At 32.5% G+C, this 72,089-nt stretch overlaps 6 protein-coding genes across 6 annotated transcripts in view; 1 reads left to right on the plus strand and 5 right to left on the minus strand.

The window, feature by feature from the left end:
* The window catches only part of HELRODRAFT_63155 (hypothetical protein), a gene marked incomplete at both ends in the record, with an annotated part of 10,547 nt that extends 1,937 nt beyond the window's left edge, over window positions 1-8,610 (minus strand). The window contains 23 exons of the mRNA XM_009011396.1: window positions 1-92; window positions 256-382; window positions 567-708; window positions 909-992; window positions 1,261-1,319; window positions 1,733-1,816; window positions 2,189-2,262; window positions 2,546-2,648; window positions 2,905-3,012; window positions 3,263-3,460; window positions 3,631-3,845; window positions 4,307-4,384; window positions 4,715-4,806; window positions 5,432-5,475; window positions 5,580-5,686; window positions 6,007-6,085; window positions 6,463-6,580; window positions 6,703-6,756; window positions 6,953-7,281; window positions 7,487-7,588; window positions 7,828-7,902; window positions 8,108-8,173; window positions 8,473-8,610. The exon at window positions 1-92 is cut by the window's left edge and continues 67 nt beyond it. Coding sequence (XP_009009644.1) covers window positions 1-92; window positions 256-382; window positions 567-708; window positions 909-992; window positions 1,261-1,319; window positions 1,733-1,816; window positions 2,189-2,262; window positions 2,546-2,648; window positions 2,905-3,012; window positions 3,263-3,460; window positions 3,631-3,845; window positions 4,307-4,384; window positions 4,715-4,806; window positions 5,432-5,475; window positions 5,580-5,686; window positions 6,007-6,085; window positions 6,463-6,580; window positions 6,703-6,756; window positions 6,953-7,281; window positions 7,487-7,588; window positions 7,828-7,902; window positions 8,108-8,173; window positions 8,473-8,610 — 2,568 coding nt within the window. The remainder of the gene's footprint in view (window positions 93-255; window positions 383-566; window positions 709-908; window positions 993-1,260; window positions 1,320-1,732; window positions 1,817-2,188; window positions 2,263-2,545; window positions 2,649-2,904; window positions 3,013-3,262; window positions 3,461-3,630; window positions 3,846-4,306; window positions 4,385-4,714; window positions 4,807-5,431; window positions 5,476-5,579; window positions 5,687-6,006; window positions 6,086-6,462; window positions 6,581-6,702; window positions 6,757-6,952; window positions 7,282-7,486; window positions 7,589-7,827; window positions 7,903-8,107; window positions 8,174-8,472) is intronic.
* Window positions 8,611-20,207: 11,597 nt separating this feature from the next.
* On the minus strand, window positions 20,208-30,407 carry HELRODRAFT_62898 (hypothetical protein; the record flags this gene model as incomplete). Its single annotated transcript, XM_009011397.1, has 25 exons — window positions 20,208-20,380; window positions 20,664-20,854; window positions 21,016-21,151; window positions 21,331-21,489; window positions 21,753-22,011; window positions 22,126-22,257; window positions 22,396-22,447; window positions 23,528-23,721; window positions 24,373-24,459; window positions 24,682-24,779; window positions 25,057-25,187; window positions 25,373-25,470; window positions 25,719-25,910; window positions 26,046-26,177; window positions 26,626-26,736; window positions 27,325-27,459; window positions 27,687-27,787; window positions 27,952-28,021; window positions 28,097-28,220; window positions 28,395-28,563; window positions 28,678-28,852; window positions 28,989-29,113; window positions 29,280-29,493; window positions 29,753-29,915; window positions 30,226-30,407. The coding sequence occupies 25 exons, from the start codon at window positions 30,405-30,407 to the stop codon at window positions 20,208-20,210; spliced, it is 3,603 nt and encodes a 1,200-aa protein (XP_009009645.1).
* A 681-nt stretch (window positions 30,408-31,088) lies between these two features.
* On the minus strand, window positions 31,089-35,545 carry HELRODRAFT_188042 (hypothetical protein). The gene is made up of 5 exons (XM_009011398.1): window positions 35,047-35,545; window positions 34,315-34,543; window positions 32,844-33,044; window positions 32,367-32,571; window positions 31,089-31,622 (listed from the first exon to the last, which is right to left on the minus strand). The coding sequence occupies exons 1-5, from the start codon at window positions 35,113-35,115 to the stop codon at window positions 31,418-31,420; spliced, it is 909 nt and encodes a 302-aa protein (XP_009009646.1). The 5' UTR covers window positions 35,116-35,545; the 3' UTR covers window positions 31,089-31,417.
* Window positions 35,546-36,983: 1,438 nt separating this feature from the next.
* Window positions 36,984-43,928, minus strand: HELRODRAFT_93558 (hypothetical protein). The gene is made up of 20 exons (XM_009011399.1): window positions 43,839-43,928; window positions 43,502-43,679; window positions 43,151-43,311; window positions 42,784-42,900; window positions 42,562-42,647; window positions 42,111-42,252; window positions 41,638-41,721; window positions 41,264-41,342; window positions 40,824-40,986; window positions 40,630-40,712; window positions 40,395-40,513; window positions 39,944-40,093; window positions 39,758-39,838; window positions 39,426-39,566; window positions 39,114-39,190; window positions 38,550-38,685; window positions 38,263-38,358; window positions 37,917-38,105; window positions 37,552-37,681; window positions 36,984-37,476 (listed from the first exon to the last, which is right to left on the minus strand). Exons 2-20 carry the CDS (start codon window positions 43,665-43,667, stop codon window positions 37,406-37,408), a joined length of 2,271 nt encoding a protein of 756 aa, XP_009009647.1. The 5' UTR covers window positions 43,668-43,679; window positions 43,839-43,928; the 3' UTR covers window positions 36,984-37,405.
* A 19,604-nt stretch (window positions 43,929-63,532) lies between these two features.
* Window positions 63,533-65,083, plus strand: HELRODRAFT_105624 (hypothetical protein). The gene is made up of 4 exons (XM_009011400.1): window positions 63,533-63,687; window positions 63,888-64,043; window positions 64,247-64,435; window positions 64,585-65,083. The coding sequence occupies exons 1-4, from the start codon at window positions 63,549-63,551 to the stop codon at window positions 64,809-64,811; spliced, it is 711 nt and encodes a 236-aa protein (XP_009009648.1). The 5' UTR covers window positions 63,533-63,548; the 3' UTR covers window positions 64,812-65,083.
* Window positions 65,084-67,226: 2,143 nt separating this feature from the next.
* The window catches only part of HELRODRAFT_105627 (hypothetical protein), a 10,771-nt gene continuing 5,908 nt past the window's right edge, over window positions 67,227-72,089 (minus strand). Inside the window, exons 7-14 of the mRNA XM_009011401.1 lie at window positions 71,904-72,070; window positions 71,193-71,374; window positions 70,657-70,790; window positions 70,146-70,251; window positions 69,640-69,766; window positions 69,328-69,402; window positions 69,032-69,133; window positions 67,227-68,620 (exon numbers count right to left, since the gene is read on the minus strand). Of these exons, the coding sequence (XP_009009649.1) occupies window positions 68,328-68,620; window positions 69,032-69,133; window positions 69,328-69,402; window positions 69,640-69,766; window positions 70,146-70,251; window positions 70,657-70,790; window positions 71,193-71,374; window positions 71,904-72,070 (1,186 nt within the window). The 3' untranslated portion in view covers window positions 67,227-68,327. The remainder of the gene's footprint in view (window positions 68,621-69,031; window positions 69,134-69,327; window positions 69,403-69,639; window positions 69,767-70,145; window positions 70,252-70,656; window positions 70,791-71,192; window positions 71,375-71,903; window positions 72,071-72,089) is intronic.

Raw genomic sequence — 72,089 nt, forward strand, 5'->3', positions numbered from 1 at the left:
GAATGAATGAATGAATGAATGAATGAATGAATGAATGAATGAATGAATGAATGAATGAATGAATGAATGAATGGCAGATGGGATGGAGTTGACTGTGGATGGATAGATGGGTAGATAGATAGACGGATAGATAGATGGAAAATAAAAAGATGACTCAGTAGAAATATTGATAAACAAGAAGACAGACAGACAGAACAAATAAAACATGGATGAACAAATTGACAAAAATGGACAGATGGATGAATAAAAAAAAACAGGTAAACAGATTGATGGACGAATGGATTACAGAGATGAAAGACGAATGGACACATGAGCAAACTGACCTGCAAATACCTTTCTGACCGTGTCTGCTGGAAAACTTATCGCCGATTGTTGGATTCCTCTGTTCGTTAAATTAACAAATTAATCAATTAATCAGCCAGTCAATCAATTAACTAATAAACTATTAATTAATTAACTAACTAATTAGCAGATGAAGAAATGAACAAATAAACCAACAAACAAACAAACGAATGAATGAATAAATGAATGAATAAATGAATGAATGAATGAATAAGCAAGCAGACCATAATCCGGAGAACGATGCGAACGAGGGAGCACTTAATTTTGGGATTCTCATCCCCACAGAGTTTGACCTGATCTACGTAGGCCACCTCCTTGCCCTTGTACCTCACCACCACATACGTGTTCATGTTCAACTCCTTGTAGCTGGTTAGGTGGTCAGGTGTTTGGTTGGCAGGTTGTAATGGAAGGAATGATGAAACATGTTATTAACGCAAAAACTCGCAATATTAAATTGTTTACCTAATTGTCATCTGGACTGATATTAATTATATAAATGAATGAATGAATGAATAAATAAATAAATGAATAAATGAATGATTGAATGAATCAAACAACCGACCAACCTGTACAAAGGATCGCCAGGCGAGATGATAGAACCGACGGCAGGGAATCCATCTGTATCCAACTTGTCTTTCACGCTAGCATCACTCATATTCGCTCCTTCAATCAATCAATCAATCAATCAATCAATCAAGTTATTCAATTGATTAGTTAATAAATTATTTGATCAACTGATCCATTAGCAACTTAATTATTCACTAAAATCGCTCAACAAAAAACGGAATAAAAATTTAATAGAAGCAGTCTAGCTAGTTCAATCAAATATTCAATCATCTGCTTAATGAACAATCAAAAGTACCAACCAACCAGCCAACTAGCGAATCATACATCCATCTAACAAACACATCAATCAACTCACCAAACTCATAGTAATCCAGGTTTCGTTCGCCTGTTATTTGTTTCAAGTCAACTGTCTGCAAGAGAATAAAATTGTTAAACTCAGTAAATGAACAGATCGATCGTCCAATCACTTGGTCAACTAATCAATCAATTAAACAAGATTTCTAATGAGACGTTATACAATGGTAATAATTTCCAACCAACAAATAATGTGGTGAGTAGGATGAAACAACGAGAGAAAGAGAGAGAGAGAGAGAGAGAGAGAGAGAGAGAGAGAGAGAGAGAGAGAGAGAGAGAGAGGGAGGGAGGGAGAGAGAGAGAAAGAGAGAGAGAGAGAGAGAGAGAGAGAGAGAGGTAGATAGATAGATAGATAGATAGATAGATAGATAGATAGATAGATAGATAGATAGATAGATAGATAGATAGAGAGAGAGAGTGAGAGATAGAAGACGAAAAATTACGTTTAATAAAAAAGAAGCATAGAGACCTCAGTTTTGTAGATGGTGCCAAAGGCAAAGCCCCTTTCGAACGAAGCTTTGTTGATGATCATAGCATCTTCCATGTCGTAACCCTGCGTTGTTCATCATCGTCGCCATCATTTTTAAACATCATTTGTATTCATTTCGAAGATACGTGCGAGCATTAATTTTACCATTTGATTGATTAACTAATTAATTAATTAATTAATATTGCATAATTACACATTAAACCACAAAAATTTTAAATTAAAACGTCCACTGATATAAATTTGAAGCAGGCATCAAAGAATGATTTCATAACGTGACATCTAGCATGCTGAAACATGCATCTAATTATTTTATACCATTTATTTTTTTGTATTCAAATAACGAGTTTTAAATTAAATTCAAACTGTAATGTTCGAAAAAAAGAACTTTAAAAAATTTTTCAAGACTTTCATCATTGAACAGGGCAAGTAACTTACGGTGTACGCCATGACAGCTACAACAGCATTGGTCCCTATGGGGTATTCGTCGAGGGCAAGGTAGTCGTAGATTGCTAAAAAGGTTTTCGTTTTGTATGTATGTATGAATGAATGAATGAACGAACGAACGAACGAATGAATGAATGAATGAATAAATGAATGAATGTTGATTGAAAAATAAGGTATAACATAAGACTTGTTATACCTTATTTTTATATTTTATAAACGTATACCATTTTACATAACATACACAACCAACCAACCAACCAATAAATCAAACATTCAACCCTACAACCAATCGATCAATCGATCAACCAATCAATCAATCAATCAGTCTGACAACCGACGACAACGAACCAGTTCTGACGAGTGGAGTCTGCGGAGTTGAGATTCTGTAATGTTTGTTGTCATTTCGGTAGGGCCAGGCCAGCAGGGGAGTGCCCATGGTCTGTTTGCTCATCTGGAGACATGTTATCGTTTTATCATCATCGTTTATATTTTATGATGGTGATTTGGTTGGTGGTGAAGATTTATCAGCAAAAAAAGCAATGAAAACAAAAAAGTTGTGGAGAAGCTAAAGGTAGAGAACAGACAGGATACAAAAGATATACCAATAAATACATAAATAACAGAGATATAAAAAAGAGAAAGACAGAGAGAGAGAGAGAGAGAGAGAGAGAGAGAGAAAAAAAGAGAGAAAGAGAGAGAGAACCAACCTGACATTGGTACATGTTTCTGCAACTTTGATTGAAGTTGGAGAATGGTGTGAGGGAGGCCAACTCAGACAGTGTGGCAAACTTGTGCAGCTCCATGTGGGTTGTCAGCTGGATAATGATGATGGCAGTGATGAAGATGATGATGAAAATGATGAATGGAGTGACGCAGATGATGAAAATGATGACTAAATAAAATGAATACTACACATGATACGAATCTCATCGTTATCATTCTTGACATTGCAATTATCACTCAACTCTATATATAAATATGCGACTACTAATCATCATCATCATCATCAACAACAACATCATCATCATCAACATCATGATAATTATCATCACCACCAGTACTAACCCCTTCATAAGCTTCACTCATCTTGTTACAAATATTGAGGTAGGCTTGTTCGAAGGATCCGATGATCTCGACTGAATTGGTGCCGAGGTTGAGGACGGGTCTGACGAGGCGGGCAGGCGATGTGAAGACATACAGGCCGGGGTACTGGGCCGCAACGTCCCTATTTGGTACCAGGCAGATCTCCGTGTCCTTTGGAACCTGTGACGTCGTTTGGTCGTTGTAATTATGTTCACTTGTTAATGTAATTATGTTCACTTATTAATGTAATTATGTTCACTTATTAATGTAATGGTGTTCGCTTGTTAACGTAACGGTGTTCGCTTGTTAATGTAATAGTGCCAACAATCAAACGGAAACAAAAGACACACCCCTTCGATAGAAAGCACTTTCCTCTTCCTCAAGCCAGATGCAATCAGTTCAGCGTTAGAAGACTTGGCCCACCCGAGGACCACCCCATCAACGAGGACTGGCAGGTCTCCGTCGTATCCATCTCTGCCCGTCACCATGAAGTCCAGTGGAGTGACACCCAAACTGACTAGATTGTCGAATAAAATCTTGTTCACACCAGGTCTGCTTGATGCAACTGCCTGTGTGTTGCGTGTGTGGGTTGCGTGTGTGTGTATAATGTTGCGAGTGTGTGCGTGTGTGGTGTGTTGTGTTGCGTGTGTGTGTATATGTTGCGTGCGTGCGCGTGTGTGTTGCGTATATATGTATGTTGCGTGTGCGTGTGTGTGTCAGTTGGAAGAAATAGATTTGGTGATGCATCGTTGGTTATGCTTGTTTACTCTCACAGTTGCAACGATGGTAACATTGTTACAAAGGTGTTACAGTTACTATCAGCTTTCATTACAATATCATCAAACATTTTTGTATTTTCTTGTATTGTATTGTGCCAACACCACCATCAGCATTGTATTCCTTGATCTTTTGAAACAAAAATTTCAGACGCAAACCAAAAATACTAATACAAGGCCACAAACATTGAAATAAGAACATGCTAATAATGAAATATGAATATGCAAATATTAAAATGACTCCGCAAACACACCTGACATGAATATGTAAGATGGCATAGAAGACCACAAGGTGTACCGTCAGGTGTGTGCACTGGACACATGAAGCCTGTGTTATGAATATTAATTAGATACTTAACATAATCTGAATAAATAAGAGACGAATTAACACTATGCTGAATAAATAACTATTAATTAATGTACCACGAATATTTATAACTTAACAAAGCAAAAAGTGAGATCAAGAGTTCTCAAATGGACATATTCAAAATTCCTACACTTTTAGAAAGTTTATTTTCTTATATATGACACTCTTCCTCTTCTTCATCATCACACCAACATCATCATCATCATCATTACCACCATCATCATCATCATCCCCACCACCACCACCACCACCATCATCATCATCATCATCAACATCATCATCATAACTCACCCCAAGTCTCTGGGTACAACTTTCTGACCGTTGTCGTTCGCATTGTCGTGAAGAATGTTCCTCTGTGGACAGCCCGGAAATGAGAGAGGAATCTGATGATGATGGTGGTGATAATGGTAGTGGTGATGTTATAATGGTGATGACGATGATGATGATTGCCTTATAATTATGGTGATGGTGGTGATGTTATAATGATGATACCGATAATATTATAGAGATGATGATGCTATAATGATGATGTCGTCATAATGATGATGATGATGACGACGACAGTTTTTACAACGACGATGACGTCATCAAGGGATTGATAACAATAAATTATTTAAATGATAACGATGCTGACGTGATGATGCTGATGTGATGACGATGGCAATAGAATGATGACGTAATAATGTAAATGGTGTTGAGAGACATTAACACAATGATGAGATAACGTAAAAATGAAAATAACGAAAATGTGATAATGGTGATCTTGATACACACATAATGTAGTGATGAAGATATGATCGTGATGGAGATATGATGAGGATGGTGATGACAAAGATATGATGATGAAGAAGATGATAACGACGACGATGATGATGATGAACATATGATGATGATGAAAATATGAGGATGATGAGGATGACGACGTCGATGATGAAGATATGATGGTGATGAAAATATGATTAGGATGATGAAGATGATAACTTTGATGAAAATGTCAATCTATCGAACCTGTAGTAATTCAGTCTTTCGGCAACAACTGTCATCCCACTGTCCTGTAGAAAATAACCACCAAAAACATCATCACAATCACCATTATCATCATCATTACTATCAACTTCATCACCAGTACCTTCATCCCACAGCATCACTATCCTACCTGCATCAATCCCAATCCGGTTTTGGATACGATCCGACCTGTGGATATCATGTAATGAAGTGGATTTGTAATGTCAGGCACTCGTCGCAGAGCTGATCTCAAAAGGGCTAATATGGGCAAATTATGTTAATTTATGTTAATTTATTTAAATTATGTTAAATTATACTTTTTGGCTGACGTTATAAAATGGATTGAGAGAAAAGGCAAAACTTTTCACAAATAGCTATAGAAACCATAAAGCCTAAGAATTACAACAGTTACAAATTTTTCCAAAGTTATATGTGAAGACTAAATTTTAAGAGAGAGAAAGATAATTATTACCGTCGCGTTTTTATTAACATTAAATGAGTATAACATAACGTGACATGACATGAGTTATAACATTAACATTAAATCAATATAAATGTCATTGACTGAATAGACTTACTTTCATCCAACTCCACGGCATCTTTTTTAGCCCTGAGGATGTTAGCCCTCAAGTTGTTCAACCAATCTTGGAGTTTTTCCTGAATAAATAAGTATTTAACAAAGCCTCCTTACTAATGACTAATGGAAACATTATCAACATTTGTTTGTACGTACCACAACCACAACCACCCCCACCACCACCGCCATCCTCATCATAATCAATTTCAGTTCATCATCCACATCCACATCAACGTAACCATCGTCATCTTCATCAGCATCATCACAATCACAACAACATTGATAATAAAAACATAGCATCCATTATGACAACACCACCCTCAACATCCACCCACCCACACATCCACCCACCCATCCACACATTCACCCACCACCCAGCCACCCACACATTCACCCACCACCCACAACACATGCAGCAAAAATGACAGGACACAAAATGTGTGGACGATGGACCTACATGTAGAACGAGCTGCATCAAATGGCCAGGCAGCAAAACTTCCTGGAACATCAGACTGTCTGGACTCTCCGCACAACACTTTCCTTTCGCAAATGCAAACAATTTCCTCGTCATGAAACTTTTTGTGGTAACCAAAAATACGAAATAATTACGAATATATAAAATATTTATCTATAAATATATGTAATACTAAATATACAAATATGAGTGCGAATTAAATGTGAGAATTTCATCACTTACATCAACAAGTTGACTTTGTCCTGAGCTGTAGTCAGGTGAATGCAAACCAGTTTGCTGTTAAAAACAGAGCACGTTTTAATTTTTCACTTACAATTTTCAATTTTTTTTTTTGACCCAAACATCTTCCATGTCATCACAATTTTCAAACAAAATAAAATTAATTTATTAATAAAGAATTTCCAAATGAATAGATGACAAAAATTAATTTTCCATCAAAAAAAGAAAGAAAATAAGAAGAAAAATGACAAACTCCATGAGGTATTTGGCCACTTGTTCGTTGGTGTAGCATTCGGGTAGGTCCAACTTCACCCTGAAAAGTTCCCCCATGTAATTGAGTACCTTGGCTTGCGTGGCCAGGCCCTCCCTATGTGCGTCCCTCAACATGTTTCGGACGCAGGAGCCCAAAAAACTGCCCTCCCTATCGGTTTCGCCCCTCATCATCTCCTCGTAGATGTAATCGTCGGAGGTTCGGCTGCTGATGGCTCGGATGATGATGATGACCGGCACGAAGAATTCTTGTTTCATGAGGGAGAAACTGAGAACAGCGGATCCATTCGTCAGGTAGTGCAAGGTGTTTGTCTGTGCGGTGATGGGCGGGGCGGTTAAGTTTTTATTCATCTCTTTTTTGTCTTTGATTTCAGTTAAAATTTGATCATTGCCAAATTATTTACAAAAAATATTTCAAAATTTAAAATGTCTACAATTTGAAATCATCGTATGGCTAGTTTGCTGAACAGTTTCGCATAGTAGCAACACTTGAATAAAGCATGGCAACAAAACGTACACAGGACGATGTGAGATCGGGCTTAACACATCTGATGGTTACTCCATAGTCTGTGTAGAACTGGCCCTTGTCCGACCAAGCTCTCCTCTCTACGGCCAGTGGCTGGTGATCAATATCAAAAAATTATATCATCGTCATTTTGTGGTGCTGTCTGTACAGCCATCCTCATAAACATCATTCACCATCATCACTGACTTCAAAATAACCATCATCATTGTCACCGTAAGCAAGAAAAGCATCCCATTATTAAACAGGTCACCACACACACACACACACACACATACACACACACACACATACACACACACACATACACACACACACACACACACAGCACTCACATAATTCCTTCTTGGCATGATCAACATTCTAATAATTCTTTCCAGGCCTTTCATTATAAAATAGCCGCCTGCTTCCTACAAAGTTAATTAATTAATTTATTTATATGTTAATTTATTTAAATATTAATATATTCAAATGGTAATTTATTTAAATGTTAATGTATTCAAATATTAATCGAGTACAATAATAATGATATCAAATTAATATTAATTAATATTTATATTGTTAAAAATTAAATTATAAATAATAATATAACTTTGATTGTTATAATTAATTAACCTCTGCCTCTTCTCCTTTCTTGACCAGTTGTGAAGGTGAAAGTCCATGCAGGTGACATATCTCAGACTTGAAAATTATAAATATTTAATCCATTTAAAAAGTTCTTTGAATTACCAGCACTTATATATCATAATTACAAATAATTAAATTCATAAATAATTAAATTGATAACATGGTAATAAAGTAGATGAAATGAATGATTAGTTAGATTGACAAGGGAAACACAAAACAAAAAAACACACATGTAGGGCATTTAACGAGCAAAATTCTCTCAAAACACGCACGCACACACACATTTATACACACACACGCGCACACACACCACACACGCGCACACACACCACACACACACAAAACAGTATTACCTTGACCATGATGGGCAGATAGCCAATGTGTCTATTGATGGTCATCTGGTCAACATTATTAATCTTCCAACCTATCTCCACAGTAACTGAACTGCAATACGTCAACCCACGCTGTCGGCACTGAGATGTGAAAGTTGATAGTTAGGAGAATAAATTAATCTAATAGAATTATTTAATTTTTCATTTTATGAAGCAGCAGTCACGACAATGAAAACTATTCCCTGTTTGTAATTAAAATTGCGTTATATATGCTGCTGGCAACCATACGAAATAGTATATAAAGTATTAAGGAAATAATTTGACCTCGCTGGGGTAAATTTTTTCAGATCTTCTGTTTTCATTTTTCATGTACATCATCTCGGGCACTGACACCTCAATGCTCTGATTGTTTGAGTTTGATTGTTAGTTTAGTCGGTGAAATAAAATAGTGATTGTCATCATGAATTAATTTAACTGAAAAAGTTTTATAAAACGAATTTGAATCACATATAAATGCATGTGTATATATTGAAAAAGAAAGTTGATGAAACAAGCAATTGGTAACAAACTTTGAAATAAACTGTTATCTGACTGCTGTCTGGCATCATGAAATCTGTTTGAATGTCCTGAAAATTAGAAGCAAAATCGGATTCAGTACAAAGAATGAAAGCAGGTTCTAAAAATGGCCATGAACTATCACATTCATTCACATGTGTATGATAAATTATGTGTTATAAATATTTTCTTTTCTATAGTTCAACCATAGTTCAAAATGACTTCAGGAAATATATTTATTCCCAAAATATAAACACAATAACACATGCTAACAAACAACAACCAATGATTTTTAAAAAAATGTATTTAACGTTTTTGACATTGCACAAAAAAACACAAAATAATAAATACGGAGCAACTAACATAGATAGCTTAGCAAGTTAAAATGAAATGAAATGAAATATTAAAGAAAATGTGAATGGAAGTAGCCGACCTGTATGCAGTGGAGTATTCCGGTCTTAATGAACCAATTAAATGAATCTACATGTGGTTTGATCAAGTCTTGAATAGGCTGGGATATTTATTAAATTTGTAAAATTACAAAATATAAAATTTATAAAATAAATAAATAAATTATATAGATATACATTTATGTATTTATTTTTAATAATTAAATATTTAAAGATCATGTAATTATTTTTCATTTAAGCTTTGAAACATGGCATATAAGTTAACTAATTTAAGAAATAGAAATACATAAGACAATAATGATGATGTTATTAGTAATTAGTTAATCAATGTTTAATTATTATCAATCTATCAATTAATTAGTTTGTTTATAAAGTGCTATTTCCACGATGTTCAACAGCACTCCTCAATGAATTTTGCAAACAGATGGGTCTTGAGATCCGCTCTAAACTTTTTAAGTACTACTAAAAACAGTTAAATTTGCATGTTTTTTTACGAAGTGGCATCCATCTACCTACCACCACTGACTATACTTTTTTACTGTTCATTTTGACTTCGAATTAAAATTAAAAATTCCAAACTAAAAAAATTAAGAAAATTTAAAACTAGAAATAAAATAAAATAATTAATATAATATTTAACTAAGTATTAAATAAAAATATTAAAATTAAATTAAATTAAAAATTAAGTGACCTCATGTTGTTTGGGACCTAACTTTCCGTAGTTGGGATCAGTTAAATTTCTATAACTAAGTTTAATATTGTTCAAATCGGCCATTTCGATTTCGTGAACGATTCCAGCAAAACCGTAACAACTAACGTCTAATAATAAGGAAAATTAAAAAACATGTTTACACCAACTTATTATCGACCAAAGAAACTTTAAAACACTTTACAAAAGAAATAAATTTGTGTAATAATTTTTTTGGCTCAAGCCCTTCAAGTATCGTCCTGCTTGTTTGATAATAAAATTTACTCGACCATCAAAAACCAGATAGATAAAATAAATCAATCTTGACGTTTTAGATGCAGTTTATCTTTATTTTGAAGTTTATAAAAAACGCTGAAACTAAATTGAGATGTCGCTGACACGAGCAAACAAAAAGCAAACAATTTGCATGAACTGATACGATAATTTTTGAATTGTCTTCCATTAAGTTTATTCATTATTTTATTGCCGATTGAAATTATTCTTTTGAAAATGTTAACAAAATAAAATAACGAAAAACAAAATAAAATATTTTTTTTACAAATACATTGCAGGCATATACATAGAGTTACTGTTGGTTTTGTTCAATTTAATAAAATTATTTCTACTCGTCTTTAATTGCCCAATATATAATTTGACAACAAAAGCGAAATGTTAATAAATCGAACATTCCTCAACAATATAAACAAAACAAACGTTGCTACTGTTGATGAGTTTATCATTAACTTCATTTATCATGGATTAACGTCATCATCATCGTCGCCAACTTCATCATCGCTACTGATTCTTTATTAACAATCAATCATTCAACCAATCAATACAATATCATATTTATCTTCATCTTCAATGTTAGAATGCCTATCATAAATATAACAAGTTTTGCGAGTAAAAACTTAATCACCTGTATCACAGACGTCATCATCTATATCGATAACGATGTAATCACCTTGGTCATCAACATCAGAACCAATGCCTCCACCGATATAATTCTCCTTAACACCAATAGTATCATTAATATTATCACCATCATTATCTTCAATATCATCTACCTCAATATCATAATCCATCTCATCATCATCTTTCACATGAATATCATCCTCTTTATTTCCAAGATCATCATCCTCATCATCATCACTAAGATTAACTTCTTTATTGTTATTGCCAACCTTTTTATTTTTATTACCATCCTTAGTATTATCGTCATCATCATTTTCGCTATCCTCATTTTTACTATCCTCAACTTCACTATCATCATCTTCACCATCACCGTCTTTAATGTCACGCAAATATACAGATGTTTTCGAATTTTTAACCGGAATTGTTGATGCCTTTCGCTTGGATGACGTCTTCCTTCCGTTATCCTTGAAGCATATCTTCCTGAAAAGGTTTTTCATGAACGTTTTGTTGAACTGCTCATCTTTCAACTCGTCCAATAGCAGCAATTCAAGTCTTTTTACAATTTTCTGCAGGCTGACAGTTGCCGTCAAAATATGCTTACTGCATAGATTTAAAAGCCATTCAAAGCTGTGTGGTTTTTTTAAATTGAAGCAGCTATTGGGCAGCCCTAAATGTGTAAATCATATTAAATGTTTTAAATATTAATTGTATTCAATATTAAAATGAAAAAAAATTCATCAGAAAACAGCTGTTAGCGTAGAGATAAGGTTACTGAAATGCAAGAAAAGCATTCAAACATCAACCACCTTTCCTATTTGGCTGGTCTTTAGTATCGTTGCTCGCTTTTTCACTTATGAAATTGTAGCTATGCTTATCTAGAAATATGGAGCTACCGTTAACATAATCTTCGTGTGAAAAGACCAGGTACTTTTTCCATGGCTCAGGTATCACCTTCAAATCACCTGGAATCTCAGATATCACATCTTCCAGCGTTCTGGCAGGTTTCAGAGATTGGCACTTGAATTAATTGAACCAAAATCATTATTATTGTTACTATGATTATTATTGCAATTATGATAAATATTATTATGATTACAATTATTGTTATAATAATTATAATTAAATTGCATAAATTGATTTTACTCATAACAATGACCCATACAACTGCAGCTAGCAATAATTACAGTAGCAATAAAAACTGAAAAACGATACAATTCTTTTAAAACATGCTGAATTAATGCAATAATAAACTAACATTCACAATCATATCGTTTGATTCAAAGGATTGATTGGCAGTTGCCGGAGACTTTTTCGCTGCATTATCACCAGTTGAAGTTTTGGCTGCCACTGAATCATTCTTTACAACAGCTTCTCTGAACCTTCTATAATGCATAATATGTGCATACGTGCAACATACAAACGGACTCTTCTTAAATTTCCTTCTCGGCACACGATCTCGATGGTGATCGTTCCGATTTGAATTTTCAGCGCCATTGATGAGGTCGTTATTAATTCGATCGTAATCATATTCAAGTTCTTCATCACCATCTGGCTGTTTAATTTTCTTCGACATATTACTGAACAGGCGATGGTAGTTCTTCATGAACTCCACTTTTCGTACGTAAACTGCAAGCAACAAAGACGAAATACAAAACTAGAAACAAGACAAAAATATCGAGCAAAAAGGAATTTAAGATAGCAAAAAATATAAATCTGATATTTGAAAGATGTTATTAGCGTTATAAAAAAAATAAAAATAGAGTATAGAAATGAAATGAGAAAATTGTACCCACATTTGCCCTGGGCCGTGGCGTTTGTGCTGAGGGGGTCGGTGTCGTAAAGACTTTGGTACTTGGCTAGTGTCCCACTCAAATCTCTTATGTGCATCACGTTACTGCGGTAGTTTCAAATTTAGAGACTGCAAGTTAAATAAAACAACATTCCAGTTTGAAAAGAAAAACTTTGAGTGCATGAATTTATTTCATCTACTGCAGTCAGAGTGACAAAACGACAAAGTGAATTAAAAAAATCGTTAATCTAAACTTTCAAAAATCTTTCTATTCAACTAGATGATTGAGATAATAATTGATGGGACGAAGAGGTAGCAAGGCATGCATACTTCATGTTTGGCGCCTCGTGAACGATATCATCCTGAATGGACTTCCTCTCACAGTAAATCACCCACTCTCTCCAATTGAACAGAGGCTTATCTGCAGTGGAAGATTAACAAAAGCGGTAGGTATAAATAATAAATACCGATTTTAATATAAAGTAACCAAGAGGTGCAACTAATAAAATCCAGCCGTTATTAGAGGGTAACTTATAACGTTATTAAACCAACAGTTTGCATAACTCCGTTACAAAAATTGGCCAATTATGAAAAATTTTAAAGTTGAACTATACAACTGACAACAAACAAACACATTAGTTTATTTATATATTCAGATCATTTGTCTATATTTAACAGTGAAAAAATATTAATGAAATAATTGAAAATAATTTTGAAGATTATTATTAATTATTAATTTTGAAATAAATATTAATGACAGAAAGATTATTATTTGAATGAAACAGCTAACCAAAATGAATATTGTCAGAGAGGTAGTTTGTATAATCTGATAGGGTCCTGCAAAATTAAAATATAACAAAGCTATTTAGATATTTTATTGAAATAATTATTAATAATTTAAACCATTATTATTAATAATTTAAAATATCAACAAAAAGATATACAGTAACTCAAATTAATTGCAACAAATACAATTTTAGATTTGTATCTTATGACAGTTAATGGCATATATAAAATTCCTATTCAAACTTGAGAAACAGATTGAAGAAAATTAAATCTAATTATAAAAAACTAATTAAAAAAGAGTGCAATTAGGAGTAAAGTTCAGCCAGTAAAAAAATTTTGCAAAACAACAAAATAAATCAAGAAAAACAAATATTATCGGGTTATTTGTAGTGCCTCTTATTACAATTACTACAAATAATTACATACTAATTATTACAGATAATTGCCTACTAATAATTACAAATAATTACACACTGACCACTCAGCTGAGTCATCTAGTCTGAAGAGCATCTTCAAGACGAAAACAACATAAGACATGGCAAGCAGTGCTGGGTTTGTTGAGAAATTGTGTCTAATTTTCGGCTGAAGTTTAACAAAAGGTCTCTTTAATTCCAAGAGGTTGGCAATCATTGCATTTGTTTCACCTGATATTTTTTTGAATTGACATCATAAAAAAATTTAATGTTTATTTTATCAGTAATGTTTTAACAAATCAACCAGAAACACCACAACCAGTAAATTAAATTTTGACCGAAATTATTTTTGTGTGAGAGAGCTCAATCAGTGAAAGTGTTACTATTAAACTTAATTCCATTAGTTTAAAATATTGTACTGACTTGATAATTCGTAATTTTTCTGATTTTTAAACTGTAACATTCCCTGAAGAATTTGCTTGATTTTATTTTTTAAAAAAGAAAATATTGCATTTAATGTCGTTCTAATAGGAGTTTTGTAATGATCTAGCTAGCTTCTAGCTCGTATAAACACGTAAGCTATTATGACAAAAAGTAACCAATATATATTTGCAGGCTGCTAAAAGTTAATTTCCACTGTAAAATGAAAAAATTTATTAAAAATGTTAATATCTAAGGAAAGAAAAAAAATGTGTAAAGAAAAAAAGCGAAAATGATTCGAAAATGTAGATGAAGTCAGTGGAAGGTTATTCCAATCATGAACATCAATAAGAAAGAGCAAATAGCTGATAAGGTGATAACAACAATGAACACTACTGAAAAATTTAAAAAAGAAAGAGGACAAAAATAAAAAAATTAGTATACAGATTGAGGGAAATACAGAAAAGTTAAGCATACAAACAAAATACAACAAACACCTAAGAAATAAAGCACGTACTCGGCAAGCCTAGCTCATGTACAAATCTTGCACATATGGTCGTGACATCGAGTTGTGGGAAAACGTTAAGACCCAAGTAATACATGATTTGGTTGATCTGATGGAAGAGTTGCTCAGATGTCGGGATTTTCTGAGGTGTGCGTGTAAGTTGTTGGAATAATGTTTAAACTTAATTAGAGCTTTAACACTATCAATTGTTAATTGGATAATTAAATTTCAAAATTGAATGATTAATTACTAGCTGATTTTATAATTTTAGTTTATAAGATGTTTCATTAAAAACTACAACATAACTATAAAAAAGACAAACAAATATGCGATTTATAAATCATCAATAAACATCAATCATCTTAGAAACTAATATCGTTCGCCACATCAGAAACACACACACACACACTGTAAACATACACTGCAGGAGAATGTTTTTATATCCTGATTGAAGAGTTTCATATCCTCTGGCCAGTTGGGGAACGACGTGTAAGGCACCAAACCATCGTGAACCCACCTCAAGAAGAATTCGTCAAATTAATTTTTTAAATAAATCTATTTATCAAATAGTGAAAAGTTAAAGTTAGTGATTTATGATAAAGTTATAGATTATTTTTTTCATAAAGTAACGATAACAAATAAAGAATACCAATGGCAAATGAAAAATGAAATTTTGACAATTTTATGACCAATGAAGAAATTAAAATTTGACAGTAGTAACCAATCAACCAACCTTAGGAGATCGCACACCAAGACCGAGGAGTTAAGAAGGTGCAGAGCAAGGTATACAATAGCAAGTGTCTTGGACATGGACATGTAAGCAACTAGTTTTGGCTTATCGAGGTCCTTCATTTTCTAATTAATAAACAACAGTTATAAAGGCAAGGCATTAACAAAGGCCTGACAATATATACAGAAGATATGTGTAAAATTAATAATCATATTTTTCAAATTTTGGAAATAATAATTATAAAATAAATAAAATAATGACGCATGAGCAAATGAATTTTTATAAAAATAGATGAATAGAAGAAGAGGGGGTGAAAATAAATTTATAAAGTAAGGATGAACCTCGATGGTTGGATTGCCATCCTCATCAACATCGACTTTAACTTCAGTTTTCTTTTTAAATACCTTTTTATATTCAATTTCCTGATCAATCATCTTTACAATGCGTTTCTCATCATCATCCATCAGTTTCCTGTGCTCCTTGCTTCCATAATAAATCTTCTGATTGGGTGGCTTTCTAATGTGCTTTCTAATAAATCCACAGTATTTGTTTTTAGTTTGAGCCTCATCTGTCTCATCTTCACTTTCAGCTTTTTCTTGCTCACCAATCTGGGCTTCAAGTTCCAATTTCTTGAGAGTGCAAAAAGAATTTAGTTACCAAAATGGAAAAAAATTGTTTTAAAAAGCAAAACCTCAACAAAATTCCTAGCCAATAAACTAATGCCAAATCTAAACAACAATAATCTTTAAACAAAATGATGTACACTTAGATGGCTAACTATATTACCTAGTCAAATAAACATGTCACACGTGCAAGATAAATAATAAATAAATATGTCAGTAAATTAGCTGACAAAAATAAAACACCATAAAGCGTGTAAATAACATTGAATTTTTAAAATATTTTAGGTAAATAAATAACGAAAGTACGTAGAAAAGAAAACTGAGTGACTGATGATCATTAATGGGACCTACAGCAAGTTTGTTTCTCTTTTCGAACCACGTGCTGGTACTTGATGCATAGAAGGACACTTGTCTGATCTGCGGATCCTTTAATGTTCCTGGGAACTTATCTCTATGAATAGCAAATTTTTTTTCATTTCAAATGAATAGATTAATGAAAGATACAAAGATGTTGTCAATTATATAAAAAAAAATGTTTAATCTTGATTTATTTCAAATATTTTGGTTCTATTACATCCATTTTGGTAGCAACAAATTTTCATTAAATACATTTAACACAAAACGTAGTTTAAAAAATATAGCATGTCAATAAACCACTATCACTTATCAATAACCACAAAAACAATTTTTATTATTATTATTATTATCACTATTATCATCCTCATCATCACCACAAATAATAACCTTAATTTGTTTAATAAAAATTGTTTTCTTCTCAGTTGTTCAGAAGTCAATTTTTTATCCAAGAAAGCTTTTCCTGACTTTTTCAAGAAGAGAGCCCACACTCGAAAAACAACTTCCTTCAGAGAAATTGAATTAAAAATTGGATAGATACTAATTGGTAATTGAAAGTGATATTTAAATTTTGAGATGAAAAAACAATAATAAAAATACTGGTAGGCTTTCATGCGCTCCCAACTTCACTAACGCCTTCGCCTGCTCCATCAATACAAACTGATAACCCTCATCAATATTCCATGGTCGATAATCCTTTTTATTTGTCGTCGGTTTGTCTAATAAAATGGTTTTAAAAATATTATATAAAAATTAAAAATAAATAATAAATTTTAGTGGCAATAAAATAGCAAAAAATGATTGAGATAATAATAGTAAATTAAAATTTTTTTTTACATAAAAACTAGCAGTTTATAAAATGTTTATAATATTCTTGTTTAGTAGAATAGAGACCTGTGTTTTTAAGAGGCTTTGGAGTTTTGGTGCTGACTTTGTGGAGGAGACTGAGACATTGGGCTGGCAATTGGTAGTCATCGGTATGTTCATGCTGGGTTCCTAGTGCCTACAATTATTACCAGTATCGTATTATCATTACGATTAAATTACATCGCGATTACATTCTATGACGATTACATTACATGATGATTACATTACGATAATGTTGATTACTTACCTGACTGGCCGTCCCGCAAAAATCGCAGTAGTGCGTTCCGTCAATCAGGGAAAACTCTGTTGATTGGCATGAAGGACAAGTATTTTTGGCCATTGCAAATCAGAACAAAATGAAAAATATGATTCAGCTTATCGAGCTTTAATTTAGGTAGGAAATAACTAAACTAAATCTTCTTAGCTAAATCCTTTAAAAATCCCTTTCTTTCTCTAATAACTTTCATCTTAAACACGGCATGCCCTTTTAATTTTTTTGAGATTTGTTTACATAGAAGCAACAACTGTAGCTAAGCGATTCCTGCTATTTACAAGTTTTAGTAGTACGCGAGTACGGGTAAGTACTCAACGCCTGATCATGAAAATGTTTGATTTGGTAATGGAAATATCGACATTTTTGAAATATAGAAACCTGAATCGACCGAATAGTTATCATTTTGAATGACTGAACACGCACTTAAGTTGGATATTTTGGAATGCAGCACCGATATTATGAATTAAGCGGTTGTTATTTTACTAGATTCAAATAGTACTTACTCTCCTGAGCATGAGAATGTATAATTTGGTAATGGAAATAACATTTTTAAAATATATTAACATGAATCAACCGAAGTTTTAATATTTGTATTGTTGAATATGCAGTTTTTTTACAGTGGCGTCGATAGTTAATTTAACTGGTGGATTTTAATAGATTCATTTAGTAGGCCTGAGCAACTTCATTCAAAATGACGTAAAAACTTGCAGGAAAACAGATGCTTTTAATCAAGAAACCACAATAATTTTATTTATTAACGTTCGTTTCGTGAAAAAATCCAATTTTGTATAACTCCACCACACAATTTTTCTTAACGAGAAACTTGATATGTAATTTCAAAACCAGTATTGAAAAATATAGAAAGATTTTTGTTCTTCTCAACAAACAACAATTCACAAACGCAAAAAATCACTTACTGAAATGTTGGCATAATTGTCTTGAAAGTTATCTCTAAATTTATGTAGCATTTTATATGTAGCATTAGCTTTGTGTGATGGTTGATGTGATGGTTGATTAATTCACTGATTCATTGGTTGACATTCATCAGAGACGTGAACAGAACTTTCCAAACAGAATTGATGACAACTTGAACCGGAGAATTGTTCTACAATCAACAAGCAACAAAATAAATGTTTTTCAATTTTTTAATGAAATAATCAGAAAAAGCCAATATTTAATGACAGCTTCCATAACAATAAGATCCTCTCGATGAAGTGAATTCTTGTGACACACGATAGTAAATTGTTAGGATCGGTGGATAGTGCAACATAGTAATTATTTCAACGTTTTATAGCAAAATGAATTAATAAATAAATGCTTCAAACTGTTGTTTATTATCGAATGTAAATTTTACTAAAATTCATAATTTAAAACTTTTTCATTTCAACATTATTAAGTTTGTTATTTGTTTGTCAATTTTATTACACGATTTCAATCGAACCCAAACTCGCGAGTGTTAAATACTAGCAACGGTCAATACGGACGTAATTATAAGTCACTATTCAAATATCAGGCCATCACACATCTTCTAAGTCATCATCTCGCCCAAAAGTAACGTCATCTTTATCACCACCACCATAATTAGAAGTGCTTTTCACTATTTCCCCCATTGTGCTAGGGCTGGTAGGCGCACAATAGACAGCCGATGTTAAATCTGAAAGGTTGATCAGAGGGTAAGATAGGTCGGTATTGTTGTTGCCACTGGTTGAGTTGTAGGCATTACGTTTTCTATATATATGATTTTGTGTGGGTAATTTTGGCAACTGTTTGTTTTGTTGCTTGACTTCATATAAAAAATTTTTAGGTGAAGATATCCGTTCCAGAAAGTTGTATTTATCGTTACATTCATTTGTAGAAATAATTATTTGTTGTGTTGAATGATCTTCCGTTAACATGTCAAATTTTTTAAAATTTTTCGCGTAATTTGAATTGATAGTTTCATTTGGCAGGTGAGTTGCATTATTTTGATGCAGAGGAGGTTGTTCCATGAGTTCATGTTTCGCCGCCCCACGCAACTCCGACCTGCTGAGAACAATCTTCTCGAGAGCATCAACATGTGATTCCACCGTGGCCAGACTCCCATTCATGTCACTTTCCATTCGCTGCATGACGTTCGCTGAGTTGAAATTTTTTTCTAATCTTTTGAGGGTGGAAAAAGTAATTTGTTATCATTGATGTTATTAATCTGATTTACAAATTATTCTCAAATCAATTTCAATTTAACATTTAAACATTGAAAAATTTATTTTATTGACTTTATTTCAAAAATTTGCCAAGTAGAATTCTGTGTAGGACTTATGTTTAAAAATTTATTATTTGCTGCACATTAATTTACGTTCAATCTTTTTTTAATGTTCTAACGTTGTAAATTTGCTGCCCATTAATTTGCTATGTTCTTTTTGTTATGTAGGAAGTAAATTTAACTTTTCAAGTTTCAACATTTTGAAATTCCGAACAAATACCTAACTTTAAAGCTTTTTGATTGTCCGTTTGTTTATCATTGGTTGTGGTCCGTCGAGCTCTGTTTTTGTGGAATGATTGGATGCAGCCGTCTTCAAAGTCGTGCAACTTCTCTAGGTCCTGCTCATCCAGAAATACCTCTTGCAAAAGAAAATATACAAGGTTGTAATTTTTAATTCAATTCAATAAGGTGTTTGTTCGGCAAAAACATAAATACAGGAGACCTGAAAATTGTTTATATAGTTATTTTTATTTATTGTAATATATTAACAATGCAAATTGCTTACAATTTATTTCAAATTTATTTCATTGCAACTGAAAATATTTTTTTACGAAAGCTGTAACAATAACACCACACCACATCACACCACACAAAAACTTTCGCTTATATGATAATTACAGTCAAATTAAACAATGGCTAACTTAGTCCGCGATCGAAAAACGTTTGCTTCTTGGTACAGCACATGAGAAGGTATCTAAAAGTGATGAAGGCGTGGTTGATGAGGATGAACGGAGCAGGCAGGATGGGTCTCGTTTCGTATTTTATTATCAAATTGTAACGTTGGAATTTCCAAACAGTGTTCGAATGGGCGTATATTCTCATGAAAACTCCGCTGTAAAGTTTTAAAAGAGTATTGAAATCATTGTCGAGGCATCAAACGTAAAGAAGTAAATTTAAAATAAAACACTTAAGTTGGATCATTAACAGCAGTAGATTAACAGGAGCCTTTATATTTATTTTCAAATAACTTTTTGCACAAAATCTTCAGCCAACTTGATGACAGCAATGAGAAGACTGAGCAGGACAATGATGCCAACCGCCAAGTACACAGCAAAGATAAAAGGCACCAGCCACCTTCCAGGCACACATGGAAACTCTTCCTCGGATGTCACATCATCCACGCAATCAGCTGAAATCATGATTGAAATTATCGGTAAATTGGCGTCTTTTATTGAAAAAGAATATTTTTCTTGGATTATTTTTAGCAACATAAACACATAAATTTTATGTTGCTAAAAATTTAATCTTGATCCATTTTTAGGTCATCTATGAAAAATGAAAACTTTCAAAGTTAAGAACTGAACTAACGCCAGATTTCATCACTATAGGTTTCTCCGTAGAGCATGAAGTAAGGCTTGAGAAATATTTTTCTGACCGACGACCACTTGAAATCTTGCTCCGGAAACCAGAGGGATTGTCTGAATGTTCCAAAGCTAACTAGGATGACCAGAATGTAGAATAGGAGATCTGAAGAAACCCTAAACTAAATTTGGTTCTTATTATGAACAGCAATAATAATAATGTTGATGGAAATTATGCAAGTTTCAAATTATTAAAGTTAACGTTGATTATCTCCTAAAAATTGAGTTTATCACTGTGTAAAATTTTCGAAAATGCACTAATATTTTTGATTTAAAAAAACCAAAGAACCTTATTGAATAAATTAAAACTAAATTGTTTTCCAAAGCAGGAACATCACAAACAACTTCAAATATTTCCGCCCCACACACCCTTCTTCCAACTCACCATCTTCTTGAGAATTGTTATGTACGGTCCGAACTTAGGACCAATGACGAAGAACTCGACAAATTTAACGATGCACAGCATAACAGTGAGGGAATAAAATACTCTGGAAGTTGAATCAAAGTGGAATCGAAGAGCGAAGCCAATATAAAAGAGGCAGATTGATGAAATGTCGGCAATGTTCCAAAAATCATTGAAGAAGATGAAGACTTTCTGTCTTATCTTTGGGGCATCACACGTTACGAACTGTGAGTGCATGCGTGAGTGTACGTGCGTGAGTGTGCGTGCGTGAGTGTGTGTGCGTGTGTTTGTTTGTATGTGATAATCGTTAAACAATTAAAATCGACACAATTTATTAACTTCTCTGAATTTTTCCCCTGTGAGAGCACACATGTAAGCAAGGACGTACCACTCTGCAGCGGTTCTGCGTTCTGCTGGTGTGGGCTGGATGACCATGTAGAAGAATAACAATGCAAATACGCAGTGGCCGATCTAAATAAAAAATTTCTAGTTTATGTCACAGTTAACATTTTGTCTGTTTTTAAAATACTCAAACACGTTATTTAATTCATTCCGCTAGAAAATAAATGAACAACACTGAAAGAACTGAAATAAAAACATGTCACGGACTGCATGCATCCAGAATTTTGTGATGGGAGCTGCATAAAAGTGAATGATTTTGCTACGAAAGTGAAGTTGACTGCGTTTGATTGAGATGTTGTTGCCTTCCATGGGAATGTTCGTCAGGATGGGTTTCGATCTGGCAGGCAATTTATCATTTCATCTCCAGAGTGTATAATCAACTTTTAATTACAATTGAAGTCGAGTTATCGTCATCAGCAAAGTTCAAAAAACGAAATTAAAATGAAATAAGTTTAATGAACTTTGAAATAAATGTATAGAAAGTGGAACTAGAGGTAGTAGGACTCTTAAAAAATGAAGATTTCATGAAATGAAAAACAACCCTCGCCGCATCTTGAGACGAGATTTGGAAGGCGAGAGAAAGTACTTTGAGAATTCTTTCACGTGTGACGCCCGACGCTGAAAATTATGACGCCAGAGTTTGAAACAACTCTCGTATTTGTTATCACATTTATAATTATCACCAAACCATCATCACATTTGTTATAACCACCGTTAGTTGACTAACATCAGCGTCATAGTCGTTAATGTTTTTTTTTTGTCAAGTTATCATCATCAACTTCATCATTATCACAATCATTATTATCATCAGCAGTTCTATTATCACCAACAAATTTATCATCATTATCAATATCATCATCAACAAAATCATTATTAATATCTACAACATTGTCATAAGCAACGTTAACATTGCCATTACAAAAATTTTTATCAACACACCATGACCGTTTAAATCAACATCGTTCAAATTGATATCGCAAAACATCTTCATAATCATAGTAAGTACTCTCCTTATCCAACTAAACTAACATCATCTCAATCATCATCATCGTAACCATCATCATCTTAATGTTTAATCATCTTAATGTATAATCATCTTAATGTATAATCATCTTAATGTATAATCATCTTATTGTACAATCATGTTAATGTATAGTCGTCTTAATGTATAATCCTCTTATTGTATAATCATCTTAATGTATAGTCGTCTTAATGTATGATATAATCGTCTTAATGTATAATCATCTTAACGTATAATCATCTTAATGTTATAATCACCATAATGTATAATCATCTTAATGTTATAATCATCATAATGTATAATCATCTTAATGATCACCATCGTATAACAACCAGGCGTTCTGTAAAAAGTTGTGGTCCATCTTGATTAGTGGCACTGTTCATTCCTGCAGCCGCAGCTCCGACAGCAGCTAAAGCAGCAGTTGCAGCAGCTGCGACAGCTGTCGATGATTTGCCAGATGACGAAGGAATGTCGATGATGGCGTTCGGTAGATTGAGTTGTTGAAGTTGGTGCTGATGCTGTTGCAAGGTCTGGTAATGTGTATTTGAATATTGGCATTTAAATGGCTCTCCATTGAGTGTGGATTAATCACAAATTATTACTTTTGTATGCATTTTGTTTTTGCTTTCACATAGTTTTTTTCATTTTCCCAACTCATTCAAGTTTTAACAAAACAAATAAGCTAAGTCAATCCAAATCTACGATGTGTGCTATTTGCAGCCTGCATTATTTCAACATCCGCGTCATTTTTGCTATAAGTCGTGCAACATGAAACATCCGTGCTACGTGTAATTTCTTTTTAAATTCCAATTAACTTTTTGTTGTGTGATTTTTGATTTTATCTAATAATTATTTCAGTAAACTGCGAAAATTGTCTCCTTTATTAATAATAGGTATTTAGGAATCGAAATAAAATTGTAATTAACGTTTCATGGCACCTGGTATATAATAGGATTTTCGTTATCTGAAGCATGGGAATCTGATTCTTTATCGTCATCATCTTCGTCATCACCTTCTTGTGCGTTCTGCTCATATGTAAGACAGTTGCTATATATCAACACTCATAACAATATAATTATTTAAATGTTGGTATCATTTACGTTTAATAAATAAAACAATTTACTACTATGTAAATCGTAAATAATAAATTCTTTTTCATATACTTGTGTTTGAGGCATGATCTCAAGCTCTTCGATACTTTTGTAGTTGAAAAAGAAAATCAGTGGAAAGCAAAGAATGCCAAATATGACCTGGAATGAAATTTGTATTGTATCATCACCCTTGCTGATATTCCATCATCATTTTGTCCTGTCTGTCCTAGTCCTCGTTTGATATCATTATTCATCATCATTAACATAAAAGTGTTATCTCAACATCATCATCATTAGCATTAACATCATTATCGTCGTTTTCATAATATTCATCATCATCATCTTCATCAACAACAACATCAACACGATAATCATCGCCACCTTGATACTTGGATACTTGCGAGTTCGCAGTCCACCCATCCACATTTCGGTCAATAGCACCTGGCAGCAGGTGTGTGCCAGGAAGTTCATGTTACGATCTGCGTTGGTTTGGGATGACGTGGAATGTACGGAAACTTGCGAATTTGTGCGTGCGTGCATGTGAGTGTGTGTGTATGGCCATTGTTTTGTCTATGCAAGAGCTTGTTTAGCACGTGTGTTCTAGCACATGTGTTTAACTGCTCTTAACGTATGCGTGAATGTGTGGTGTGTGCATACATTTGTTTGAAATGTGTGCATATATGTGGATCTGTGTGAGTCTAATTCTTACTTCGTATAAAAGATTAATATTTGAGTTTGCAATAAAATCCGATCTACCTGCCACAGCCAAACTGAGGCACGTCTGATTGCTCCAATTGCTGAGTTCGTACGTAAGAAGCAGCTTCGTCAGCTCGCTGTCGATCTTACAGTAGTGGTTCAACAGTTCGGTTGAAAGAGCAACAAATTCCCTGGCATGGTACGTGGGGTGATCTTGTTATTGTGGCATAAAATTAAGATGCTGAGTAAGAAGATATGTAACTTTTTATAGCATGTAAAAATGTTCGCCTATATTATGCTATAAAGCTTTCATTACGTTGTATCTGTGTTATGTTTGTATGTATGGAACATAATGCTCGAGTGTTACAACGCTCACTGATGGTGTTTGTCGATTTCGTAAGAGGCGCCCACATCATCTTCATCTTCGTCGGCCTCCCTGGCCATGCCACTGTACAGTTTGCCCGCTATCAAGCACTTCGTCAAGTTGGTACAACATCATTGGTGTTATGTCCATTTTAGGACAAAGTGAATGTTAAAAAGTTTTAAATGGGAATGAAACGTTTGAAATCTGTAATATATCAAGACACATCAAAACAATTTCAAATAACGCTAGTCCAGTATATTTATTTTAACTTTATTTGAACACAATAACGACTATTAACTTTTTTCTGTATATTCAAACTATCTCACACAAGTGTAAAATTTTCTTAAACGTTGGAAACCTTAGCCATGGATTCCTGTCCCATGCGCCACATGAACCTGGCCATGTTGTGCCTTCGCAAGAGGACAGCCCACATCATCAGTTCACTGTAAGGGTACTTGAAGGTATCTGACAACAAGTGGTTGTAGTCGTCGTCGTTTGTGGAAGTCGTCGAAGTCGTTGAGGTTCTAGATGCGGTGGAGATTTTGCGGCTCTGTTGAAAGAAATATTAATGATAATAAAAAGTAATACATAGTTTTTTTTTTAAATTTCAAATTATTGAAAAACAATAAATTATTGAAAAACAATAAATTATAAAATAAATTATTTTCATATAAATGCTATGAACTTTTATCTTTGCGGCATTGTGCAGCAAACGGAATTTCCTCTTTCCATACAAAGATTGGAAGGCCCCGCCCATTAGTTTATTTATAACTTGGCCAATCTCGTACAGGCTGAATCTATAATTAGACGGCACATACTATTGGATGGAAAGTTTGGATTCGTTAAATTAAATTATTTATTTATTTGTTTATTTATTAATAAACACTAAATCGTTTAAAATCACTAGCAGGTGTAAAATTATATAAATGCCATTATATTATTTTAAATAGATAAGTGTGGTTATTTATTACGATTTTTTTCTTGAAATTGTATATTTGTAATCGCCGAATTGGCGCGAGAAAGTAGATGTAAAAAAATGGCCTAGCTGCAATTGAGTTAACATTTGACGGAGGTGAAGTAGTCGTAAGAGTTAAGAATCTAAATATAGAAGTGTTCTAAGATAACTAGCCATGTAAAGATTGCAATTTGTCATTGTGATTGTTGAAACGGCTGTCTGTCATTGCGATTATGTTAAAAGAACTTTCACTTGCGATGTGACTGTGGTTACGAAAAGGAAGATAATGAATGATGTCATCATTGATGACGTCGATGAAAGGATGATGATGATGAGGAGGAGGATGGCGACGATGATGATGATGAGTTACCGTTTTCTGTTCGCTGAGAAGATGTCTCAATGTACTGGTTGGATCAAATCTCTTGAAATGAAATCATTTCATTTTGAAATCGTTAGTTGGTTCATTTCATACATCATGATCATCAATCACATCACAGGTTATTAATTTTTCATGTGGTAGATATATCATCTTCATCATTCTTATCATCACCATCATCCTCATTTATGTTATAAATTTTGTGTGACTTTTTTTAAAACTAAAACGACATATTTATTGAACTTTTTAGCTCAATAGTTTCAAATGTCTTGAACAATTAGGCAGTTGGTTCAACAATTGAAACAAAATTTAATAAATCTACAAATTTATCTACGATTGATTAGAGCAAATAAATCTTGATTAACAAAACTAACAGTTCTGATACCATGTTTAAGCGCCCGCGTTGATTGTAAAGGCCTCGTTGAATTCAAAACCTGTTTGTTGTTGTTGTTGCTATTGTTTTCGTTGTTGTTGCTATTTTTTTGTCGTCACCGCATGAATTAGAATTGAATAGTTTTTAAAAACATTATTTCTAATCAAAATGTCGTCAGTAATGTTAAAATGTACCACGACTACCCGCCTTACATACTGTACCATGTCTACCTATCTTACATCTGTATTATGTCTACCAACCTGATTATACAACTCCTCGAGTCTTTTGATGGTCAGCCACATTTTCACATTCAGTCCACTCTCGATTAACAACTGGACAAATTCAACCCTATCATGTACAAGGGCTTCCAACATCAGGCTGTCCAGAGCTCCTTCCTGCAGTTCGTTTATTTATTTTGCCATTGAGAGGAAAAACTGATTGAATTTTTAACAAAATTATTTCAGCGCTTAAATAACTTGCTAGTGACTCCATGAAGGAAATATTAACATCAGTGGTTACAATTACAATAAACCTTAAATAAATTGATCACTAAAATTATAGGTTTCATTTAATTTTCAGCCAATGATGAATAATTGATATTTAATGCGGCTTCCTATCTTACTTTGCATAAGTGAGCGCAAGCAAGGAAGTGCTTTCTGGCCACATCCACTCTGTTCCACGCCATTGTTAAGTGCAGTTGATACTGCAAACTTGACTTTTGGCCTGAATCATTATTCCCAATAAATTGTTTAGTTGAAGTCATTTGATGAATTAGATTAACTTATTTTTCGTTTTATAATAATGAAACGTAAGCACCTTGTTTAACATTGCAAAAAATGATTTTTATGATACCATTTAACGATAGAATGATTGAAAGACCAACGAACATCTCAACAGGACACTGAGCAAGGCTTGGTCAAGACTCTCCTTTCCGTTCTGTAATCTAAAAATTGTTATCTGACAAAATATTTTAAAATTATGAATTATTATGTTCATTAAGCATACTTGAGCGTGAAAAAAAAATTAAGGAACCGATTTTTTGTGCTTCACGCATAACATTAATTCCTCGAATACATTTTCATAAGCTGAATGTTCCAATCGAGAAAGGTTGGATATCATCGCCTGCAGTCGTTTCCTTGTATTCTGCGACATGCCCCTATTATTTAGTTAAACAGATATAGTTTAGTTTAGAATGTTGGAGAAATGTGCAATTGAACTGAATATATGACCGTATTTGGTATGTATTGTATAAACTTTCAAAAGAAGCATTCTATAGGAAGTTATCATTTAAGCGCTGCACTATTTAATAATGAAACTATCGTAGCCCTACCCATCAGATTGAATATTTTCATGAGCAAATGACAGCAAATCAGACGTTCCACCACTCTTGTCAATCACCAAAACAGGGATGGGCGGTTTGTTTGTGACACAGTCGATTACGGATCGGATACAATTACTGCCACCTCCCATTAGCAATCTTACTACAGGTGTACCATGGTCTTTTGAGCTTCCTAGAAAGTATACCTTAATCATTACACAATTATTTTACTCGCACTATCAGTAAAATTTTATCCGAACCAAACCATAAACTTGAAATGTAAATAAATGGAAACTACTGTTGTTGGCAATCTTCTGCTGGGAGATGTATCTTTCGAGATTCTTGCGCAGAATTATTTCAGAACCGAACTTTCCAACCGATCCATCGTCGACGAGTAGGTAATGAGAGTGGTTGACGTTCAGAACAGTCCCGTCGTTATTAGCTGACGAAAAACTATAAGGCACGGATTTCTGAGTCGTGTCGTTATATTATTAATTATGGATAGATTATAATTTTTAAAATTGAAAACTTCAAATGTCGCATTTGATAGTTAGAATTTCTTAAAATAATTAAATGCAGACGAACGGCAAAATATCTTGCTCTAACATTCCTGCCAATGAGATCTTCCCTCCGATGCACAACTCCCCACGCGACGATGCCGATCCTTACGATGTTGTGCCGGGACTGTCCCGTTGTGTCACCTAATGATTCGTTCAACCGTTTAACAACATCTTCGATTTTAAATGAAAATCGCAATCTACAAACAACAATAAAAGTTATAAATATTTATAAAAAAAATTGATTTTAATTCATTTCTAAACACACTCTATAATTAAAAAAATGTATTGAAACCACTGAGTAGCTATTTTTTGTAAAGATTATTATCATTCAGTTGACCTAAATGAACGCCATCTGTTATGACCCAGGCGCCCGTTGTTTTAGCAGCATTAAAAATCCCTTCGTTGCACACCTCACGAAGTTCAGGTCGAAGGTCATAGTTCACGAAATCTCCGTATATTGAAATCAACATCTTCGCATTGTCCAGTCGCCAGTGAGTGTGAAGGAAGGTGAGGACGTCTTCCGGGTGGGTGTCGTTAGACAGGCGTATGTACTGGTTGCGTGTGTGGTCGGTTGGTTTGGTTTCATTTTTTAACGTTTCACAAAAAATGTAAAATTATAAACCTATTTTTGAAAAATTATAGAATTTTATTAAAAATCATGAAAAATAAAAAAAATATTGAAATAAAATGTTGGAGGCAGGCAGCAGATTAATGTTGAAAAAGATAAGCAGTGGTGTGGATGCAAAAAAGCCCGATAAAAAAACATTGATCATTATTATCAAATGTTAAATTTTAAAATCTAAACACCACCTGAGACTTGCCGTTTCGAAATTCTATCGTCCCGTAAGCATCGGTTGGCAGGAGATCTGTGTTTGTCAGGGGATCCCAAACTGGAGGAACTGCATACGAGGATTTAGTGATCTCATTCATCCGCGAGTTTGTGTGCGAGAATTCATCTTTGCCGCACTGGCATCTAACGTTGTTTAATCGTTTCATATGACGGTAACGTGTTTCAACTCACAAATTTAGGGTTTATTGAAATGTTAATTATTCTGTCAAATAGAAAAAAAAACTTGCAATAAATTTTATAGTTAAAAATCAATTAATTTTGCGTTAACTCTTGGAAGGGCTCATACCTGTATAGCTTAAACTACCAACAACTCTAAGTTAATTTACTTTGGTCAGCTTGTGTAATTTGAAAATACAAATTTGTATAATAATTTATTAAAAGAACATTTTAAATTATAAATAAAAATTGTTAAAAACGAAGAAAACAATTGAACTTTGTGTAATCATTAATTTCAGGCATGAATTGGATGCACTCTCGCTTCTTGAACGTACGTTCTATCCATAGTGACTTTTCGTTGCAACATTTAATCTCAATAAAACAAAAAGCTATTAAATTTTTTTGCGATTCAAAACGTGAATTTAAAGACAAATTTTTCGAATTAAAATTAATTTGCATTAAAATTTATACCCAACGAAATGAAATTATGAAGTGAAATGAAAAATTAACAAACAAAACATTTAAATCACACTCATGTAAAAAGAATAACCCATTATAAACGAATTTCAAGTGATGATCAAGAACGTGACAACAATAGTACTTAAAAACCTGATCGCCAACGACCGCCTCCCCAGTCAGAATATTATCTGCTTGTAGATAAGACAGCATGGAATCTTAATAATCTTTTATAAAATTGATAAACTTTACACGGAGTTAGTTACTCAATAGAAAATACTGACATTAGTGTATTTCATAACAATCGTCCAACAGTTCAATATTTTAGTCACTCATACGAACCACATGTGTGCTAACGAAACATATCTGAATTGAACCGCTCTTTACAGACCAATGATAAAACTAGAACAATGTGCACAAAGGTGCGATCGTGTTTAATATTATCATTATTGTTATTACTATTGTTATTATTCTTATTGTTGTTGTAATTGTAGTAGTAGTTGTTGTTGTTGTCCTCAGAAACAATTGTGTGTTGGTTTCAATTTTCATGTCATTTTCGTTGAGTCGGTGCTCGACAAGACATTTTTGCCAGGAAAGAAAGTTACGATATATCCATTTATGCAGTATACTACAGTATTATGTTGGTGTAAGGATTAAAATGTTGAAATGATATATATTTGTATCAACAATTGTATTGTAATGTATTAACAATTTTGTACACACACACACACACACACACGTGTACACACGCAACATGTTTGAAATAATTTATACGGGTGGATTAAATTCAAAAATTTGATTTTGATTAACATTTTTTTAAATCACTATGTATTTATTTTTATGTCAGTAATGTTATTATTGACAATGACTGACTGACACTCAGTTTGAATAAATTGTTTCAAATGAATAGATCATGAAAATAAAAATCTCATCATCAATTATTATTATTAACATGCAATATGCAGTCAAATAGGCTGTCAATTACTATGTACTAATCATATTATTTCTCATCGCTACTTATCATTCACGTCGTCATCATCTTCCTCACAATCGTCATCTTCTTTATCACCATCATAATCATCTTCTTCATTACCACCATCATTTTCGTTATCTTCTTCAACCTCATGTTTATCATCATCTAGAGACAAGCTTTTCATAATCTGGAATTTGCCGATTCTTCTCCATGGATTTACAATTTTCTTTGTACAAGCACTCCGTCTAAAAAATATTATTTTATAATAATTATTATTATTATTATTAGTTAAATTGAAATAATTTTTTGTATAATTAATCATTCAAAATCGTCATGTTTTATTCTTTATATATATATATAGGTACAGAAACTTCTTAACTTCAACCCTCTCTCCACATACAAGTTAAGTTATATTATTCACTATTGGAAATGATTACAATCGAAACAATTATTATCAATGTAATTAATTAACACTCATTATTAATTTAATTAATAAAATAATTAATTAAAAGTATCAGAAGTTAGTTAGTATAGTTAGAAATGAATTGAAGAAAGGTTGATTACAAATTTTTTGTAGGTCTCGTAGATTTCCACAGCCTGGTTAGAGGTGAAAATTATTCTCCCTTCGCCCGTTGAACTGTGGCTGTCAACAGTTTTCAGATTAATAATTTTATACAAGTTAATATAATAAATTAATTTTCAAAAAAATTAATTATCAACATTTTTTTAATATTCGATTGTTACGGTTGTTAATATTTATGAAAAATGTTTGATTCCAGCGTGTCTTCACTTGTGTATTTTGCTAAATTTTTTAACTTGTAGCATTTCAGTCGTTTTTATAAACATCTAGTTTTCTTTACTTTCATCTACAAACTGAATAATTCAAAAATTGTATCGTAATTTAAGATTGAACATCTGACAATAATACAAACACAACCAAACTAAAACGTTAAAAACATTCGCAAAGAGGACTAAAAAAACATTCAAACCTGTCAGTATGGATGATGAAGTGATTAGGATCAAATCCGTATTTCTGTATAGAACCGCTGTTCCATTTTATCAGGAATGTAGCTAGATTTTCGAAGCTCCATAGCACAAGTTCCTTGCCAGTTATTTCCAGCCTGCAGTGCTGGGGCTCTCTCCATGGAAGGAATGCACATGGCATGACGACCACGTTGAAAAATGCTGACTCCCCTGCTAGGTTTCGTGTTGTGTGTTGTTGTTATTGGTAGTGTTGTTGTTGGTGGTGGTTTTGTTGTTGTTGTTGGTGGTGGTGGTGTCGTTGTTGTTGTCAAGATGATTTGTAGTAGTAAGCAGATTTAAATCTTAATACTGTAATTAAATTTTTTTAAATATTAATAAATTAAATAGTAATTTAACAATGACTATAAATTTATACCGAGCCATAAAACCAACGAAAACATGATCAGACATAGAAACTAACAAAATTTAAAAAAAAATTTTACGCATTTTTGGCTTAGAACTTGTTCTCTGGACAATGATGTTGCTACTGCTGCTGCTTCTGCTGCACATGGGTGGCTGTGGAGTGGGTGTGGGTGGTAGTGGAGTAGTGGGAGGTGATTGCTGACAGAAAACTGTAGGCGGAGGAGGGGGTAGAGTAAGGGTGACACCGTTGAGTGCATGCATCCAGACCTCAGCGTCGTACACTGTGGTGTGGTGTGGTAAGATAGAGATGTTCAAAAATTGGTGTCAGTGTATGAGTTGTGGTAGTTTGCACTTTGCGATGTTTTCAGCATGGCGTTGTTATGTTTTGAAATTATGATATTTCAGAAAGCTTTTGTTGACGTGTTAATGATTTTTTCTTAACAAAAGCTGAATAGAATATAATTTGTTGCTTCAATAATATGTTTGATCATAATTTTGTGCGTCTGCATGTGTTTGTTTGTATTGTGTAGTGTGTTTAGGTGTGTGCATATAAATTGTTAATATTTGTTTACAATTATTTCGTTTTTGTTTTAATACACGTATGAATATGTACGAATATTAAAATAATGCCCGTTAGTTAAGAACCAGGATGCTAACTAGAAGTAAATACTAAAGAACGCTGATGCTAATTATGCTGCTAGTTGATTACAATTCATTTGATGTGGATGATGAAGATGATGAAGATGAAAGTTCTGGCAGTGTTGACTACGGAAATGATGACGATGATGGTTGAAAAACGTAAATAATGATAATAATTATTCAATTCTACTCATCTCAATTATGATTACGATAATTATAAAGATGTTTAATAATAATAATACCTAGAACAGTTACGACAATAATATTGATATGATATCTATATTATAACAATCATATAATTACAATTCTATAATTGTAATAAAAATGTTGTCTTGTATTAATTTAAAGATGACTGATGAAAACGTCCGTTTTGGTTAAATAGTTAGGACGAAAATTTTTAGAAAAGAACAATGGCTATTTTCATTGGAAAGCTATCATTGAGACGGGTGTTAGCTAATTAAATGCAACTATATGATGAAATTATTTAATTGTTACGAAATATTAAAAGTTAATAGGTTATCTATTTAATTATAAAAATAAAAAATTAAATACGGATATCATTATTGATGATTAGTTAGGCATTTTTAATTCAACCAAAAATTAATCTAATCAGCAGTTTAAAGTAACATTGTTTTAGATATATATATTTAGGCTGAAATTTCGATTCAAATTGCACGCAAGATAATGAGGTCAGCTGATTTTATATCCAAAATTTGAATTTTATAATTTCAACGTATTACATTATAACATAAAATATAACCCTAAAATTAAGCCCAGCGCTGGATCAATAACAGAATGTCAAATAAATAACATTAATAGAAATAACAATTACAGTTGATGTTAAAATGATTGATGAAATTTAGTGTAAGGGAATATTAATGTAATGAAAGACATGATCAACAAACAACTCACGTGATTGGGTGATAAACTTTTTAATGTTTCCATCGGTAAAATGTAGGAGGATGCCACATCGAGAGCCCTTGCTCTCGATGTGGGCTCTGTCTCCGGGGAAAAGTGGTACCGTGCAAAGGGGGGGTTTGTGATCGCAGTCTGAAAATTTTTCGTGGAATTCAAGTTTGTGGGAGACGTAGACGTCGTACTGGCGAAGAAGGCGCAACCATTGGTGCTTGTAGGTAGAGCTCTTTAGGAGGTTGTTTTGTTGTGATGTTGTTTGTATTGTTTTTTGTTGTTGTTGTTTTTGTTGGTGTTGTAGTTTTTGTTGTTGTAGTTTGTGGAGTGTTGTTGTTTGTGGGGTGTTGTTGTTTGTGGGGTGGTGTTCTTATGATTGTTGGAGTGTGTTAATAAAACTATTTTACCAAACGACGATGATGATGATAAACAAAGAAATGACGATGTTGGCTTGTAATAATAATGATGAACTTGACAATTCAACTATACCTACAACCGCAATTGTTCCTAAAAAAAAGTAAAGCTAAGGAAAATGAATGATCTGATAAGATAGATGGAATGGAAATGAGCATAAAACAATAAGAATCAACGTAACGTAATTGGTGTTGCTAACAAAACTTAGATTTACAGTTCATCCATTCACTCATTCATTGATTCATTTGTATTCGTTCGTTCATATGTTTATTCATTCATTTATTCATTTATTTGTTCATTCATTCAAAATCCCTAACTCACCAAATAAGATTTGACCTTGACACTGACCAACCCCTCCTTCACAACTTCACAGATTGGCGTTGTTAACATATTCCTCGTTTTGCCGTTAATGTTTTACAATCTTTAGAGATTAATTTAATTTTGTAAATATCTTCGGTCGATTGAGCAAGAAATTTTAAATGTTTATAACAGCAACAATAACAGCATTAATAATTGTTTTTTTTTAATTAATCAACTGTTAAATTCAAATTATTAACCAATCATAAGCCGCAAAAGTTTGGTCTATTAATTTTATACAATTATTTATTTAACCACATAAAAAATATCTTGAAGTCACTTGATCAATTACCTATCGAGATTATTTAATACTCTTATCGGTTTAATTTGAATCCAACTCATCCTATGTGTATTCATGTGTTTCCGTGTATCAAACTTCAAAACAGTCACAACAACCACGCTACCATGAGTTATAAATTTGTCGAAAGATTGTTAAATACGTAAAATGCATCCGCCCATTTATATATGCAAATATATGAAGGCACTTTGAATAAATTATATATTTATGTTATATATTAACATGTGTATATATTTATGTGTGTTATATATATATATGTGTGTGTGTGTGTGTGAGTGTGGTATGTGTAAAATTTATTGACGCAGATATATATGTAGACCAACAATAAAGTTTTTTAAACGTGCACACATATAAGTACACGTACAAGTACAATATTTTATAAATGTTAAATGATTTCTTAAGCAGCTCTCGAACCAGGTGCGGACGAAAATGATTGAAGGTTTGGTAGGGTAGTTCGTGATGAAAAGTGCAGGTGAGTGCAGGCACTAAACGGAGGAAAGCATTCGAGAAAAAGTTACAAGCAGGTGGAAAAATACGCATGCAAGGAAATTTCTCTAAATATTATTTTAATGAACAAAACAACCAGGTACTCTAAGTATACGAGTGCTGTGTGTGTGTGTGTGGCCTTGAATCAGCTTATTACCTTCTCGTTGTACGTTTTTCAGGAAACTGAGAAGCCGAATAGGATAAAAAAAATTTAGTTTCGGTTTCATCCCCTCACCATGAGTTCACTAAATGTCACATTGTTCGTCGGTGTTTTATTGGCTACCAACAATTTGACTGAGAGTTAATTAGCACGATAACTCATTTAAATGGTTGCCAACATATAAGATATGGCCATCGTTCTGTTATCTGGCGTGAAAATCACATAACAAAAACTTCAATAATAATAATTGCTACAACTGTTATAATAATAATAAAACAATGTAAATATTCGCAGTATCAATAAAAGCAACAGCGATGATTTTAGAAAAGCTTTACGTAAAATAATTTTCACATAAATAACTTTACATACTTTCGAAATAATGTTGGAAACACTGCAATTAATATTACTTCAAGCGTTTTTCAACTTTCAGTAATAACACAGACGTGCTTAGCTCATAAGCATGAGATTAGTTTTAGTTTATTAGTTTTAGAAGTTTTTTATTGGTAGGCACGGTTATAAAATGAAGAATTCTAGAAGGAAATTCATAATTCATATGTAACAACCTACGCACAAGTTGTAGGCTTTCACGTGCGAATTTGCCAATCATTACATATTAAACAATGTTCAGTTAATACTTTTGCGTTGTTAAACGTTAAGGTGATATAACCCCCTTGTGGAGAAATAACTAATTGTTATAAACAAAAACGCCAAGAACTGAATTAATTCGACGAATTAACATGTATTATTGTGACTATAAACTTATAATATATAACTTATACATTTATTTTCTTACATTTCATTGTAGCTTATTGAAATTATTCAAACTGAGAACTTTCAAATCTGTTTGTTTGGTAAACTGAAATCAGTTAAGTTTTGTAAGCACCAATGCCCTTACTCCTGAGAAACATTTCGTCGATTCAATAGATCCCAATTACATTTTAAATGTGCAAACAGTAACCCATGTAACAAAAGTTGTTGAATGTTTTAAAATTTTCCATCTCCCATATGGTACATATTGCATGCAATTGAAATCATAAAATTGTAAACATACATCATTGTAAAATTGTATATTTTATTATATATGCAGCTATAAATGTAACAATCATAAATCTTGATTCAACATCATATATGGAATCAATTAATGTTAATATCATCGTCAGTCAACAAACAACTATTTACATTATTGACGTTATTGTGGGTTTAAAAAAAAGTAAAAAAGAAAATAGATAAAATCCAAAGACGTAAAATAGAATTAAAAAAGGTTTAAAAAATTTACAAACACCAATGGTTAAAAAGCACTATCATCACAGTCCAGTTAGATAACATAGTGAATATGTACAAGCAAGCAAATCCTCTCCACCACTTCTACACACCTCCTCCTAACTGCTACACACCAGGCACTCATCTTTGTTCTTCAGGGAACAGACCCCCACCTCCATGATTTCTGACACTTCGTCAACATTTCCATTAGAAGTGTCAACTTTTCCATTAGAAGTGTCAACCTTTCCATTCAAAGTTTTTGTACCATTTTGAGTAGCGGGGCCATTTTGAATTGTGATATTATTTTGAATTTTCAGTTTAGATTTGTCGACAGTAAACTGGATGGCGTTGGCAGCTGGTCGAGTTCTCAGGTAGTACATGCCCGTCTTCAGACCCTGGTCGTGGCGTTTAGGAAAACGTATTAGGAATGATTTATTCGGCAATTAATTATATTAGTAACTTTCTACCATTGTGCAATAAACATAATCCACAAATCGCATATAACAAATTTCAATGGAAACAAATTCAGTGATTAACTAACATTTAGAAGAATAGCACAAACATTCCAGCTAATACGTAAATTATACGCAATCAACAAAAGTGTTTGCAATCTCAATCCATCGCCCTCACCATCCGCCAGCAGTAGAAATGCACACTGGAAAGCTTTCCATAGGTAGGTTCCGAAATGTGAATGTTCAGTGACTGGCTCTGATCAATGAAGGGGGCTCGATCGGCAGCCATCTTGATTATCGTCTTCTGCGAGATCTCCCAGACTGTTTTGTACAAGCGCTTGATGTGGTAGGGGATGCAGTCGATATTCTGGTTGAAGAATAATTAATTATTAATTAATTAGTGGGCTACATTAAGAAGTTCGAAGAGATAAAATGAAAAATAAACGGTTGATCGTCAACAAATGCAATCGGTAGAGTATCAGGTAGATGAATGAATAGCCAGATAACTTGAAATTTTTTGAAACCTGGACAGATCCGTTGTTGGCAATCAGCAAATTCTTCATGTCATCGTTCCATAAATTTAGTTCAACAAGATCTTTCAAGAGATGGCGATTCACCACCTGCATTTGTAATAAAGATTGAAAGATTGAATGTGAACGCAAACACATCAAAATATAAATAAGTAATCAAATTTATGTCTAAAATCGGAACAACCGTTTCTAAGCCACTAAATATTAACAAACCAACAAAGACACAAACAAACTCTGACAAATTTTCGAACAAACACATATTGAGGAAAACAGAGTTAGACCTGAAACTCCCCGGACAGCACCCTCCTGGTGTAAATATTGCTGGTGTAGGGCTCAAAACTTTCACAGTTACCGAGAATCTGTGCTGTCGAAGCTGTAGGCATTGGGGCCACCAGCAGGCTGTTTCTCACGCCGTACCTGCAGATGAGGGGGTGAGTGTCGAGAGATGACTTTCAAAAGAAGCCTAATGATAAACTTTCAAGAAAATGAATAATCTCTTGCAGAATGAAGAAATATGTTAGCCATAACACCACTTAACAACTCGTGTGTAACCAACAATGTTGAAAATTATTTAAGAGAATTGTAAAAAAAATAATAATTAACATAAGCTAAATCCAACAAAACTCAACATAACGGTAATTTCAGTCAAAATAATTATACTCCAAAGTAAATATTTATCAACATTTTCACTGAAGTTTGATTCAATCTTTAATGTTCATAAATATGCATTTAAAAAATGATTACAATTTTTCATGTTAAAACAATTAGCCTCAGGCATGTTTGTCATTCCATGATTAACGAACAAGACGTCATTAATGCCCACAATAATCCAATGACCAACCAACTTTTTAATGTTTTCTCTGAGCGAGGTCCAATCATGTCGATCTGATGGATCAACATTCCACATGTCAAACTGCAGGATCTGTGGTGGCAGGTGATTGAAGGATGATGCTTGTGCTTGCATGGATGTGCGTGCATGATTCTCAAATGTATAAAATGAGGTACATATGTATGCACGTCGTATTTGTTAACGAACAAGGTTAAAATAATGATATCCTAAAAAAAACGTAAGAATTGAAATTAAGCTGCTCATTTGATTTTCAAGAAGCAATGATGTTAACATAATCTATAGAAACATTATGGAAGACAGTAAGTACCCCCTTGCTGACTGGTGAGTCCTGGTATGTCTCGTAGGGACCAAACTTCTCAGCCAATGAGCAGCTTGCTTTGAGGGCTGCATAATAAATTGTTTCAAAGATGTCCTTGTTCAGTTGTTGGGCCTCTTCACTTTCAAATGGATATCTGATAAACAACATAGTTCAAAATAAATTTGATGTAATTTGAACGTCTGACAAGTTTTGGATGATTTATGGGATGGCAGAAAAAAGGCATGATAACATTAGGCACAAACATTAGGTAATCAAAGATAAAAATTCACATGCATGTCAACCAATCATATGGGACCAGGCCACATGTGACTACTGAGAACTAACCTCATGAGCAGGAAGGCATCAGCCAAGCCTTGAACCCCCAGTCCTATTGGTCTGTGTCTCATGTTACTCACTTTGGCCTGCGGGTAAATTAACTTCTTTTTCAAAAACAATATTTCAACGAAATAATCATAAAATGTACAATTGAAAATAAAAAAAACACACACAACCACAAACCAGCTCACCTCAGGCACTGGGTAATAGTTGACTTCGATGATTTTGTTCAAATTCTTGACTGCCACACCAACAACAAACTCCAGCTTCTCAAAATCAAACGTACGATCTGACTTTACAAATTGGTTCAATGCAATGGAAGCCAAGTTACACACAGCTACCTGTAAAAAAATATATGAACTTTTTTCAACTGGGCATTAAACAAATGAAAGATCCACAATATTTATCAATTGCTACGTATGCTTATTTTGTATACAGAGTTATTTTGATCCTTTGTTACAAATTTATTTCTATTAAAACAAGTGAATCCATTTTAACTATAATTAATAATATTCCATTTTTAATCAACAAACAACCAATCAAAAGGCATGTAAATAAAAAAAATCGAATATTCGATCAATAAACTAGCCTACACCAACTTAACAATTCACAATCAGCCAACCAACCAACCAACCGACTAACCTCATTAGGATCACAATATTGAATAATCTCAGTGCAGAGGTTGCTACATGTAATGGTTCCCAGATTCTGCTGGTTCGACTTTCTGTTACAACTGTCCTTGTACAACATGTAAGGAGTGCCTAAGCAGGTTTTGTGAAATTGTCCAATATGCATCACATATATAGGTCAAGATTGATGTGCATGTAGGTGGGATGTAACAAAAACGGTAAATGTTAAACTTAGGCTGAAAACTGACCTGTTTCAGTCTGTGATGTGATTATTTGATACCAGAGCTCCTGAGCTTTGACAACTCTGCGACCTTTGCCCTTCTTCTCGTACCTGGAATAATTAATTTTTACATCTCCTTGTGAGAAATCAACAGTGACAGCATCTACAGAATGATGAATGTACATGAATTCTTAAAATAGACAACAACCGACAACCACCAACTCTTCATAGAGGGCTCTGAAATCATCACCCCAGGTTTGATACAACCCCGGACATTCGTGGGGACACATCAAGGTCCAGTCACCATCCTGTTCCACCCTCTCCATGAACAGATCTGGAACCCAGAGGGCAAAGAAGAGGTCTCGCGCCCTGCATTCTTCTTTGCCTACGTGTTCATGTTGTTATGATTCTAGTTCATTTATTAACATTACATCTTCGAGACCAGCTTCTGTCACTAGCAATGGATCTTTATAAAAGAAATAACATTATCATTCCACCAGATTAACCACCAATGCTGTTGGTTGTACGGTGCCCACACACAAACCTCGTACAGATATCAACTTATTAATGCATTATACTTATAAAAACTCTTAACATGCAAACTTATAAAAAAAATCAGACTTACAAGCAGGACAAATATAAATATATATTTATACACATACCTGTATTTTTTTTGCAGTCAAGAAAATCGAAAATGTCTGCATGCCATGGTTCTAAGTAAACTGCAAAAGCACCTGGCCTCTGTTTCATTGTTTCATTTTTGTTATGTCTGTATGGTTGTGCTAATTATTCTACTGACTGCATCGTAGTATTATTTACATTTTTATAAGGATTTTTGTGTCTTCATCAATCAACAAATCAATCAACAATAAAACCAAACTGTGTCCATCTTTTATGAGACACACTTAATCAACTATCTTTAATAAATTCATCATCACCGGCCAAAATTCGATCAGAAGAACAGATAATCATTCCATCAATCAATCAATCATTCATTCAATCAATCAACCAGTCTGCTGGCCAATGAAATGCAGACCTTATTTCCTCCTTGGCCCACATACTTAGCAGTGTTGTTGTAGACACGAAGCATTGGAAGCAGGCCATTAGATGTACCATTGGTCTGAAGGTTGTTGGGAAATAATTTGCTGCTAATAATAACCACTGATAAAACAAAATTAATTAATTAATACTTAAATTATATAAAAATAAATATATAAAAAAAACAATAAATATGACACTCAGGTTTAAAAAAATGCATAACTGCAATTAACAATTCCCACATAGAGATAGGGACAAAAATGAGACAAACAAACTCACACACACGCCCGCCACACACACACACAGTTGTTCGCACTCCTCAATCAACCCATATAAAAAAAGTTGGGCTCCTGCCACGAAATTTATCAAAAAACATTTGTAAATTATAAACAAACGTGTGGCAACTATGAAAATAGCAACAACAACAAGCAACAACAACAAGCAAATAGTAGCAACAACAACTGAACCAACCCCGGCAATAAATGTACCAGTAGCTCGAATGCAATGGATGGCCAACCCGACACCCCCCGCCGATTTTGAGATGAGGGCGCATTGCTTGAGGGTGTCGTAGATCCCCTCTATGCTGTCTTCCTTCATGGCTACTAAGAAACAGCTGATGGATGGATGGATGGATTATGTGGTCAAATGAATGAATGAAGACAGACTATGCAAATGAAAGCATGGAGCAGATGAATTTATGGGTTAGCAGCTATGTAATGTTTTTTATTTCTATTATTTAAAATTCATTCACAGTAAGACTCAGAAAATGTTACAACATTTAAGAGATACATTGGTAACAATTGAAGTGGAAAATCACAAAATTATCTTATTTCAAAGATTATGCATGAAAAAGAAAATAAAAATGATACAATTACAACAGTGATCAACCAACAGAATGAAGGAAATAAATTTAAAAGTGAACCTAGATAGCTGGGGTTTGTTCGTGCCAGCATTGAAGAGGGTGGGAGAAGCATGTGTGAACCATTTCTCAGACAGCAAATTGTACGTCTGGTGGATTTGAGAGTAATTCGCCCAATTAATTAATTACTTAACTAATTAATCAGTAATTTGGTTGTTGATGTGATGAGTAAAATGTGAGAAATTTGATTGACTGTTGATTGAGATGACGCAATGACTGATCAACCTCGATGGCAGACTCGATGTCCTGGCCGTGGATGCCAACAGAAACCCTCATGAGCATGTGTTGGGGGCGTTCTGCCACTTTGTTGTCCATCTTCAACAGGTATGATTTTTCTAGTGTCTTTTTTCAATTTAAAAAATTTTCATGTGACAAGTAATCTTGGTATTTTATAACGAAACTTTTTCATACATTATCAATATGATTAAAAATACATGAAACACCAGTGAAAAACAACACAACCATTCTATAACATTTAAGAAAATTTATATTTGTTTTAAATAAATGAAAAACAAGCACAAATTAATCAGTAAGATAAAAAAAGATTAAAAAAAATGAAACAAAATCTCAAAAAAAAATTCAAAACACAAACCTTGAACCCAAAGTAAGTGTATCCATAGTCTCTGTCATTGATGATGGCAGAGTTGAGTCGATCAGCATTTGCCATGACGATATTGTAAAACTCTTTCGATACCAATGGGGTGTTTTGCTCGGTGAGTGGGTTGTAATAGTTGTAGAGGTCAGACACCACACCTGAGGCAGGTGTGTTTAAGGAGATGATTGACAAGCAAGTTACCAAAAAATTACTTCACCAAATTACAAACTTTCAGTTGAAATCACAAAAACATCAGCTGACATCAAGCTGTAAGACACAAACATCGATCAGCCAGTCAATTATTATCGTATCATAATTAATTATAATAATTTCCCATCAGCTACCTACCGCTAAATATCTTCTTGGTCTCCTTATGGAGATTGGACATGGCAATCCTTGCAGCAAGTATGGCATAGTCTGGGTGCTTGGCTGTTAAAGTTGCACAAATTTCAGCTGCTAGATTATCTAACTCAACTGTTGTCACGCCAGGGTACAACCCATTTATGACTTTCATAGTCACTACCACCTAGAAGAATTACATTATTATTATTTGTAGCACAACTCATCATATTAAAATTACTGCAAATTCCAAACAGAGGTTGGTGGTATATTGAGTCAAATGAATTTTTTAACAAGTGTGAGTCAAAAAATCAAATTAAAAAGCATTTGGAGTTACTGTACTTACTGGGTCAACAAAATCAAGGTTGAGTCCATAACACAATTTTTTAATTCTAAATGTTATCTTGTCAAAGTGGATGTCTTGTTTCCTTCCATCTGCTCAGTTATTTAATCATTATTTTAATGTGATTATTTATTATGTATTTTATATATTTATATGTTATATATTTTATGTATTTTTATATATTTATATATTATTTTAATGTGATTATTTATTATGTTTTGAAACTGTTTTGTAATTGTGAAATGTTACTTACATATTTTAAAAATTTTAATTAATGAAATGTTTTATTTTTATTTTATAGCAACAACTTTTATTCCTATCTGAAAGAATCTTTGATATTTGTTTTATTTTAAAAGACTAGCTTGATGAGCAAACGAGTTACATTTACCTACAATTTTAAAAAATTGATTGAGCAAAAAACAAACCTCTTTTCAAGACATACAAACTCTTTTCATTGACCATATTTCTATTTTAACAACTTAACAATTATTTGGTTTGACAATTCAATAAATGCTTGAAAAATATACTAGCAGACAGCAAAGCAGTTTTTTATCACAAATAATGAATTAAAATAGTTGCTGGCTATGGAGTAGCAACGATGATATAGATAGATAGATAGATAGATAGATAGACTAGATAGACAGAGCAGACCGTTTTGAAAATGATATGATATATATATACATATACACCGCGGGCAAGTCTTGCGCGCCAGATGGTAAATATCAATTTAAAAGTTAAGTTCTAAATTTAACAGTTAAAAAGATTTTTAGAAAATATTTTTGAGTTTTATTTTCAAACAGCATAAAACTGGTATCAAGAAACTTTTAAAGATCTTTCAATTCCTTTTGTTTTCCAGAATTTCGTTTGCTGGTTACTGGTTATTGGAATCAAGAATTAAAAGTATAAGTTTATGAACCATGTTCATGAAAGTATACGAACAACCATGTTCATGAAAGTATGTTAAAAGTATATGAACATGATCCATGAACCATCTAATTGTGACATTTTCGAAGAAGGTAAAATAAAAATTAAATGGCAAGAACTTTTTTAAGAATATCAACTTAAAAGAAGGCTTTTTAGCTTGGAACATAATATATTATGTTATATTCTATATAGGTTTGGAGGTTTTTGGTCTATGAGATTCTCAAAAAAATTTATCCTAAATTTGGTTTGTATTGACAATAGCAGTTAATAAAAAATAAATCGCTAGAGGCGTTAATCTACAAAAAATATCTTTAGAACGTTGAATGAACCGGTTTAGTTAATTTAATGGTAACATTCTTTTTCTTCTTTCTCGTACCTTATCCTTTCAGGACAATGGCGACAGTGAGAGCCGTCAGTTAGCATAAGAAAAATTCTGATTTTACTGTTGGTGAGGATGTTTTTCATTTTAGAATATGCATCTTTCGCCATAGCCATCCTTCTTTTAATATCTATATCACATTTACAACCTGATGATTCATATGAATATTCATGTATCTGTCTATTTAATTCATTACTATCCATGCTTATTTTTACCCTTTTTTTTACATCTAAATCATTGAGAGCACGGATACGGTTTTTTACATCTACATCTTATTAATACATTTATTATGCTAATGATAAAATTAAACCAACATTCATTTTCAATTTAATTAAGAGTAGAGTGGAATTGAACCAAGCATCAGTAAATTCCCAACATCGCATTTAAAAATAAAATTTTTAATTTTCTTAATTAAATATTGAAATAAAACAAATAGGTAATATTAGACGTGTGTATTCCTATACAATACAATACAATTCAATACAAACAAAACAATACAGTTCATACATAGACACATTTGCCTAATTCACTTATTCAGTGGATAGAACGGTTGGGTCACAACATTCATATTTGTAATCACAATTTTCAGGTAAGGCGCACTATCATCAACTATTACATCATCAATACATTAATGATATCGAAACGAAACGAAACGATACATGTAAGTACTGATTAAAAAGAAAGAGTACGTTGATAATCTTGGTTCAAGTTTTCATGATGTTATTATGCTCAAATAAATTACTTTATAAGTGTAATGTCGTAATTGTAATGTCGTAATTGTAATGTCGTAATTGTAATGTTGTAATTGTAGCGTCGTAATTGTAACGTCGCAATTGTATTGTTATGATGTGTTGTGTGTATTACTCAATGTTTTCTGGAGATGATGATGACGTGGCAACATCGAACTTTCGCAGTCATACCTTTGATGTAAGAATTAGGGTAAAGTTCGGAGAGACTACACTAACACGATACATATACACACACATTAATATTACTAATAACAATATATATTATTCGTTTTTTTACTCTTTCCTTCGTTCTTTTGTTTGTTCGTTTGTTCATCCATATATTAATTCATTCACCCATTAATTAATTAATTAATTATTCAAATTAATTTGCTTTATTCTTTATAAATCAGTCCTGACGAACGCATAGCCGCTTACAAATCATTCTCTGCTTAATTGAAATTATACGTCAGTTAATGAATACTCTTTTACAACTAAATTCTGATTCACACAGTATGACTTATGTTACATTTGCATTTGTATGCACGTAGAAGCATGGCAGTATTCACGCATGAACGAGGCGTTTTAGTTTGAGCTTGGAGCAAGAAGCGTTCGAACCAGGTCGCAACGACACGAGTCATAACAAACACTTTCAACATCTGATCTAACTGTGAATAAAATGATATAAAAATATTTTCATTCTTCGATATACTCGCTGATAATGACGACGAATGAATAGATTTAAAGATTGATAGGTAATCCGTGGTTGATACGAAGTTACATATTTCAACCTTCTGTTGTCATGCATGCATACTGCGACCATCCCAGTTCTTCTCGAGTCATCATTCAAACAATGCCGGCCGGTTCAGTCAGTGAATTCAATGTATTATACATATAAGGCAACATTTCAAACTCGTGACGTCGTCAGTTCATGTTACAGTTCATGTAACATGTTTGTAGGATTTCAATTGAAGGTTGCATGTTGCATATGGTTGCGTTAAGTAATTTTTAATTTATGCGCTCGTCAAGTCGCTTGTTCATCCTCTCGAAAGATTCATTCACTCATTCACTCACACTCACTCACAACCTCACTCATTCACTCACTCAAATTCTCTATCAATTGCTTGCACAAATATCAAATAAATAAATCATTCATTCATTAAATTCCATTATTTGTTCAATCAATTTATTCACATACATTCATCTCATTCGCTCGCACATACACATTCAGTTGAATCAATAGTTATCAATATATTAAACATATTTATTATCGTCATAACATTCTTTTAAAGAATTAACAACACACACAGACAGACACACACCACACACACACACTACACACACACACACACACACACATAGACAGACAGACAGACACACACTCACATGTAGCTCTGTTAACAAATCATTTATTACCAACGCAGCAAGAACGCCATAATCCTAACACAATGAAAACTTACATATTATCGACAACGCCCGACTCGCTGGTGAAATCTGACTGCCTGCTATTGAACACTCAGATGTGAACATTCAACGTTTCTAAACGTTTAAATAAACATTTTTAAACGTTTACAACAGTTTAAACAAACATTTCTAAACGTTTATTAACAAGGTTATGTAATTGAGTTATAAAATATTATTATCTACTTCAACTAAACGAAGTCATTATACTCAATGAAAATATTAATTAATTATTTAATGTCAGTGCTCTATATTCGTGCTCCGTAACTAAACATGTCTAATTTTGAGTTTGAAATTTGAATTTAAGCGGTTTACCAATCTCACAAATGAGTTTTTTTATTGCGATGATGGACAAGTTCAAGCTAGGATTTCGGTCGTTGATTTTCATTATGCACACATACAAACACACACACACACACACACACACACACACACACACACACACAAACATATTTTTGGCAGTTCGTCCTATTTTTTCTTTAAAGATCTTTACAATTTCAAGCAATAAGTTTGGTCAGTTTTGTTTTATTATTTTTACATATCTACGTCTTAGTGGCTGATGGAAAAATTTATGTATTTTTTAATTTTGTTTATTAATAAATGTGATTAATTTATTGAGTTTATCGTGAATGAGGATTTATAAGACGATAATTCATGCGATAAATTGCTGACGTGCTTTTGACAACAGCAGCAATAAATAAATTGAAATTTATAAACTTTTTTTTCTGCTCATTGTCGAAACATTTTTTTTAATAAAAACATTATAATGACAAAATAATAAGAACAACATTAACAAGTTAAACGACGAAATAGCTAGCTATAACTACATCTAATAAGAGCAACATGTTAAACGATGAAATTGCTAGCTAATACTACAGCTACACACAGCCATAACAATAAATTGTGATATAAAACAATAATGGGCTTGTATAACATCATTAAAATTAAGTTAACATGAAATTTCTCTATAATTTTTCATCATTGCCAAATTTAACTAATGCTAGAAAAAACGCATTGTACTGCTGCTATAGTAGATAAATATGCTGTAACAATGTAACAGCTAACGGCTAGGCAACAACAATTTATGTAACAACAACAAGAACAATGTTAATAACAAAATTACAAATTAACAACAAAGTAACAACAGCAATAACAATCAATAACATGCTATGAGAAAATAAAAGCGATCAGAAAAATATTGAAGTCAGCAGGAAGAAATAATTTAACAATCCAAGAAACACACACACACATACACTCACAACACACACTCACACACTTGACAGATCATGTTTCTAGATGTAACCTTGTTGATAAAACTCAAACATTTCTGTTTAATTTAATAAATTTTAATCAAACCAACAAAAATTTTCAAATTTATTTATTATTGCACAAAAGGTTACTTATATTTAATACTTGATAGATTTTTTTATTGTTCAACAAAATCATTTAAAAATATCTAAAAGCGATGTTTACCTGTACATTGATCACCATAGAAACTACCAAAATAAAAACGGTACAGTCTATGATTACACAATGTTTATACATACACTATGAGTGTATGTGTGTGTGTCTGTGTGTATGTGTGTGTGTGCGTGTGTGTGTGCGCGTGCAATTTTTTATGGATCCGATAACAAGAACTTAAATCAAAAATAGAATAAAAATCTCGAAAATAAAAAAAAATCATTACCATGTTGGCAGAATAATTTTATCTGAATATCTATTTCTGTAAACATTTTATAAACACAATTTTTAAACTATTATTGATTTAATATTATTTTAGCGAAGATATATTAGTATATCATTTATCAACTGTTGCTATCATTTAATGAAATGGCTAATCATTCGGTATAATTGTGTTTATTTTGCAGAGAAGTGCGAGTTTTGTTTGTTTGTTTGTATGGTGTATACACATTGTATATGTAGTATACGTTGTACAGTACATACTCGTTGTGTTGTATTGTATATCAAACCACTTTAGACCGTTATACATATCGTTAGGCCGTCGCTGAACAAATTGCGCAACAATATCCACTAGTCTTAAGTTGCCTTCAATCCAATAACCATGTTTCAAGAAGTTCTTAATAGTAAAAATTATTCTAGAACTTCATATTTTTGTATGCGTTCGTCTATGTGTGTTTGTGTGTGTGTGTGTGTGTGAGTGTACGTAAAAACGTGTGCGTGTGAATTTTGCGTTATCTGATATGCGTCAACAACGACGCATATCAGTTACTGAGAGTATCTCTTCGATAGCTGATACCATCGTCATCACCATCATCAACAACAACAACAACAACAACATTATCATCGTCGACGTCGTCACCGTCATGAATTTATAAATAGCGGCTATGATTATTGTTATTAAATGTAACATAATAACAACCATTAAATATAAAAAGCGGATTAATGTAATTATCTGTTCATCATCATCAGCATTATTATTATTATTATTATCATTATTACTGTTGTTATTGTTATTAACATTATCATAATTACCTAACATTTGATATTTAGGAACAAATAAAACTTTTTTTAAATTGAGGTGCACGCAATTAGATTAGTTATAATGATGATGTTGGTGATGGTGATGATGATAATGACGTTGTTATCATCATCATCATTATTGCTAGTATGATTAATGTTATCATATTATTATTATTATTATTAATGATAAAATAATATAATATTTTTAAAAACAAACATACAAAAGGAGACAAAACTTCTTCATAATAAATCCCAAATTTACAAAATAAAAACGCGCCAAACTTTAAAAACTGAAACGATCAGCAACAAGAATACATTTACTTGACGTCATTGACGTTACTTGATACTTGAGTGTATCGGACTATCGGTATCGAGTGTCGATTTTTTTCTTCTTCTGCCTAAAAATTATCGGCGATATTCGAAGTTCGATATCCGGCAACACCTCAAAAGTATCGACGATACCGAAGCCAACACTGAAAAAGTGTAACCGATACAAAGTCGGCGATGACGATTTCATCGATAGGAACAACCTTGGTGACTATTATTACTATTATAATAATATTGAATAGGGTATAGTGTAGGTTATTATTATTATTGTTGTTGTTAATGTCTTTTCTTAACTATAGTGTAATTATTATATTTGTATTGGGGGGATTGTTAATGTGTGTGCATTAATGAGCTGTATGATGATTTACTGATTGATTGTGGGCAAAGGTTAATTATTTTTATTGAGTTTGTCCGTGTTTCTGAATTATTATCTGTGTGTGTGTGTGTGAGTACGCGCGCGCGTATGTATCATCAAATGCGTCTGTATGTGTGTGTCGATACATGTGAATGTGTGTTTGTTTGTGTGTATGTGTGTACGCATTATCTAATGCGTCTGTATGTATGTGTTGATACGTGTAATGTGTGTGTTTGTTTGTGTGCGCATGTGTGTGTGTGGTTTTAGTGCTTCTGTGTCAATTTTAAATCAACAAATATTCAAATATAATACTGTTATGAAAAGATGGAGTAAAAGCAAATGCAGAAAATCTTATCTAAGTTTTTGTAATGCTGTTGAACATCGCGGAAATAGCGCTATATAAACTGATTGATTGATTGGCTGAGGAGTTTTAGAATATTGTTTGTGGATACATACAGTTGTGAGACTATACACTACATTACACTACATTACATTACATTACACGTGTGCGAAAGAGTTGAAATTTAGTGGGACAAGTTAGAGTGTTTGTGGAAAAGTTGTTAAAATTGTTGAGGCCTGCCAATAAATATCCAAACATGAAATATTGAATTAATAAAAACGATAATATAAAATGAATATACACAAAACATGGCAGTGTTTTTCGAATAATTTTTTTTTTGCAAAAGAGACAGATGATGTTTTTAATCATACGTGACACAAATATCAGGCATACAAAACAAAGTTTAGTCGGTTGTATAAATTTATAAAAAGTTTCGCCTTATCATAATTTGTTTAGGCTTAATAAATGCAAACAATTATTAACCAAAACCAAATACTTTTTAAATAACGTTTTTAAAGCAATTAAAAAAGTTGAATGAAGTATTTATAGTCGATGTATTTTTCAATTTCTGAGTTATTATATCTATGTTCGTTCGTTCGTGCGTTCGTTCGTTCGTTCGTTCGTGCATTCGTTCGTTCGTTCGTTCTTTCGTTCGTTTGTATTATCATTCAATTGATAAATTATTTTTATGAATTTTTTTTACAAATCCAGATATCGAGGTCTCATTATTTTGACTATAAGCTAAAACACAACGTCGTTAATTATCTATATACACGTGTAAGAATCTTGAAACATATACTAAATGAACTGTGTGTATATATCTCGCATATAAATTAAAAACTTTTATTAGTAATTTTCAGTCTGTGTATATTATATATATATATGCATGTACAGACACACTTACATATACACACAGACAGATACACAAACACATGTATAAGCTAAAATACGCACACACACACGCACGCACGCACGCACACATATATTATATATATATATATATTTTAATATTTTAACTATATAAATATATTTATATAAGTATATTAGAAATACATCACTTTGAGTTTTTTTTCTAAAATTACTCAGCTGAACTATAGAACACTTGAAGCCTTTTACGACAGAGCTAAATAAAAATATAAAAAAAAATTTTAATAATAACAACAATATTAATAACAAAACAACTGTTTAATAACATAAAAATATGTATGACAACACCAAAGTAGAAGTAAAAATGATATATTATATTTCCTATATTTTCTTTATATATTAAATATTTTATACAACCTATAATAGTAATAACAACAATAATAATAACAACAACGATAATAACAACAGTAATAAAAATATTTAATGGTATTATTATTATTATTATAGTTAAAAATACTCTTCTGCCATTCATCACGATACGACAACGCTGGTTACTTGACGATCTTATTAGAAGCCAGCGACATAAATCCATCATCATACATGCGTTCGCTTTTGTATGTGTTTGTATATGTGTATTTCATATTTTGTATTTCAGTAGGTTCGTTGTTTTTTTTTTGTATTATATCATATTATATAGTTTTGTAGTGTATTTTATTGTTTTGTATTTCATTTGAAATTATTGTATATTAGGGGTGGGTAAACTACGGCTCGCGGGCTACATGGCCCGCGAAGCTATTTTATGCGGCCCGCGGAACCTCGTTCGCCAAATAAAAGGTCGTCGGCCAGACATTATGACCAAAAAAGGAGCCGCAAATCTTAAAAAAATTCTCCCCCGGGTCGAAAAAATTTGCTATTTGAGTACATGTGCGGCCCATCAAAGGTAAAATAGTTCTCAATGCGGCCCTCACAGCAAAAAGTTTGCCCACCCCTGCATTATGGTTGGTGAAAGAGGAAGAGAGGCAGAAAGAAAGAGACAGAAAGATAGAGAGATAGAGAGAGAGAGAGAGAGAGAGAGAGAGAGAGAGAGAGAGAGAGAAACAGAGAAGTAGAGATTGAACTTAATGAAAGACAATGAGTTGATTAAGAAAACGTTGTTTATGTTAGCGTGCCAAAGTTCAAAACACAGACTAAATGTTAGAAATTTTACTAATTTTAACAACAAATAGAAAAAAAATTATCAAATCATAAACACAACAACAACAAAAACGATAAAATGAATAATAATTGAGTTTAATTTTGTTATTGACTTCTCATAATTTCTATTATAACATGTGCAGCACGATGGTGTAGCGGTAAAGTGCCTGGCAAGCCGTTGCAGCGACTGGATTTGATCGCAAGGACAGACCTACCTTTACCACGCAATGGGTGATGCGTTGTTTTACGTGTATTTACATGCACTGTGTGTTGGTCGTTGATATCTCTGAAAAAAAACTGAAGAGAAAATTGAGATGAATAGATACAAAATAAAATTTACAAATTTATTCATAATAAATAAACTATGAATAAATAAATATTTCTTAATGAAATTTTTTTTTAATATTGCTGCTATTGAAAAATCGTTCAATTATAATTAACTATAATACATGTAAATAATTCTAATTAGTAACTGAAATGGAAAAAACATCGTCACGCTTAATTTGACTTTTTAGAACCATCATGTGATTTAAATAATATTCAATTAATATTACTATTAAGAATTAGAAAATAATTATATATAAGATTAACTATAATAAAATTAACTATAATAGTATCAATAACAACAACAATAACAATATTTTTATTATAAATGATGATTAATTCTATCTCAGAAGAGTTCAAAAATCAGCAATAACAATAACAAAAATTTTTGCAAAGAGCAACAACAACAGCAAAAACAACAACAACCAAAACAACAACAACAACAACAACAATAATAATAATAACAACAATACAACGACAACAATAACAAAAATACATCATTCAAAAGATGCACAACCATGAAAGAACATTCATTGTAAAAATTAATAAAAATACTGTTGAATATATACTATCAAAACACTCATTCAATCTCAAGACTACAATATGTTTCGATACGATAAGATACAATTTGTCACGATACGGTAATAAATATACAATACGATGTACTAGTGCATGATTCAAGACCATACAATACAAAGCAATACAATATAACACATGAGGATATGATAGAATAAATAAAATACAACACAAAGTAATGCAATACATAACAATACAGTATATTTTAATACGATTTAATAATTTTTCTAGTACCCATTCATTGGTTTTTAGCAGTTTTAAGCTTTTCCTTTAGCAGTTTTTTGAAACACCACGTTTCAAATGCATCGAACTTGCAATATTGAATTACAGTACAATGTTATACATACAACACGATACAATACAGTGTAATACAATACAATACAACGCCGTAAAATACAATACAATACAACAAAATACAGTACAATACAATACAGTGTAATACACTAAAATACAATAAAATATAATACAATATGCACAGGCACCCCATCATACAACACTATATTAGACTACCGGTATACTGTAATATGTTATGTGTGCAAATAGAAGATATAACTCTATCAGTTTTTATTACTGTATTTATTTATTTGCTTGTGTTACATCGTTTTTATGACTGTATGTAATCAAATAAAGTCCTCTTATTTATTCAGCAATTCAAATTATCTTAGCACCACCTCATAATCAAATTACAATTTATTTTTTTTTGCAATAAAATCTCTATTAATCTTGAATGTTTCTTCAATGAATAACCGCTACATTTTCGTTACATTTGCGTGCTTCATGCTTCCATTGTAGAGCTGTTATTGTTAGATGGATCGTTACTTGACTGACAGCACCATTGCCTGATCTTCATAAGCCTGGTAACTAGAAAGAACGAGTCTTTTTGAGTTTTTCGCTATTCTTTATTCTCTGTAACTAATAACAAACAAACACACTCACGCACACAACACACACACACAAAACACACACATACACTCTTAAACACACACTTACTCACACATTGACACACACACAAATCTATCTACACGCTTAACACACATGTAAAACATGTATTTATAAATGTTAGCGTTGATATTTATATAGCGCTTGTGTTAGTATTAATGATAATATTTATATAGCGTAATCTCAAAAGTTTTCAAACTAAATTTAAATTGTCAAATAATGTTCCTCTCATAAAATAGCAACAAAATTTTAATTATCACAATAATTTAATGATCGACAATTTTTTAAAAACTTGTAAAATCTTTCCAAACTTCTGTGTGTGTGTGTGTGTGTGTGTGTGTGTGTGTGTGTGTGTGTGTGCAGTGGACGAAACCACGGAAAAACTATAGCCGCCAAAAAACTATCATTTGTTTCTCCCGCTCAAATTATAATATAAGTGGGTGTATGTGTGTGTGATGTGTGTGTGTGTGTATGTGTGTGTGTGTGCGATGTGTGTGTGTGTACATATGTATTTATATATTAGTATAATTGGAAGTTAATCATTTTTACTGGAAAATTACATCTGAAAATTGAGGCGCATTAAAGTTTATATAATGTATTACATATGTTATTAAAATTTATTCTAAATGTAGTGAGTAATGTTCTGTGTTTAAACAATTGAAGTAATTAAATAGTTAAAATGTGAAGTTCGGAGTAAACATCGAATAGAGAGAGCTGGGTTTAATTCTTTCCTTAAACGAAGTTATTAAATTTACACTTAAATTGTCGTAAAAATCGAGCCAAATATGGCGCTGAAAAGTATGCGCTACATAAATTAATTATTCACGTGACCTTGTTTTGATAAAAGATCGTTTGAAAATGGGAATTTGCTATATCGATTTTGAAAGCAATTACTAGGAGTAATTATTATTTGAATATCACGCTTAACGGGAAATCACGAAATCAAATGATGATATATGGCACTTTCATTATATCCGACGTGATGTTTATCGTGTTGTATGTTTGTTTGTTTGCGCGTGTGTGTGTGTGTTTGTCTGTGTGTGTGTGTGTTTATTTTTGTGTTTGTATTATCACATCACTATATTGTATGAATTTATATAGTATATTATATATAGTATATGATTATATTTGTGCAAACATGTGTGTGTGTGTGTTTGTATGTGTGTGTGTGTGTGTGTTTGTATGTGTGTGAGTGTGTGTGTGTGTGTGTGTGTGTGTATGGGGTGTGTATAAAAGCGTATGAATGTTTTATAAATAGTAAATTTATATAAATTAATAATTGTATAGTTACTACAAATACTGCTAATACTACCAAATGTTTGTATGTAATGATCATCTCGTTAGTATGATTAGTATGAAACCTATGATCATGATATCTTATGATTAATAAATGAATTATTAACATAACGAGTTGAAATAATACAATATGATTAACTAATTAAAGAACAAATATCGATTAATCTTCACACTTGTAAACTTGGATAATTATTTAATTAATGAAATATCTGATTGATTAGATTATTAAGGTGTGTGATTGATTAGATTGAAAACTAGCTTTCTGACTTATAAATGTTTCACGTTGCTAAGCCAACCAAGTGAAGGATCGATAGAATAGACACACTTGACAGCTTACATGGTGTCATACCTACCGACCACCACTACTAAAATCTTCCCATCCGGCAGTAGCTGTAATAGGAAGCTATATTTGTATTAATTAATTACGTAATTAATTAAGTAATTAAATAATTAATTAGTAAATAGGTTAATAATTCGGTTAATAAATGGGATGGTTAAGGACAGTTGGACAGTTTTTAATATATCTATATATATATATGTAGATATATATATATATATATATGTATATATATTACAGGAGGTTTAAAATTCAATCACAAAGACACGGACACAAACACACAGACTCACACTCATAATATATTGTATAATGGTGGTTTCAGGGTAAGATTTGAAAAACATATCCTCTTTACTTGCTATAAATATTTTTTTCTGAGAAATTATAGCAAAAGTGAAAATGAGTTTTTTTTGTTCACAAAGCTCTTCACGGTCAACCAAAGCCATTTAGGCTACAAAAAATACATGGATGATACTGTTTTATTCTATTTTGGGCACACTAACATATGATTTTAGATTTCCATAAGTTGAAACGGTTTCAGAGTAACCTGGTTCGAATGCAAACAGAATCCGGATGATCATACTAATCAAATGATTAAAATAATCAAATGACTTAGATAATCAAATGATTAAGACAATCAAATGATTAAGATGAACTAACGGTGAAGTGTTCGAAGATAGACGAGATGATATTTCACGAGTGTTCATACGTGTTCGCTCTGTGATCATTCTTTGATTTCTGTTGACCTTATAATAATTTAAATAATAATAATGATAATAATAATAAAAATAATGACTACTATTATTATCGTTACTATATTATAATAAAAAGGTATCAATAATAATAAAAAAAAATAAAATTTAATGAAAACAACAACATCAACAACAACAACAACAGCAATAATAATAATATTAATAATAATAATAATATTACCAATGGCGATGAGTAACGGGTAATAAATTACTTCTAATTTTTATTATTTTATTTTTAAAAATATTTACTACTAATATTACTACTACTACTACTACTACCACCACCACCACTACTACTACTACTGCTGCTACTACTACAATTACTACTACTAAACTGTTACTAATACTATATACCGATATTATTATCCTTATTATTATGATATTAATGCTATTGTGATTGTTAATGTTGCATGATGTTAGCATTGCTGCTGTTGTTGTTGTTGTTGTTTGTTACTGTGACGAACAAGAACTGTGCGCTTAGCGCTTTTTAGTTTCAGGGTGGTGAATAGTTGAACCGGGTAGTTAGGAGTTGTAGTTTTGCTAGAGGTGATTCGAAGGACGTGTGGCCATATATATTTTAATTTTTGGAATTTTAATTTTTTAGTTTTTATTTTATTTGCTATTTATAAATAAAGTTAATAAAATCAAACGTTGTAGTTGTTCTTTGGTCATAAAATAAAAGAACTCGTAACAGTTACTACTGTCACAATCTCCTGCTGTGTATTTGTGTTTTTTCGAAATGTTTTTATGATTAGTGTCGTTTCGTTTCGTTTCGTTTGGTTGTTGTTGCGTTACATGTGCGTCTTTTTTAAATTGTCATCTGCGTCGAAAACTGCGCTATAATAAATATAAAGTGAAATGACAATGTGACCCACTCTTTTGCTGCCTATACTCATTCGTTTATTTCGTTTATTTACTCATACTATTGCTATTTTGTAATTCTTATTATTGTTATTATCATTGTTGTTATTTTGTCACTGTTGTTGTTTAGTTGTTGTCGTCATGGTATTGTTGTTAAAATTTTTATAGATAAGCACTGGCATCAAAAAAATAGCAAAAAAGTTGCTATAATAATTCTGTATTAATCAGCTGTAGCAATAACAAGTATAAGTACTATAAGGTAAGTATTAGTAATGGTGCTGGTTGAATAAGTAGTAGTTGGTTATGGTAGTATTATAGAAGTAGCAGTAATTTAATAGTAGTATAGCTAGTGATGAAAGAGAACTTGAAATTTTTTTTTAATTCAGTGAACATTACTATGTACCTCTTCGAAATTTGTCATACAAACACGGATACACGTCTGAATTTGTTTATACTTCACCGGTAACAATCTTTTGGTACTACAAAACTATGCTTATACTTATAATATCTCGCATTCTATATGTGTGTGTGTGAGTGTGCGTGTGTGTGTGAGTATATGAGCGAGTGAGTGTGTGTGTGAGTGAGTGTGTGTGTGAGTGTGTGTGTATGTGAATGTGTGTGCACGCTTCTGTGTGCGTATGCATATTATTTATTTGATTATAAGTCACCTTATAGAATAATGAATATGAATAACAAATAACCAACGTAAGCCAGAAAATCTTAAAGTACCAAAAATGAGTTAAAGATGGATCTAATAACACAAACAAATAACAAACAACGACTAATAACACAAAAAAGTAACAAAATACTATCTAGAAAAATTAAAATAACCTTAATAACAATAATACCGTCTTATCTGAACGGACATCAATAACATCAACAATAACAAATGTTCATAACACTGGCAAGGGCATCAATAGCAGTAATTCAACTTTTGTCATCACGTAAGCAGTAAATCACCACTTAGGACAATCAATCCGGTCGTGAATAACAACAATAAAGAAACAAAAACAACAATAATAACAACAACATAATAATAATATTAAAAACAACATTAACAACACATAATAATAATAATAATAAAAGTAATGAATGTAGCTGGGATATTCGGGTATAACTTGCAGTAGGCAGCTACCACACACAACTCAACTCAACACGGCTATTCGTAATGTTGCCACGGATTTTAAATCCTAAATTATAAACATAGCAATTTTATATTCCTGTAACACTCAAAAACGTATTATTGTTATTATTATTAATGTTATTATTACTATTATTAGGTTATTATTATTATTGTTGTTATTGTGTCGCAATCAAAACTGTGCGAACATGGCCCAGATTTTAAAGTTTTAATAAGTTTTCAATGGCATGACAAATGAAATTATTAAATGAATATTAATGTTAAGAGGGAATGAAAATGATGATTGATTGATTGATTGATTGATTGATTGATTGATTGATTGATTGAATGGATGAATGATTTATTAAATAAATGGATGGAGGAATGAATGAGTGATTGATAGAATAAACTACATTTATTTGTTCGTTTAAAAGTGTGCCTCTTCATTAATCAGCTTTGAGTGGTATAAAAAATGAAATGAATAAACGAATGAATTATTTTGATAAGGAATGAAGTTGATGATTGATTGAACGAATGGGTGAATGAATAGATAAATGAATAGATGAATGATTGAATTAATAAATTAAATTTATTTGTTCATTCATTAATTATGTTTAAATCATTAATAATAAATTTGTAATCAAAGTAGGTAACATCCGCATACGTTCGATTTGAATAGTTTGACAAAAGATGATTGAGTTTGAAAATGAATGAAGCCAACCGAATAGATTAATTAAAAATAAATAAATGAACAATCTATAATAATTAACCAATAACCAAACGAATGATGGACAAACAAATTAATGTGTGAATGAATAGATGAATGAATGAATAAATAAATGAATAAATAAACAACAGAATCGATCGAACTGCGAACTTAAAGGATAAGACAAGTAAAGATGAGTGGGCAAATCATAATTACCATCGTTATAATTACACAACTGCGCAGTTAGTTCACATCAAAAAATCAATTAACCTATCAGAAATCTTACTTGAATCACGTGATACAACGAACCACGCAAACTAATAATTGTTTACACCAAAACTCACACTCTTCATACACACTCATGCCTGCAAAAACACACCGAAATATCAACACACGAACATGTTTACACAACACACACACACGCACACACACACACAAACACTTACACATAAACACACACATATATATATATATATTCATATATATTGCTATCGATGAAGAAAAGGAGACCAAAGAAGATGACCAGCCAATTAAGAAACCTGACACCTAATTCGCATCAAAGTTCAATTTTACAACACCAAAGTTAATTTTTACAACGTCAAAGTTAATCTTGACAAAGTCAATATTTCCCTATATATACAACAAGGAGCACTGACGATGATTCATTCGGAATCGAAATTTGGCCTTATTTGCAGCATGAATTCGAAAAAATAAGTTTATTTTGAATTTTAATAAACTAAACGTTCACCAAAAAACTTTAGTGAGAAAAATCGAAAAAACGAACTACAAACATATTAACGCCAAACATTCTCACGAGATATTCATACAATTTTTTACACACACCAGGAAAATATATTTATAATATATATAATATATAATATATATATAAATATATAATAGTTTGACAAATATGAAAAAAAGATTTTTTTATTGAGTCCATGTTTGTTTGGCAGCTTGTAATAAAAAGAACATGTTGATATTTTTTTCTATTTATATAATTTTTCAGTTATTTATACATTTTTTGAAACTTGACGTATTTTTTAGTGCGAAAGGATGAACGCCCAAAACAGGTTTTGCGATGAGTCATGCACAGAGAAAAATGTAAAAAATGAAATTAACGTTACATGCAGACATCGAAAAATTTATTTTTCTCGCGAAATTATTTAAATAATCTTCTTAAATCACTTTTTTGCTAAATCTGCATTTGCTTATTCTGGCTCTTTCTTTGGAACTCTTTACCTCCTTCTCTGACCACTTCTCCATCACTTACGAATTTCAGAGCGGATCTCAGGACCCATCTGTCTGAAAAATTCATTGAGGAGCGCTGTTGAACATCGCGGAAATAGTCCTCTATAAACTAATTGATTGATTGAAATCAGTCACGAGCTCAGAAACAACCAAATAGCCTTCTTAAAACTTATCATGTTTTGAGATCTATCAATATTTTATTAATTCTTTTGGCCATTTTATAACTAATTATTCATATTTGCAGACTAGAGGACTAATTAATATTCATTCATCTTTTTGTTTTATAATAAAAAACAATTTTTCTTGAATAATTGAATTGGTACGAGGGATGTTTTTAATTTTGATGAGGTTTTTCTTTTATAATTAACAATTCTTTAAAGTTATTATTCTTATTCTTATTATTATTATTATTATTATTATTATTAATTGTGTTATCATTGTTAATTTTGTCGCAAGTGTTGTTATTATCGATTATAACTATTAGTTTTCAGTCACCATTTCCTGATTGGGATTTGATTTGATTTGACCACACACATTTTTATTTGTCATTTAAATACTTTCCATTTGCATATTACATGTGTGTGTGTATGTGTGTGTGTGTGTGTTTGTATGCGTGCGTGTTTGTGTGTGTGTGTGTGCGTGTGTGTGCGTGTGTGTGTGTCGAAAAAAAATCTTAAGTTACATAAAGACACACTCATAAGTATAGACATATATCTTTACATATATTATTGTAAACATCATTATATGCACATCATATATTTTATATGCAGAGAGAGAGAGAGAGAGAAAGGGCGAAAGAGACATACATAATAATAAACATGACAAGAGCAGCTGAAATAATCACAAAAATAACAACTTTATAAGGTTTAATAATAATAACAATAACAGCCACAACAACTATAATAATAATAATAATAATAATAACAATAACAATAATAATAATAACAATAATAATAATGAATAACTTTAATTGCAAGCAAAGCTTCATAATAAGATGCTCATAAATATGCATCAGCTACAGCGCTAGTTGTTGCTGTTCTATTTATAGCCCATTACCTCATCTTCTATTTGTATCTTAACACTAGAATATATATAGCTAATGTTATTTTCAACGTGTTCGAGCACTGCTGTATTTTCTATTTCTCAAGTATTTTGTTGAGAAGTGTAAATAAAATTTAGTTAATTTTACATTAACATTTTTTGTTTTTATTATTCTGATAATTAATTATTTAATTATTTAGTTAATTAATTAAATCAAGTTTTATTTATTAGAAGCTTTTTGTTCTTCTAATAAATTGTTTCATTTCTAAAAAATACAATAAATTAAATTGCAATTCATTTTTCAAATTATTCTTGCTTGGAGTTCAGCAGACCAAAAACTCCAACCTTCATTTTTTCCACCTGACGTGACTTCGTTCTATTCCATGAAATTAAAAGTAATATTGAAGTCAGAATTAATTTCAAAATAAATACAAAATAATAAATATCATCTGATGTATTCAACTTGTGTTGACAGCCACAAATTAGCAGAACATCTATTCAAAAACAAACTAACACCACAAGAACCATCTCGGAAACGTCAATTCACCTACCACCAACAACAGCAAATCAGCGAGCAAATCAGCCAGCAACTACACAACCAAGACGAACAAAAGCAACTACAACTGGTGAACTCTTTGATTCAGTTAACTCTCTTCCTAAAACTTTTAGTTACATATTTTTTTGTGTTGCAAGTAGCAAACTTAACAAGGTTGATTGCGTTGCTAAAGAATAAAAAGAAAGAAGAAGACATGGCAGCAGCTACTGTTTCTACAATTCACAGGGAGTTTGAGTCAAAAATTATTCTCAATGGTAGTTGTTTGTCATATCCATCCAACTCCATGACGTCATCTTCTTCCATGTCATCGTTGCTATCATCAACTGACAATCACAATCTATTAACAATTGGAAATGCTTTCAAATCTAATCATTTGAGGTTGTCGTTCCAAAAAACTTCACTGAAGAGAAATCTTAAATGTGGAGAGAACGTTGATGGTGAGACATTAGCTAAGTCACCATCGATTGTGATGACCAATGATTCTCAACCTGCTCTAGTAACACAACATTTTAAAGATGATTCAACATCACAAAATGTTAATAACAAACATTCATATTCAACAAAAAAAAATGATTTTAATCTGGATTTAACAAACATCTCATGCAAAACGGATAGGGATATCGAAGACCAAACAAATCAAGAAAGTTCCAACATTGACAATGGCAAAGAGTCGCTCAATGACTTATTGTACATATCACCGAAACAACTGGTTAAAATTCTCAATGCTAGTTCAGTCGATTTTTTGTTACTTGACTGTCGAAGTTTTATGAAATTCAATTCCAATCACATAATGGGAGCGGTAAATGTGTCATGTACAAACAACACAATCAAGAAGAGGTTCAAAGACAACAGAATTGGATTGATAGATTTAGTTTCTGGTTCTGAAGATAAATTTAAATTTAAAGAAATGTTCTCTAAAGCCGATTGTTTGTTTGTTCTATATGACGACGACACAGTTGAAGTTGACCACCTAAATGCTTGTAGTTCTATGAAGATCATCTACGACAAGCTACTATCACTAAACAAGAGAGTCAAGTATTTGAAAGGTTACCTCATTTTTCATCTTTTTGAAAATTCCAATCATTTGTTTGATTAGTTAGTGGTTTGCCACATATATTGAATGGTTACTTATTTTTCAATAGATATTTTTGCTAATAATAACATTTTTAGACTGTTATAGATGCACATCTAACATTTTCAAATGTTTTAAATTAATTGTATTAACTTTTGTTTACCAAACAACCAGGTGGAATGAAAGAATTTCTTGCCAGCCAATCAAATCACTGCAGTGATCCGTTGACCAATGAGCTTCAACCATTGCTCTTCAGTCCTACCTCCCCTTACATCGACACCGCCATTGACACAGCAATCATGACTGAAATTTTGCCATATCTTTATTTAGGTAGGTAGGAAGGAAAGTCATTTTTGAGATGGTTTTTGAAAAAATTTACCACCATCATAATTTCTTTGTTAATTTATTCAATTTATACAATTAATGAATGGTTGACGTTGAGAATGTGTGCGTATTAGTTTTCGGGATTGTGCATCTTCATCTCTCACTTTGTCTTAGATTTCTTTAAAAGTTTTAAATTTTTTGTCCATAAGGAAACGAAAAAGATGCGTCCGACATAGATCGACTACGACTCAACAACATCACGCATGTACTCAACGTAACTTCGGGAATTCCCATGTACTGTGATGCTGCCCGTGACATTTCTGGCAGAAGGCTGCCTGCATCTGACAGTGGATCTCAAAACATCAAACAGTATTTCGACGAAGCCATTAAATTTATTGGTTAGTTAGTTGGGCTACATGTTTTGTTATTCATCTGCTTATATGTTGTCATTGTATTTATCTTCTGTTAAAATTACTCATTGAATTAAACTCAGTTGTGTGTTATTTTTCTCCAAAATAAATTATATTTAAAAATTCCATCAAACCAGAATCAGCCCGTCAGTCGAACGGCCGTGTCCTGATCCACTGTCAGGCCGGCGTCTCCAGGTCACCCACAATCACCATGGCCTACTTGATGGCCAAGTTCTCGTGGTCGTACATGCAAGCATTCAATGAGGTGAAGAAGAGGAGGTCCATCATATCACCCAACATCAATTTCCTCGGACAACTACTCGAGTTTGAAAGCAGGGCTGTCAGTTTATTTTCCAGTGAATGAAAATATTTTTTCCTCATTTTTTAAACTTGTTTCATTTTCGTTTCAGAATGTTTTTTAAATTTTCTGTTCAAGTATTCATATTTTTTTTTGTAGCTTGTTCGTTTTGTATCGTAATCTTCGTGTATTAAATTTGTTCAAAAAAATTTGTCATGTTTTTATGTTGCGCCTGTCCTGTATCTTCAAGTATTTTACTGTAAAATTACACACTTTGCCCTCGTGTTTGGATTATATAATCACTTTTCTTTAAAAGTTCTAGAGAAAAAAATTAATGGTTTTTCTTAAAATGCCGACAATTAGATGCGTATAACATAGTATTTTATGTTGATAAATTGAATTAGTTTGTGTCTAGCAATATCATTATTTTAGATACATAACATTTTTATCGTTTATATTGTTTTTTACACATTCAAAATGTTTTGAAATATTTTTTTAGAAACATTTTTTCTCTGTATAAATAACACGCTCATTGCGTGTTTGACAATAAATGTATGGGCTGTATACGCATGCGTAAGTACGAACACACAACACATAGGCGCCTAAAGATAATGCAACCAATTGTTAGTCATGTTCATTGCATCCTGACTCTACATACAAATTCGTCATACGCATACAACTTATATATACGCATACATACAAACACACACCTAAGTATAACACACACTCACATCACACGCCTAGATCACGATTTCAAACTACGTTGACAGGTGCGTGATCGAGCATATGCGTGGTTATTGTAATCTTGTATTATGTTTCATTGCTCTGTGACGTGATGTGGTGCATATTATTATATTGCTTTGGATCTCAAAACTGTATCGATCGATTGACTGAATTATAAAGTTTTGTAAATGCCGGCGATGTATGGTCATGCTGAAAGAGCAAACAGGAGATAGTATTTGTAATTAAAGAACGTTTGTGATGATATAATGAATCAGCGCGAATTTCATCTTTTGCCAAATTTTCATTTCATCGAATGTTATAGTATGTTAGTGAGTAAATATCTTATCTTATTTCTACTTCAGAACAGTACCACTTGGTTAAAATTTTATGTTTTTCTTTGTCGACCAAATTGATATCTTTGATGTTTTGCAGAAATATACAGACAGATTTATCTCAGTACTTGTCTCTTTCGTTTGTTCCGTTAAATATTTACAACGCCCAAGCCAACGTAGCAACGACAACCATTATGACAGTAACATAATGCTAAGCAGCGGACTTAATTATTTCTAAATTTTAGTTTTAAGCTAGCAGCTTTTGTCTCTAAAAACAGTAAAAGTAGCATCGTAAGAAAAATTTGATCAGTTGGATAAGTTATAGGCTGCTTCGGATAGTGAAAAAAATAAAAGGCGGAGTGACGCGATGGCATGATTCCAACCAACTACAATCACCTGTTCCAACGGCATGTCTTATTTCGCACGTAGGTAGAGTACATGCACACACAAGTTGTGCCAAATTTAGAAAGCGCCGTAAGCCATTCAATTTTTAGCTTTAATTTGAAAATTAAATTGGTTTAGAAAATGAGAGGTGGTTAAGCTTCTGAAAATCGTAAGCGTAACAGCTCGTGTCGATATTCACGTACAAGTAATGTTAGATAACATGCTGGGTAGGTTTTTAACTTTAATTTTAATGTTTAATCATTGACGTGTCATTATTTGTACGCACGTTTATTCATTGACGGTAGTAATTGTTTTATTTATGTTTACAGTTTTTTTATTAATTTATTTAATTTAAAAAAATTGTTCAATATAAAACTTAAGCAGTCTAATTTATGTTTCATTCAAGCAGGGTGTTAACTTCGAACATACATAAACATTGACGAGTGTTTACGTTGAGATAAAAACCGGCCGTATTGTGAAACATATGCACAAGATTTATTTCTGTACTACACCACATTCACCAGCATATCCCTGTAGGCCTGCTGCAGTCACATCGCTCATCCTCTACTTCATCTTTCACTCAACTGCACAGCGCAGCTACAAATCTGCTGTCATCCCATTCCACATCTCAACCACCATTAAACATCTCCACCACCATTAAACATCTCAACCATCAACTCAATTGTCGCCATCACTCAAATGTTAATCATCTTCATTTGTAGTCATCACATCCATTACATCAACCAGTCAACAAATCAGCCCTTGTAAACCGAGGTTTTCAATGCTCTTCCCCGCCAGTGTGGAACAGCTCACGACCTGGCATTTGTCAACAAACATCAATGAATTTTTCGAAAAACCTTCGAAGCGGCATTTGTTTGAACAGTCCTTTGTTAGCCATGCTGACATTTGTTTATCCGGGCACCTCGACGTTAAGCCAAATATGAACAAACAACAGACAAGTGACGCTATTATTATGTACCGTTTTATTAATGGAATGAAGGGTTTAATTTCCAAGTGAACCATTCGTTAACTCCATCGAATTAGTCACGACAGATAATATTTTTATTTAATAAAATTTTTCTTCAAAACAGTTTACAGATGTACATTTACTTACACACTGTTTTACAAACAGGAAAGCTTGTAACAGTAATTGTCGTAATACTAAGCTGACATACACACACATATTAATGATGATGATTAATCAAATCGATAGATAGATAGATAATACGTTGCTGAAGGTGATCAGTAAAATATGGAACAGCTGCTGATATCATAGAAAGAAGTGATTATTATTAATAACGACAATGATATACGTACATCCTGTTGGCTAATTTAAATTTAATTAATTTAATTACAATTAATGACGTTAGTTGATGAACATATTAAAAATGCAAGCTAAAATGAAAAATAAAATTATTTACAATACTTAAAGAATGTAGATACACACATATATACAAACGAATTAATTCAATTTAGCAAATCCACGCTCCAGCCATTTCACTTACCATGTAAAAACATAAAAAAAGAACTAGATGATAGATAAGTTGAAAAGGAGGAGAAATTTTGATGCTAGGTGAGAAATGATGTTTTCAAATTACGTTACAATACATAAATTAAGTTTGCAGTAACGTTTCGCATAAAATCAAGTTAAAGTTAAATGTTACGGAGAAGTTTAAAGGATTGAATATCGTTTTGTTCGATTGTTCACTTGCACTCTCACGTGAACATTCGTAAATGTTTGTGTACGTGTGTGTACGTTTATGAATGAGTATATGCATTTTGCTTGTTCATGACTGATCTTAGGAAGGAAGGACCGAGATGAGGAATTACCTAATTGAAAAATAAAACAGCCGCTGAATAATTTAAAAAATATTAATAAACATAATAATAACAGTTAACAAATGAAAATAATAACATTTGAGATTTGCATTTACTGAATATAATAAAGATGGGAGTTGAATCACGAGAGAATGTTGTCATGTATCAAAACCAATTAATTAAATGAACATTTAGTTAACTCAATGGAAACAGGTCTCAACAACTTATTGTAATCCATGCCATGCACGTGCACATTCGTTCATAAAATGATAATGATGATGTTGGACAACCATCGAAACATCATCAAACTCAAACGCCATCAAATTCAAACATCATCAAATATATTCCTCGGGGGGCCAGTACTGGGCCTAACAAAAGTTTTGCTGCCGTAACTGGGCCCTGGATCCAAAATATTATTCCTGTGCGGCCTTTGATACGATCCGGATATCGGAACCGGAGCAGCAGCAGCAGCAGAGGTCGGTTGAGGATCAAATGTTGAGGTTCGCTGGGATGGGCGATTGATGTCGGAATTGAAGATGGTGTTGTCGTCGTAACTGCGGTAACCCATTGGCTCGGCCTCGTTTAGTAACTCTGAACGATCTGTCCCGGTTCGCGGAGCTGTTAGGTTAATTATGTATTGCTATCTATTTCATTAACCACCTGCTGTTTTTCAGTAACTAAATAAGTATGAAAACTCGTTGGGTGAATGATCTCAGGCAGTAGAAGTGTGTTATATCGTGTGCTATGTTATGAGCAAGTGGTGCTGCGATGGTTGAATTCCAATGTTGTTTACCAGGAACTTTCTAAGTATGCGTGTTTGCGTGTATTGTGTGCTGTACCTACAAATATTTTTGCTGATTTTTACGATAATTAAACATTAATTGAAACCATATAAGATCTTAATAATTAGGACCAATCAACGTAAACAGGCCTGTGACTGTCAAAGAGTTCCCTCTGTATTGTAAAGAAATATGCCAACGAGTAAAAATTAGAAGACCAAGAAGTTAGAGTAGATTGAATGGAACAAACCAGTCCTACGATTGATAGTGCTGTTATCCCTTTCGTTCACTCGTTCGTTCCACGTTCTCCTTCTTGATTCCACATCTTCTTGCCTTGTGTACTTCCTCCTCTCTACGTAATTGATCAATTTTTAACGTTACGTGTAAACAATTTTTAACAAAGTTTTTAAAAAACTAGTCAATACATAAGCAAAAACTTATTTGAATGTAACAAAAACAAACAACCAGTCATTAAATCAACCAACCTTACAATCAAACAACTGAACAATCAACTGACAAATCAATTAATTAATTAATTAAACAAACCCCTCTTAATTAACTCGACACCTTCATCAATCATCTCCTGAGTCATATCATCATCGCCAATGAACTGCTGGAAGCCTGCATGCATTCAATGCATTCAATGCAATGCATGCATGCAAGGTAGGTTCGTGCATTAATGAGCATTCATTAGTGAAGTTAATAACATTAAATAATAAACATTAAAAAAGGAAGCCATTAACTGAATATGAGATAAGATAAAGTAGCGTGCACGCACGCACACGCACACACACATACACGCACACACACGCACATCCACACACACCAACAAAGAACACATAAAACCAACCAACCAACCTAAACAATGTAGCAACCTAGTTCCGACCGAGAGGATGGTGAGTAAGCAGAGGGCCACGATGGCTATGGGGAAGTAGATGTTGAATCCATCAGATATGAAGGGCAGTACATCCAAGTTGCCCATGAACTACGTGCATGTATATATATATATATATATATTATATATACATACATATCAATCAATCATGTGGTAGTGTTGTTGTCGTAATGTTGCGATTAAAGTTGTTGTCGATGACGTTACAGATAGTGATTAAGAATGTGACGATGAATGATGAATGTAAATTATGATGATGAAAACATATTTTCGTATAGCTACGAGATGTTTAAATATTATCAAATGCAAACAAATCAATCATACATAACATGGACTAAAAAAAATGTTAAAAAAATAAGCTGAATCCATGCCAAGAGTAAAAAACAATTACATCAACCAAATCATAAGATACACACAGAACAGGGTAGAAATGTTTCAATACGAACTTACAAAATAAAGAAACAATACAAACCCTTGTGTATGCAGTTTCTACCATATTTTCCTTTGTGATGTGGCTATCCAGGTGTATGAGGCCAAGGAAGTTCAAGCAGAGAGGTGGAGTCAGACGACACAATAACCTGGTTGGTGCAAGTTCAGTTGAAATTTAATCAAGAAATGAGAGAGGGAGAGAGAGAGGGAGAGAGAGAGAGAAAACAAGGAAGAGATAATAATAAAAAAAGGTGATAGACAGAAAAAGAGAGAAAAAGAGAAAACGAGGAAGAACAAAAGTGAGAGATAGAAAAAGGAAGAGAAGAAAAAAAGAGAAAAATGAACAAGTAGTTTAAAAATAAGAATTCAGCTCAGTTAAACTTAGTAAATTATTATTAACGTTACTAAAAAAACGTTACGTGGTTACCAATTAAGAATAGTAAGAAACTGTAAAACAAAAAAAAAAAATCAAAGAAAATAGGCGAAATTGTAAAATTGTAAAGAAATTGTAAATGAATTGTAAAACAATAGGTAAAACAAAACGTGAGACTGACATGCCACAAAATATCATGCTATTTTCATCAGTCTCGTGCGGCCCAACAATGTAGTAGTAGTTGAAGATTCTCATCTTGAAGATGGTGTAGTACGTGCAGATGCTCAGGTAGGATATCGTCAGGATGCATACAAACTGGAAGGGAGGGAAAGAGAGAGAGAGAGAAAGAAAGGGAGAGAGAGGTAAAGATATTATAATTTATTATTACATTATATTTAATCATTAATTAAAATTGAAAAAAGTGTATTTAACATAATTTGTTATTATTAAATCATATTAATTAATTAATTAATTAATAATTGAAATATAAAAATTATCAGTGGATAAGATAAGTAAATAAATAGGGCGAAAAAAATCAATCGCGTTTCTACCTACATTAAACTTTTCTTTTCTTATTCACTTATCCTTACTCACACACACAATCAAGTAAGATCATTACATCAGGTAAGATCATCACAAAGATCATTACATCAACAACAGCAGCAGCAACAGTAACAACAACAACATCCTCATCATCGTCACGCTCATCTTCATCACCTCAATGGCATGATATCCGTAACTCCTCTCGGCCAGGTCAACGAACTGAGCAAACAAAGATAAAACAGGAGACTTAACAAAGAACAAACATTCAGACCAGACGACCATGAAGGACATTACGGCCATCAGTATAGCGGCGATCTTCAGTAAGATTGGTCGAATTTTGCACTTCCAATACCATTCTAAGAGGTAATTAATGGGTACATAGTTAAATTACAAAATGTAGATTTCAGTGTGGGCGATTTGGTAAACGTGTTGCGTGCTAATATAATACTTATTACTATACAATTATTATGCAACAGTTAATGCATTCAACACAATCAACACCACCACAATTTCCTCGTCATTAAGACTAATCAGAACCATCAATTATTAATTACGGAAGTAGTTAAAACATTATCAGAATTGTTGGTATAATTAGCATCCTTAATAAATAGAGTGTATGTAATTAATTATCATAGCTGAGAGGTAATGCTAACTAGTGACATGGCAACCGCCGTGTACCATATGCTATGTCATTCAAAATAATGGCTGGACAGCAACAATCACAAGGTTAACAACAACAACAGCAATAACAATACTCATTCAATCAACAACAACAATAAAAACAACAACAATACTCATTCAACCAACAACAACAATAACAGCAACGACAACAACAACAGCAACAACGGCAATACTCACTCAAACGACAACAACATCACAACTGACCAATTTTAGCATTAAAACAGAACGAGAACATTCCAGAGTATGGACCCATGGCAGGCGACCTCTCAAACACATGCAAACTCGACTTCTTGTTCTCGTCAACATCCTCCAGTTCAATTGCCGTAGCAACCAACTTGCGCCACTGACATGCAGTGCTACTTTGACGCTGCCTGTCATGAACGTAAGTTA

Source organism: Helobdella robusta, assembly GCF_000326865.2.
Source record: "Helobdella robusta unplaced genomic scaffold HELROscaffold_1, whole genome shotgun sequence".
Classification (NCBI taxonomy): Eukaryota; Metazoa; Annelida; class Clitellata; order Rhynchobdellida; family Glossiphoniidae; genus Helobdella; species Helobdella robusta.

Bases quoted from the DNA above. Each gene is read 5' to 3' on its own strand.
- HELRODRAFT_188042 (XM_009011398.1), bottom strand. From the start codon at position 35,115: ATGTTAACAACGCCAATCTGTGAAGTTGTGAAGGAGGGGTTGGTCAGT. The intron at 33,045-34,314 runs GTGAGTTGTTTG...ACCACACCACAG, and splicing joins AAAGTTTATCACCCAATCAC to TGTACGACGCTGAGGTCTGG. The intron at 31,623-32,366 runs GTTTGAATGTTT...AATATTTTTTAG, and splicing joins TTCATCATCCATACTGACAG to ACGGAGTGCTTGTACAAAGA.
- HELRODRAFT_105624 (XM_009011400.1), top strand. From the start codon at position 63,549: ATGTTCTCTAAAGCCGATTGTTTGTTTGTTCTATATGACGACGACACA. The intron at 64,044-64,246 runs GTAGGTAGGAAG...TTTGTCCATAAG, and splicing joins TTTGCCATATCTTTATTTAG to GAAACGAAAAAGATGCGTCC. The intron at 64,436-64,584 runs GTTAGTTAGTTG...CCATCAAACCAG, and splicing joins CGAAGCCATTAAATTTATTG to AATCAGCCCGTCAGTCGAAC.
- HELRODRAFT_93558 (XM_009011399.1), bottom strand. From the start codon at position 43,667: ATGAAAGTCATAAATGGGTTGTACCCTGGCGTGACAACAGTTGAGTTA. The intron at 40,987-41,263 runs GTATGTGTATAA...ATGAACACGTAG, and splicing joins TGACTGCAAAAAAAATACAG to GCAAAGAAGAATGCAGGGCG. The intron at 39,191-39,425 runs GTACTTACTGTC...CTGCCACCACAG, and splicing joins ACTCACCAGTCAGCAAGGGG to ATCCTGCAGTTTGACATGTG.